At 42.5% G+C, this 72089-nt stretch overlaps 1 protein-coding gene across 5 annotated transcripts; it reads right to left on the bottom strand.

Moving 5' to 3' along the window:
- Window positions 1-39882: 39882 nt before the first annotated feature.
- pfkpa (phosphofructokinase, platelet a) lies at window positions 39883-68843 on the bottom strand. Of its 5 annotated transcripts, XM_074622659.1 has the most exons (23): window positions 68566-68843; window positions 64439-64512; window positions 63001-63078; window positions 62386-62575; window positions 60851-61016; window positions 60663-60707; window positions 60436-60544; window positions 59583-59678; window positions 58766-58858; window positions 56645-56770; window positions 55195-55259; window positions 54812-54881; window positions 53492-53638; window positions 51532-51602; window positions 50873-50960; window positions 49898-50050; window positions 47958-48110; window positions 45878-46042; window positions 44982-45043; window positions 44325-44436; window positions 42736-42835; window positions 41786-41891; window positions 39883-40731 (listed from the first exon to the last, which is right to left on the bottom strand). In XM_074622659.1, exons 1-23 carry the CDS (start codon window positions 68657-68659, stop codon window positions 40575-40577), a joined length of 2520 nt encoding a protein of 839 aa, XP_074478760.1. In that variant the 5' UTR covers window positions 68660-68843; the 3' UTR covers window positions 39883-40574. The 5 variants fall into 5 exon arrangements, with proteins under 5 accessions (XP_074478760.1, XP_074478761.1, XP_074478758.1 ...); XM_074622660.1 differs by lacking the exons at window positions 47958-48110; window positions 59583-59678 and adding an exon at window positions 60106-60201; XM_074622657.1 differs by lacking the exons at window positions 49898-50050; window positions 59583-59678 and adding an exon at window positions 60106-60201.
- Between the last annotated feature and the right edge of the window lie 3246 nt (window positions 68844-72089).

Genomic DNA, 72089 nt, shown 5'->3' with positions numbered 1-72089 from the left:
TTTTTACTGTCGTTTTTCTTTGCTGTGGAGGAGCAGTATTAAAGTCTTCAATCTTTAGCTGATATTACAGGACTCACGGCAGATTGTGATAAACAGCGCAGCGCCTTCCTGGGCCCTTTCTCTCTGAACATCTGTTGGAACATCACACGCTGACAAAAGCAATGTAATTATAATGTACCACCTAAACCTACATACCACACAGCACCTCATGGGCCTTTTGAAAGTGGGTGTCAATTTGGCAGACAGGCAGGCAGAGGGAGTGTGTGTATGTGTGTGTGGGTGGTTGGATGCACATAGCAGTGTGTCCGTGTTTTTTACAAAATCCCTTGTGACTGCCGTTGAGGTTTCTACATGTTCCACCATAGAATTACAGCAATGTCCTCCACATTCAAGTAGGCTGAATCATGTTCTCAACACATGTTACACAATGGGACGTACTAGTATTTTAACACCTGCGCTGCACGGTTGCTTTGCATTCCACAGCATCGGGTTCATAAACATGTAATTTTACCTCGGGAGGTTTTCTGACACCTCCGTGACAACCATCATATTCTGCACTCACCTGCAGTAATAAGCAGTTTCTGTGGGTTCAGTGGGTTTCATTATCCCTCTGCTCGACGACACAAAGCATAATCACCACTTTACCACACTGTCCTGTTGGAAATTGAGGCTGATGACCTCCATATTGGAGCTAATTTAAAACTTCAAGCAGGTGAAAACTGTATCGAAATTCACTCTTGTGATCAGCCTAAATCTGAAAGTCGGTCTGCAATGGAGAAGAGCATCCCATTCCAGCTTAAAGAGGATCTATTTTGCTTATTTTCAGGTGCATACTTGTATTTTGGGTTTCTACTAGAACATGTTTACATGCTTTAATGTTCAAAAACGCTTTATTTTATTTTCATAGCGGCTGTGCTACAGCACCTCCTTTCACCCGCTGCCTGAAACGCTCTGTTTGAGCTCCGCCCCCTCCCGAAAAGCCCAGCCTGCTCTGATTGGTCAGCTGGCCCACTCTGTTGTGATTGGTCAACCATACCAGGCTCTTTGGACTCCGTACCAGCTCCGCTCTAACTAGCTTTGTTTGAGGGTGTGCCAAACTAGCTGCTAGACAGGTATTATGCAAATGTGTTAATCGGTGACGTCACCACGTTACGGAAGAAAAGGCGGGACTTCAAGTGAGGCGTTTCAGGCACTGTAACTCCCTTTGGCGTGGACTTTGGGCTTTGTAACTTTGCAGACTTTTTACATTCACAAAAAACTATATAACACACTAAAGGAACGTGAAAAAGCACAAAAGCATAATGAAAAGCCAAATGAAATTCTGACACGAAAGTATTGTGAGTGAGTGAAATACAAACTGCAAATACAACAACAGATCTGTTGCCTCTCATTTCTTTGGAATCCTGTAATGAAAAGTGCTCACAGCCAGGCTCTTAAACATGAGTTTAAACCTCCCTCCAGCCTCCACTCACAAAAGTGTTCTGCTTATTACTATGTCACTTGGATGTTTGAGGTGTAGAATGATGCATGTGCAGAGTTTGACACTCAGACTGTTCGCTCATTCGTCTGCTGAAAGAGAAAAATTACTCTGTGCTCACCATAAATCTGGGTTTAACACAAGCAGGTACAAGCAGGACTTCGCATTGTTGGAAAGTAACAAATTACATTTACTCAAGTACTTAAGTACAAATTTAAGGTACTTGTACTTTACCTGAGTATATATATTTTATGCTAGTTTATACTTCAGGTTCTTAATAAAAAATATAATTGACAAATTACTTATGATATATTTTTATAGATTAAGCTACCAGAAGTATACACATTTGTTGAAATCAGCTCCACCTTTACCAGCTGCAACATTAAAGTACACATTAATGCATCAATAATTATAATCCAGTGATATAAATAAATTATTCTGAAATGGACCACTCTGCATAATGAGTACTTTTACTTTTGGTAGTATATTTTGATGCTGATACTTTTGTACTTTTACTTCAGATTTGATTGCAGGACTTTTACTTGTAACAGTATTTTTACACTGTGGTATTACTACTATTACTTAAGTAATAGTAAATCATTGTAAAGTTGCCTCTCAGAGCTTTAATCACATAGGATGTGTCTATAATGCCTCCACAGTAACAGTAAATCCCATACCTGTTACATATTAAGGAGTAAACCCTACATATAGGAGAGATTGTTTCCTGGGAAACAGGCGATAAATGCATAATGTTTAGATTTTATTCCCGACAACCGCACCTCTTTCTGCTGAACAATCCCATATGAAGCAACTTCCATGGAAACCACACACACCTACATGTACGCACAGTATCTGTCTGTCTCATGCTGATGACACCATACATAGCACTCTGTGTACAGTTGTATTTCACATCAAGCGTCCACGCTATACAGAAACCTGCGGGGCTAACCACAGTAGCTCTTCTTGGTTAATGTTACACAACCCAGTGTCCTAATAGCCTGAGTCAGCCCATATGGTGTAATAGTGGAGAGCATGGCATGCATCACACCTCCAATAGGAAGAGGGTGTGGGGCCTGCATTTACAGATAGATGATAAGTCCCCTCCCTCCCGGAGAGCTGCCTGGGTTCAAAGGTCAACATGTAAATGCACAATGTAATCTGCAGACAAACAGCCCAGCCCTCTCTGTACAGTCATCAAGGTAAATATTACAGAGCGTCTGATGGCTGGCGCTGTTTGAATGCACACATTTCATAAATGCTGATGACCTGCCAGTCGATGACTAACTACACCAGCAGTTATTGCTGCGTCTCATGTCTGGGCCTATTGTTTGCGATGGGAACACCCGTGATTAATTCAGCCACACATCGGGCTACTTGGAAACACCACGCGGGGGGGGGATTACAGTCAAGGTTGTCGGCCCGGTGGCTGGAGGCCAGGAGTGGGAGACAGATAGAGAAATGCAGGGGGAAAAGGGTAAAAAAGCGAGAGAGAGAGAGAGAGATGTATAAGACCCCCGTAGTGAATGAGACTGCCTACTTATCAGCCGTGAGCGTGATGTGCAAACAGAGGCCTTTCAGGGCTGCCAGGCACACAATAGCTTTGTTTGCTATGCAATAGAAACCAGTTGTTCGCTGCTGAGTCAATATTTACTGCCTAATGGAATGTGTGCTCTGCTACTAGCCCTGCTCGACAACACCAGATTGGAAGAGGGACTTATTACCTCCCCTCTTCTATCTTTCACCCTCTGTCCCTCTTCGTCCTTCCCTCCCTCTTCTTTATCTTCCTATCGTCTCGTCCTTTACTTCCTTTACTTCCTTTACCCCCCCCTTCCCTCCCCTGCGCTCTCACAGTTTTGCTACTCCCTATTCCCCCTCATCATTCCCTCCCCTATCCTGTCGATCCCGTATCATATCTCTTGCATCTGCACCTCCCCGTATGGCAAACAGAGTAGTGGAAACTCCATATAAGGCAATGGGAGAAATCAGTGTTAAAACAAAACAGATAAAAGTCTGCAAGTTGGACGAATTAAACTGGCAGTAGGCAGAATGTTATTGGCATCATTGGGCAAAAAATGCCATAATACCCTTTCAGCATATTGTAATTCATGTGTTCTGAGAGAAAACTAGATTACTGCACTTCCTCATGGCTCTGTTTTCAGGCTTTCAAAAATCTAAACATCAATCACAGGTCATGTCAGGGAGAGAGCGTTCCTATTGGCTGTGCTCCAGCTGGTGGGCGGTGCTTGGTATTTCCTCAACTGATCTCAACATGGCTGTATACAGTACACTACAAGATGTTTCTGACAACATTTTATGCAAGAAATAGGCATTAACGTAACAGAACATTGATTCATATTTGATCAGCGCTGCCTAGTTTGACTGTTTGATCGGAGTTTATAAGTGATTGACAGCTGCTCAGAGACGGCAAGGCTCCAGCTCGGCTCTGATTGGTTGTTTACCTTCGGTCAGTGTAATCTTGTAGATGCCATTATAGGAGCACCGGAGGACACAGGACACACATGATTTTTATTCAGATGACCTGTCTCATGCACTACTGTCAGGATATAGTGACCGTTTTATAAAAATAACTTCTTTTATTTACTGCTGCTTTAACTCCAAAATCCTGAGCATTCTTATTGAAGTAGTAAAAAAAAGAGTTGGAAAAAAAAATAGTAGGAGTGGACAATCTTCTGTTTATAGAGGCCAATATCCTACCAAGGCCGTGGCTCTAACAGAGAGAGAGAGAGAGAGAGAGAGAGAGAGAGAGAGAGAGAGAGAGAGATAGCTCAGCGATGAGATCACTGTGCTGACAGAATGATCCCTTTGTGCTCCGGCCCGATGGTAGGCACTGAATGCATTACATGTGGTATTTACACCGTGGCTGCTGATAAACTGCAGCTGATCACAATTTTCTTAAAGGTGCACGCAGGCAGGCAATCATGCGCAAAAAAACACCAGCGTGCTTCCACCCACCCCACCCCCCCCCCCCCCCACCACCCCCCTGGTTGACAGTATTTCTGCTCACATTGAGTATTGATCCTAAGACACACACACACACCTTTTGCCCAGGTGTGGAGGGATAACTGGAGGCATGACACACTTGTCCGAGTCCTTCTAAAGGTTTTTGTTTTTTTTCCACCAGCCGCCCCGACAATCCATTCCTTTCAGTCATGCTTCAGTATCGTTTCCTTACAGCCCAGAGGATTACTGAGGAGAGGACAGTTGTGGGAGTGATGGTGCCGGTGTGTGTGTGTGTGTGTGTGTGTGTGTGTGTGTGTGTGTGTGTAGGAGGGAAGGGTTGGGGAGGGGGGGTTTCCATAGTGACACCAAGGCAATGAAAAGATTGGACCAGTGGAGTGTGCAGTGGGTGCCAGTGTGTGTGTGTGTGTGTGTGTGTGTGTGTGTGTGTGTGAGTCCAGCTCTAGGTTGAGACACAGTGGAACCATTCATGATCTACTATCTGGCCCCCAATGGCCTTCACTCTTAAATCAGAGCCAGCTTGCAGAGCTCAGATCCCTGCAGGTTTTTCTTTGCACCCAAATCCATGTGGTATAAAAAGAAAAAAAAATATTATTCTAATGATGCTTTCTGTCATCTTTTCCCTCCCTCTCATTATAGGCTTTTCATTTGTGTCCAACAACTTTCCCAAAGCGACGGGGTCGCATTTAATATCCCTGTCATGCTGAAGAGGAATTGATGGCTCTGAGTTGTGTTTGTTAATGGTTTCATGCTGGCCGATGGGATAAACAATTAGTCGGAGACGTATTCATTGTCTCTAATTATCCTTTCTGAGCGCAGATTAAATGTTTTAATAAGTTTGGCTCCTAACAAGCCAAATCCTCTCCATATACAGGCATTACATCTGTCCACATCCCCCAAACTAAACTGTTACCAACTCGCAATGCACTGCTATGAGCGGGATTCATCAATATTATTTAACCGGGGCAGTTAGTCCCTCGCCTAATCGCCTTTTACAGCTATTTTCCAGTGAACCTGACCTTCCGCTCTGTCCATTGACGGGGCGCTGATTGTGGTTCGGTGCGGTCAAAGTGCATTTAACGGTAATTTGTCAGTGAAATGGCTCAAAACGTGTGCAGTTTGTGTAAAGATCCCCTCCCGTCTGCCCTGAGCATACATTACAAGGGGAATAATTTTCAAAGGGGCCTTGATTGTGCGGAGCCTATGTTAATGAAATCGGCGGTCTTTCATAGAATTGACAGTTAATGAAGACTATAATGTGGGCGCAGACGGCTTGAAAGAACCGCCTTCAAATTAGAGCTGGAATTCCAAATCTGGTATAATACCTTGAAGAGTAATTTAAAGATAAGACAATTTCTCATTTGGCATATGAAATAATTAATTATCTCTTTGGTGGAAATATCTTAACAAGGCTACTTAGTATGCATATAAAATTTAAAATCAAATTAGCATTATTAACTTATAGTGCGTTAGATTGCATCTATTCTCTTTCAAAAAGGTCCCGCAGAGTTGGATTGATAATTAAGTAATGAAATGAAAATGTATGATCCAATCAATGGCAGTCCATATTAGCGCAGCAGCAGTCGTTCTAAGGTTTCAGGCAGCGGTGAGGGGAGGGGCTCGAACCGCTGGAAATGACACAAGCCCTGAAGAATTGAGTTACAATGGCGATTTATTCGCATGGAGTGCCGTCGTAATGAGCTCAAAGCAGCTCAAACAAAGTTGGTCTGAACCTCACGGCTTCTTTTGATGGTCAGTTTTCATTATAGTGGACGTCAATACATAGGGAACTTACTCAGGCACTGCGGTGCTCTGAGCTAAATGCAAACACCTGCATGCTCACAATGACGATTCTAACATGCTGATGCTAAGCTGGTATAATGTTTACCATCTTACTTTAGCGTCTTAGCATGCTATCATTTGTAAATTACAGGGTTCCTACGCAGTATGGAATATGATTTTAGTCAGGTCTGGATAAGTAAGGAAAAAAGAAAAGAGAGCATGGAAAAAAGATTTGTGTTTCCAGACTATTGCCCCAGCAAACATTTGAACCATTGTGTGTGAGAGAGTGCACACCAGACATGATAAAGAGAACTGGAGCCAAAGTGAGCTTGATGACGTCGAAAGCAAGGCAAGAAGTTTGGCATGCGACTGAACACACACTCCTACACAGAGCTGTGTCTTCAGCTGTAATGTCTGTTACAGCCTGCAAAACAGCTCTGCACCGAGTGCAAGATGTTTGACCGTGGAACGGCCACAGTTGGTAAATGCAAGTTTTCCGAGGGGCTGGCTTGACAATCCTACGAGGCCTAGTTGGCTAAGGATTACGATAAGAAAGCTAAACATCTCGACATCTCCAACATGGGGGAGGCAGCAATTGTAAGCCATATGCAAGAGCAAAAGCAGTCGTCACAGCATCCTCTGCCCCCCCGAGTCGCAAAGTCACTAAGTCAAATATGGTCTGAAAACTCTACTGAGAAGAAATTTGAGTCAGGAAAAGTATGGAATTTTGGAATGGAAAATATTTAGGAACTAGGGTTGTCAAAGTTAACATGTTAATGCAAATTATTTTGAACGCAACTAATTTCTTTAAGGTATTAAGGCAATCAGTTTTTCAGAGGTTGTAGTGGGCTCAGATTTAAATCTAGAGTGAAGATACTGGTATCGTATGAAACTAAAAAAGGTAATCAATAAGGAATCAATTGGTACCAACCATGTCATACTACTTGTCAAAAAATAAACGAAATAACGCTCCAAAGTTCTGCTAAATTTTGCAGAGAAAAAGGGGTCCCTTGACCTCTGACCTCAAGATATGTGAATGAAAATGGGTTCTATGGGTACCCACGAGTCTCCCCTTTACAGACATGCCCACTTTATGATAAACTCATGCAGTTTTGGGCAAGTACACTGACACACTGACAGCTGTTGTTGCCTGTTGGGCTGCAGTTTGCCATGTTATGATTTGAGCATATTTTTTTATACTAAATGCAGTAACTGTGAGGGTTTCTGGACAATAATTGTCATTGTTTTGTGTTGTTAATTGATTTCTAATAATAAATATATTCATACATTTGCACAAAGCAAGCATATTTGAGTATTAAATACTGGACAAAATGTCCCTTTAAGATACATTTTGAACAGATAAAAAATGTGTGATTCATTTGTGATTAATTGCGATTCAATATTTGAATCGATTGACAGCCCTAGTAGGAACACTTTCATTAGCATTAAACCCAAAGTACAGCTGAGGCTGATGGCAATGTCATAATCCAAAGTAGAGGCCAGAACGAATTTTTGACCTGATGGTGGCACCAGATGAAAAGTCAGGGGCTCACCAAAGTCAGTAGGATTCATCCTCTGGGAACCATGAATGTCTGTGCAAAATGAGGGGCCTATACATCTAGTAGATCTTGAGATATTTCACTGGACAAGGGAGAACTTTGACTGCTGGTGGCGCTAGAGGAAAAAGTCAGGGTATCACCAAAGTCAACAGGATTCATCCTCTAGGCACCACAGATATGTGTACCACATTTCATGGCAATCCATCCAATAGTTGTTGGGATATTTCAGTCTGGTGCACTGACAGATGCCATCCATTCAGCTGTTGGTATGGCTAAAAACAACTTGACCATCATAAACAAAAGATTTGTAATGAAAAGATTATTTATAAGCGTTTGTTTTATTGTAAAACAAAGATGAATTGCTTCCCGCAGGTAGTTTCGGTCTTAATGGTTTTGTCCATATATTTTAATATTTGGCCTGATGCAAGCGGACACAATGACATAAAAAAAAAGCGGCGCTTCGGCTCCGCTGCCTCATAGCGGGTTAAATGGAGCGGAGGGCAATGAGCAATTCTCCAGCAATCCCTCTCCTCGGTGCTGCAGGTTGTTCTCCCACCCCCCCCCCACCCCTCTAAACCCATCGCTTCCTGGTGTTCCGGCTTAAAGCTTTACCCTGTGGGGTCCCAACAGGCTGGAATAAAACACAAGTGGATGCGGCAAGTTGCCATGGAAACTTAATAAGCCGGCAGTCGTAGTGAGAGAGGGAGTCAACTACAGTACCCAGTGAAGCGTGCGTCTGAAGGCAATAAATTGAATGCTTTGGAGGGGAAGAAGACAGAGAGGAAAAAGAGGCAAGGGGGACCGTGTGTTATTGTGAAATAACCTTTTAAGGCGGAATTAAATATTTTGTCAGGAGGCTCTGAGCCGCCAACCCCTCTCCGGCGTGCCTGCCGGGGGGGCTAGAGGTTAAACGGCTGTCTGCATTGTCACAAGGATGCTCTCGGGCCGCCCGGGCCGCCTTCTGCTGCGTGTCACAACTGGTGACCGAGAGACGCCTGGCTGATTTTTTTTCTTTTTTTACATTTTTTCCTTCAACCTCACCTACAACTGTCATTGCTTTGACTGCCGGGCCGTTGCGCGCCCTCGTCTCCAGGGCGCAATTGATGTGCGGTTGGCTGTCAGAGCCCCAAAAGCCTCCAACACGCCGCCTGATTGCCGAGCATCCTTTACGCCGCGTAAATCTTTCATTAACCGCCAATCTATCATTAATTATCGGCTCCTGGCGCTTATGGATAGGTGGGGAGATTGATAGCGGGGGGGTGGCGTGGGGGGGGAGGATGGGTTCGGAGGCGGTGTTGACTGTTTAGGGAGCCAATCTATAATGACTCACAACAAGGAGGAGCCCTCTTAACTTTTATTTATAAGGGGGGGACCCTGCTCGCCACTCGCCAGAGGTGTTGTTCATCTGTCTAGCTAACCCGATAACATTAGTCCTCACGGCGGCTGGAAAACAGCTTTATCTTCATTCTGCGTGTCTCTCAGGGTCCGTCTCCATATGGTTTTGGACAGCTCGATGATCATCTCTCTTTAACTCCATGGGCTCTTCGTTTTTTTTCCCCCCAGCAGCCCCCTTAAAAGAAACAAATTAATTCCCCTCTGAGGCTTAAGCCCTGTACCAACCAATATGTGCCTGGATGTGTGTGTGTGTGTGTGTGTGTGTCGGTGTGTGTGTGTGTGTGTGTGTGTGTGTGTGTGTCGGTGTGTGTGTGTGTGTTCGCCGTCGACTTAAAGGTGAGGCATCTGCTTTTGACTCAGGGGCAGTTGACAGCTCTGTGGCCCAGAAAGCCTTCTGTTATCTGGCTTTGCATAGGATTAGCTGTCAGCTACCTGCTGCAGTAGACAAACAAATAGAATGAGCCCAATTATAAGGGCAGCGTCCGCGACATCCCTACGTCGCCGCAGCGCTCAATAAAACTAGGCCCCGCGCGAGTCTATAAATCATCAGGAAGCCTTGGCCTAAATGTGCCAGCAAAAGCACTGAAACATCTTCTTTCTCCCTTTACACCCTAATTCTCTTTCCCCCTCCCCGGACCTAACACTATTTACAGCTTCTCAGATGCTTAAGCCACCAAAATATAGCGTTGTTTTATCTTTAGACGAGTCGATAAGGCAGCATATTGGTTTTCTGCTAAAAGCTACGGATTGTGCTGCATGTATTGACTCATCAGTTGGGCAGTTCAGACTACAGCCCAGGGAGGCATATCCACACACACAGACACACACACACACACACACACACACAGACAGAGTCCTTGGTTTGCACACAGTGTTTCATTTTCTGACATTCACCTGCTGGAGAGAAAGATATTAAAACTAAGAACAGGGATCAGACCTTGGATAACACAATGTAACAGGGAAGGGAGAGGGAACTGAGACATGGAAAGAGAGAGAGAGAGAGGGTAAGACAGGGGAACAGGAATAGACATGGAATGAACACCCCTCCAGAGTGCTTTATCCTGCATTGTCACGCTCTGTTATCCCGGCAGTCTACTTGATATTTAGTGACAAAGACTAGATTAGGGCCGCCTCCCTATCGCTGCTGCAACCCTGCAATGCACAAGCAGTCACACAGAAATCCTCCGTCTTCCGCTACGGGCTGATGAAAGTGAGCCGCGTCAGGTGAAATTTGCATCGCTTGGGGTTTCAAAGTCGAGCCGAGGTCAAAGTCAAGGCCAGACGAGGAGGAAGGGAACCGATTGGTTCAAGGGCCCGCAGACAGAGCGACTCGTTACACTGGTCATTATTCCAGCTCATGTCACAGTGGAATGGGAGAACTCAGCAGGTTCCATTAAAACCCCCACAGTCGGCCGCGCGGTTAGTTGTTCAGTCTGCTGGTTGCTCTGTGGATTGTGGGAAGAGCTGAATGGAGGGTTATTGGAGGTGGTTGACAGAAAATGCCCTCTGTGTGTTTTGGCCCATAGAGGTTATTATGTGTTGTTGTTGTTGCATAGAGGGCTCATGAAGGGCCAGTCTGGACTGCTGCTCAGTCTATCCGTTTATTATGAACTGGGCTGATGTAAACAGAGCCACTGGTCGGGGGGGCGGGGGGCGACCACCCCCCCTTGGCCACCCCATGGTCAAAAGAAACGCAGCAAAAGTGCCCTGTTGGATGCCCCTGTGATAGATAATACATGATAAAGTGCCCTCTAGAGTGCCTTTCCAGTGGAGAATACAAGATAAAGTGCCCTGCCCTTCCAATAGGGAAAATAGTATAAAGTGTCCTCTTTGATGCCCCTATGGCACATACAAAACAAATGCTGGGTTAATAAATAACCCCTTAACCCAACTGCTGATAATCTATGGGACAGAACACGTGCTGGGTTGGTTTGACCTGGGTGCTGGGTTCTTTCCATATAACCCAAATGCTGGGTTATTTCATTTGACACAATCTGGTGATTGAAATTAACTCTATTGCTGGGCTAAATATTACCCATACACTGGGTTATTTCATTTGACCCAACCTTGTGAGTGAAATTAACTTTATCCCAAAGAGGATCAAAAAAATATATATTTATTTTTAATCTATAGATAAAACATGATAAAGTGCCCTCTTGGGTACCCTTCCAGTGGAGAAAGTGGTATAAAGTGCCCTCTTCGATGCCTCTATATATAAAATATGATAAAGTGCCCTCTAGGGTGTCCTTCCAGTAGAGAAAACAGGATAAAGTGCCCTCTTTGATGCCCATATGGTGGATAAAACATGATAAAGTGCCCTCTAGGGTGTCGTTCCAGTGGAGAAAACAAGATAAAGTCCCCTCTTTGATGCCCCATTGGTGGATAAAACATGATAAAGTGCCCTCTAGGGTGTCGTTCCAGTGGAGAAAACAAGATAAAGTCCCCTCTTTGATACCCCTATGGTAGATAAAACAAGATAAAGTTCCCTCTAGGGTGTCCTTCCAGTAGAGAAATGGTAGAAGGTGTCGTCTTCGATGCCCCTATGGTAGATAAAACATGATAAAGTGCCCTCTTGGTTGCCTTTCCAGTGGAGAAAATAAGATCTAATGCACTAATTGGTTCCCTTAAATAGGGAAAACATGATAAATTGACCTCTAAGGTGGGCTTAAAATGGTCCTGGTGCACCACCACTTGCAGCTGGTGCCCTTTTTTATTTATTTTTTTTACCCTGCCCCTCAGACAGTCTGAGTCCACCACTAAACAGAGTCATCCAGACACTCATGAAACCAGTGGACAACTGCCAGTCTAAATAATAATGCTTGTCAGTGACTGTCATTGGAAACAATACTATGGAACAAGTGGATGCTTTGCTTCTGGGTCTTGATTTTAGTTAATAATTCATTCCGAATGTCTTACAAAAGATGATCAGCCTCCAAAGACTTTTCTCCATGTCACTCTGCAGGCAGCACACCCCCGTGGAGAGCTCCTGTGTTAACCGAGGGGAGACAAGTATTGAGCTTTCAGCAGAAAGACACAATAGCAGAATTAGGATTCATGTAGCGTGGCTTTACAGGTACTCTTCCAAATGACTCCATGGAGCCCTTCAGGCTGAAACCCTCACTGGAGACATACAGCTAATATGCCCTTGGTGTTTCACAGCACTGGAGCAGATGGTTATGATATGGATTACACTGACAGTAAGTCAATAAGACCCAGATCCTGGGTTTGCACCGGATTAGTCAATTGTCTCTGGGCTCCCTTTTATGATTTTGTTTTGTGATTGCTCACGCTTCTCTGCTCTTCAGCTCAGTTTGATGCTGCATTGCATTCTCCTCTTTGGTGTGGAGGTAGTGAAACAGAACTTTGGAAATAATAAAAAGAGACAGTGAAATGGTGCTCTGAGGCTTTTGCCTCATGGTGGCTGCAGTTGTCAAGTCCGGGTAAACAGAGGATGCTCATTCTGATGCTGGAACCCAGCGGCCGTGCACGCTGCAGCGCCCCTGCACAAATCTTGTTTATTGCTCCCATGCCATATGCTGCACGTCCACATGCTTTTACTCTGATATATGATATATGCGCCCAGCCCGCAGACCAGCTTTGGTTACAATTAACCAATGCACCATCCAACCAGAGTGCAGCAATTAAACACCATCCAATCAAATTTGTGTGACAAGCAGACGCCTTTCATCCCAGCAGGGATCCAGACGGCTCCTTACAGCCCACCTGCCCCGAGCGCTGTCTCAGAGATGGTCTTGAATAGCTAATTAGGCAGCGCCCGCTGCAGCGCATCCAGCATGGGACACTCACGCCAAACCAAATACAGTAAAAATTCCACTTGATCTCGTCATCAAGCCCTCGCTGTTTTTTTATGTGTCAGCATTCTCGCTTTTGATCCCTCGTCAGCGCAGACAGAGGAGCATTTTTGGTTTGTTTAACAGAGTTTCAGTGGAGTTTGGAGGCACCTGCTGTGCACATCGCACGGCATGCTTTTCAACTGCAGTCCCACTCAGGGAGCAGGGGGGGGGGGGGGTACATCAAAATGTTTTTTTTTTGTAAACGGTGGACTCGTCTGCACTCATCTGTTGTCATGTCGTTGAGAGAATATTCAGGAGGTGATCGGCTGAGCAGCTACACGGCTTTGAGCTGCAGGAAGTACACTTCAAAGAATGTGTCTCAGCTGCAAGGCTCTTTGGTTACACTTTTGTTAAAAGTAATCCATTTTTAGCTATTATTCCAGCTTTTGTCCATGCAAAAACAGCGCGGGGGGGTCGTTATTTTACAACAGCAATGATGGAAATATATAAATAAATAAAACAAAAGCAGTGTGTTAAGTCGCCCCTCGCCAAGCTGCAAAACAGCCAAAACTCCTCTCCGTCCTGATGTGAGAGGAGAGGAGAAGTGTTGAGTACTCTCACAGCTGGAAAACAATACCACAACAAATAATGTATGAGGGGCCAGCAGAGGGGGAGCACACCGCAGCCAACACAAATAGGAATTATTCATTATACATGCTCTGCTCAACGAGTATGTGTGAGCAAGCGAGCGAGCTCAAGCCGGTTAATATGCAGTGTTTTCCATAAGTCAGGCAGGGCACCTCACCTTTGGTGCCTAAGAAACCCGTCCACCTCTCTTTAGGTTTCCTTTTCTGTCTTTCTTTTACCCCCCTACGTTCCATTCTCACAATAATAGATAGAAACAATATTTTATTATGAGAACCATGATATATTGAGGAATGTGCTCTCAGTCGGCAAGGTGAAACTCTCTTTAATTAAAAACAAAAATCTGGTCCTCTCTCTAGGTTCCATGTTGGAGAGGAGGTTTGTTTTGCTCTGGCTCTATCTATTTGGCGTGGAGAGGAGGTTGTGTTGCTCTGGCTCTATCTATTTGGCGTGGAGAGGAGGTTGTGTTGCCCTGGCTCTATCTAATTGGCAAGGAGAGGAGGTTGTGTTGCTCTGGCTCCATCTATTTGGCATGGAGAGGAGGTCATGTTGCTCTGGCTCTATATATTTGCCGTGGAGAAGAGGTTGTGTTGCTCTTGCTCTATCTATTTGGCGTGGAGAAGAGGTTGTGCTGCTCTGACTATCTGTTTGGCATGGAGAGGATGTCGTGTTGCTCTGTCTATATCTATTTGGCGTGGAGAGGATATTGTGTTGCTCTGACTCTATCTATTTGGCGTGGAGAGGAGGTTGTGTTGCTCTGGCTCTATCTATTTCACGACGTCGGGAAGCTGCTTGACATGACATCCTCCTGGATCCACCTTCTCACATATGTTCACATTTTATATAGTAATTTTTTTCATATGGATCATCTATGTTGTATTTTCATTATGTTGTTTCTCTGAACACACGACATCTATTGCACATCTGTCCATCCTTGAAGGGGGATCCCTCCTCTGTTGCTCTTCCTGAGATTTCTTCCATGTTTTCTTTTTTCCCTGTTAAAAGAGGTGTTTTTGGGGAGAGTTTTTCATCATTCAATGAGGCAAATTTGTGATTTGTGATTTTGAGCTATACAAATAAAATTGACTTGCCTTTGACTCTTTCCCTGTCTTCTTTCTTTAATGTCTTGCCTTGATGGGCAAAAAGCATACGTTGGGCCTCAAACTGAAGAGCTCATCAGTCATGACATACCATTAGTGTTCAAAAGGCCAATTACAAAAACCTACAAGGCACTCAGAGTCACTAAACGGCAGACTTCGATTAGAGCTTGACCTCACTGCGATTTGCGTGCACAGCTAAGCACCAAATAATAGATAGAAGATCTTTAACATAATTACGCCTTAATGGACGGCGTAGCCACATTGTCAAAAATTGATATGCAGGCCTCGGCAGCGTTTAAGGGGAGATGGCAGAGCACATTTATCTCCCCGTCAAAGAGAGACAGAGAGAGACTGATGGAGGAGTGACATGCTGGGATGGCACCACCCTCTCTGTAAGATCATCTCCCATCAAGCAATTCTGTGCTATCTAGTCTAATTGCAGTGACTACCTCCACCCTTCCACCCCTCCACCCCCAGACCCTTTTATATTCAATCATACCCCTGCTACTCTGTTGACAAAGCCAGATGAAGTTCTACCAGCCATATTAGCAGCAATATTGACCAACTCCTCCAAGGTGACCGCCAATAACCGTGGTCAGCTCCAGTCCGCTGCATTTAGCAAAGACTTTTTCTTTTTTTGTGAAGTCAGCCCCATTAAGTCAGGGATAATTGTGTGTGTGTTCTCCATGGTGAATATTTGATCCGCTGTTTGCCCTTTGCCGGCCACACACTGCAGAATAATGGCTCTCTTTGAGCAGCGCGAGGCAAAACCTTGGGCTCCTTCGGCCCAGTAAGAGGCCAACCCAATTACTCTATCAATTATTAATTCATCATAAAGGTCGTCCCTTTGCTCCATTATCCACACCAGTCTGAGCATGCCAATGTCATGAGTATTAACGGGGCCTTCAGGTCAAGAACCGCCCAGACACAGACGAACATTATAGTACACACTGCAGAGGACTCAGTAGACTCCTCTTATTCTGTCAGAATAGTAAGGAATCACATATGTGCATAATTAATGAGGGCTGTGAAATTTTAATATTTCAGAATGGGGTAGTATTGTATTATAAGTGGTAAAAAATTAGCATTTCATTGACCTTATTCTTCCGGCTATTTTGAAACCTCATCGCACTCTTTAGAGAGAGCAATTACCGAATTCGCTAGCAATCGTAGAGCTATAGAGCAGTGAGCTAGCTTGGATCTATTACTTAGCGAGTCACTAGCAATAGTGGACAAAATATTCAACATTGGCAGAATGGTAAAAAAACAGAAAACCTCTTGTTATTCCAACAATAAGTTATTCTTGTTCACTCATTATTCCAAGATGGTTAGCCCCACTGCTAGCCTTGTAGTAGTGGCTAGACTACTGCTAGCCCTGTCATAGTGGCTAGCGTACTGCTAGCCTTGGACTTGGTTAAGCGCCTTGTAGTGACTACTTTGTTATGTTACGTATTTGCGCTGGTTTGTTAAGTCAAACCAAAACAAACTGTGTATAGCTCACGATTTTATTTAGATGAAACTCCCAGTGATGGTTAAATTGCAGCCATTTAGTCACAGGTTTGTTGACACGTCTGTAGTTTTTTTCACTAATTAGCAGATGTCGAAGCAGTTAGAAATTCCTATGGATGTATTAAGAGAACTGGACACAGCGTTGGAGGCGGGGCCCCGTTCATTCCTATGAGAGTTGCTCATTGGCGCATGAAGCCTAAATGGCTCGATTTCCGACTGGAAAAGTACCCGGATCTTCCGTCAATCTTCCGCATCCATTAGGCCCACGGAGAAGGCGCAGTAGCGTCCGCTCAGTCACATGGCTCGGTCACGGGGTCACAGCCGTCACACTGTCGTCACGGCTCGCTAACTCCGCCTCCCAGCCCTCGCTCCAGCTTCGGTCTGGGTCCATTCACATGAACAGAGGAAGGGAAATAACTCTGGATTTGGCTATTAGTGCTTTTTCCAACTTTTAGGACCTAATGATTTAAATAAGGGCTATTCAAGTGTTCATACTGAGAAGTTGATTCACCTTAAAAATAATTATCTGCTGATTTACAGACATTTTTCCCAATGTAAGTCTATGGGAAAAAGTCTTTTTGGGCCCAATGGCATCATGTGACGGATACGGAAGTTTTAGTACAACCGTTTGGCAACTACGAAAATTGGCATCAACGACCGGCACTCTTCCTAGGGGCTTGGAAATTCCCAGTATCTCCAAAATAGAATGACAACTAAGCTAACATGAAGTTTCTCCTACTTGGGGGTTGCTGGTGATAACCGTCTGAATGACGAACGCTGCACAAGGTCAAACCAAGAGAGTACAGTCATGAGTTCAACAGCCACAACAGGCTTTCATAATAGATTCCTATTCACTATAGTTCTATGACTATATGCCTCTCATGTAATACATGCACAGAGGAAACAGTCCATCATTGTCAGCGTCCCGTATCGAAGTGAACTACATGGGCTCCAAAAGCAGATCAATCCACTTGAACCATGACCGGCGGTGGGTTTGCGGTCCTGTGTGGTTACATGTCACTGCCGGCGGAGAGGTGGCTAATGTTGAATCTGTCGTCTGGTTTGACCTTTTAGCTAATGGTGCTGGCACTCCTTAGCAAAGGTCACACTCTACATTCCAACCAATCACTGCTCGCCGCATTCACTGTCAGCGTACTGGTGACTGAACGAAACAAACCACAGAGGATGAAAATACACTCTGTAGTATTTGGGCCATTCCACAAAATAATAATGTGGTCAGTGATGGTGATAATCAGTTTCATGCTGGATTTGATAGCATGGCGTGACATGACCTTTATAGGCCCTGAAAATGTACGAGCGCTAGGTCTAGGTTATATTACAACATCAATATTTATGATAATAACATCCAAGTGTGTTATTACCCTCTCCATTTGAAACACCACCTGTATTTTTAATGGGCTGTCAACAACTACACTGATGCATTTTGGGGATTTTGGATGGCGTGAAAGATTAAACCGACATTTTTTCACACATTTAGTGCAAAAGCCGATTTTCAATTACGATGCAAAGCAGTCTACTTTGCTGAATTATAAATCGTCGAGGCTGTCTTCATTAAATTGCATTATTTGTCATATTAGCATTAAGTGCATAATTGAATATGATTATCTGTAATTATTCCCATAAATTACATTTAGGCCACTGATCACCGAGGACATAAACACAAGGAAGTGTCTGTAGTGTATTTTTTTCTGCTTTCCAAATTGACTGTCCCGTTTAGAAATACATCCCCCGAACACAGCGAGCATTAATATTCTATTCCCACAAAGCCCATCTGTTGAAGAGTTCACAAAAACTCTTCTCAAACTTTATATTTTTTTTCATCTATTGACAATGCATTATTATGTTGCTGCAGAAAATGTGGAGCTTGGGCAATTATGAGGAAGTGTGAGCACAAAGCTGTTTGGATTTGACAGCTTAAGAACCAAATGTTATTTTTATTATTATTCCTTCTCATGCGATGTAAAAACGAGGGTGTAAGTAGCATTAATGGTATCATAATTCAACAACGAGCGCACTTGTGCGTCGTATTGATGGTGAAGATAGTGCCGGTAACAAGGGGTGGCAGGATATGTAGAATAATAACGGCTTTTACAACAGAAACGGAGACCTAAACATCTCTTTCAAGTCGTGTCTGCTCATTTGGAAACAGGCGATGGGGCATTTTCACGCAGTGTGTCAAATCGTCATGGCAACATGGGAAAAGAAAAAGGCAACATGTTTCGAATAAAAAAAATGTGCCAGATCTTTTTGTGGACTTGGTGAGGTAGTGGAAGAGCCTGCCAGCCACCGATGGAGGAAACAAAGTGTGAGCGTGAGCGTGAGTGCGAGCGTGAGCGTGAGTGCGAGCGTGAGCGCAAGCATGAACGTGCACGTGCATTTGCATGCACTAGTGTGTGAGTGTGTGCTTGAAACTGCTGACTGGAAAAATGTGGGTTCCTTCAAGAGCTCACAAAGCCATGAAAGCATGTGATGACAGAGTCTGGTGAACACACTCAATCACTCATGTGGGCACACATGCCCGCACACACACACACACACACACACACACACACACACACACACACACACACACACACACACACACGGCGACACATTCACATTCACAAATGCATACTCACTGAAGGCTGTCACAGCAGATGGAGCCACTTAAATTTTGTTACAAGTACCTGCCTGGAATATGAGAACATTTTGAAATCTGTGATACGATCTTGTAGCCAATGTAGGTGTCCTGTAGTGTAACTGATTCTCTGATTATATTGCAGTTAATATAAAAAAGGATGTATTGCTTTTTACAGGAATACAAAAGCTACAAAAACTATACAGACATGTTTCTGTACAACGTATCCTCATACCATGGTTCATACGAATTCTTAGGAAAAGTTATTACTCATTTTTCGTGTGACGCATGTGTCAATTTCCGCCCCAGTCTTTTCAAAATAAACTAGAAAACCTAAGAAATCTAGTCATGCCATACTAGCTTGTCGCGAAGGAGGCTAAATAACGCTCCAAACTCCAAATGCAAAATTTTGTTGACGAAAAACTGGCACGGCCATTTTCAAAAGGGTCCCTTGACCTCTGACCTCCAGATAGGTGATTGAAAATGGGTTCTATGGGTACCCACAAGTCTCCCCTTTACAGACATGCCCACTTTATGATAATCACATGCAGTTTGTCAGCACACTGACACACTGACAGCGGTTGTTGCTTGTTGGGCTTGAGTTTGCCATGTTATGATTTGAGCATATATCGTTATGCTAAATGCAGTACCTGTGAGGGTTTCTGGACAATATTTGTCATTGTGTTGTGTTGTTTATTGATTTCCAGTAATAAATATATACATACATTTGCATAAAGCAGCATATTTGCCCACTTCCATGTTGATAAGAGTATTAAATACTTGACAAATCTCCCTTTAAGGTACATTTTGAACAGATAAAAAGTGTGCGATTAATTTTCGATTAATCACGATTAACTATTTTAATGTATTGACAGCTCTAGTAAGTATATGAACAGTGTATGAGAACAGCCTGTTCTGTACATGTCATTAATAACTCGGTTTCTCTCGTCTATATATACAGTATATTCATCAGCACCTTTTGTAGCTATTACTTTAATTTAGACCCCTCCAAAAAAATAAAAGTACCATTTTGTGTTTATATTTAGACACCCTGGGCTGTCGACTGCATATTCCTCTGTGATGGGTGGGCTGAGAGAACCACTTTACATAAAAGCCCTGAGAATCCAGTGACTGGCATGTTGCTGCACAAGAACCATTTTTAATAATCAAATTCCCCCGTGGCTTGAGGAAGAAATATGTGTGCCTCTATGTGTGTGTCTGTTGGTTCCCGTTCTCATTAGGATCTACACTACAGGGCCCTACTTCAATGTTGTTTCCTGTATAGCCCATTACTGCTACCTGCCCCGGGGTTGGAAGTCGGAGCCCGAGACAAACAGCGAGCCGTGTGCAGTAAAATGCACCCGGGAGATTAGCGTGGCGAGGAAATCGGGGCGTGTAAGAGGGGTGAACTTAAGGTTGAGTCAACCTGAGGCCACAATGGGCTGTTGTGGAAAGACAATTTCCAGCCGGGCTTTTAGTGTGGAGGGCAGGGGACAAAAAGGAGGAGGAGGAGGAGGAGGAGGAGGAGGAGGAGGGACACAGAACATTTCATGTAATTTAATTCAGAAAGTATAGAAATACATTATTTTTAACAAATCATATAACTTACCCCAGAGGACAGCACAGCATGGCGTCTTATTTGCACTCTTGTCACACATGAAGGATCCCAAAGTGCAAACACAGCACCGTTTCTTTAATAGTGCCAGATCAATATTGTACCTTTTTAACAAGAAAGGGACAATAATTGAAGGTGCGTGTAAAGGTGTAATCAGGCTGAATACAAAGTCACTTTTCACCTTGTGTTTTATTCATTCAAATGTGACCTTGTGTTCGGCACCAAATGTACAGATGTTAGCTGCAGCTGGCTGGTAACTTACTGCACACATTGATCATGTGTAGGCGGTAGGGGTGTTGCAATATACCAGGATTGATGCTAACCGTGATATTTAAAAAATGAAATCTTTATATCTTGTTAATAATACACATTATGATAATATTATGTTAATAAATAATCCAGCACCCCTTTAATCCGGCTTTTGTACAGTCATGGTTACAGACTCTCTCTCCTTCTCCCTACATTTAATTAATTTGCCAATTAGGAGACAAAATACACAATAAACTAATTTAAAGATGAATTTGACTGATCAGCATTATTATATATTTTTTTTATTTTTTATAGATAATATAGCAATAATATCATTAACATGAATTCTTTTGGCCACAATAATGGTGTGAAAATCTGATATTGTGACAATCCTGTGCAGAGTGAGTCTGTGTGTTTATGTTTATATCTTACAATTACCAATAAGTCTACTTCTTCCTGTTGTTTTTATCCAATTTCTCTCATTCTCAGGTTACGTGTCTTTGCGTCTACTAGTGTCTTTGCATTGACTTTATATGCGATAACACCTCCTGTAAAATTCAGCTCACACAGGTTTCTGTAGGGGGGACTTTCATTCTCTGACCTTCCTGACCCTTTAAGAAGGAGTTCACTTCCCCTTTAAATTGTCTTTGTGGGTCATTTTTCCTGCTGTAATGTTTTTCTGCCTCACTAACACTATTTCTGTTTTGCTGATGCTTCTTGAGGGTACATTTGATTAATAGATTTTGTCAAAGTGCATTTGACTCCCATTTGGCTTCAAACGAGAGGAAATTGTTCCCACCTGGGTTACTAATTCCAGAGCTCAGGTGACAGGGTAGAAAAGGTCACAGAAGACAGCAAACTGGTTGGTCTGTGTTTCACTCTCCAGGAAAATGGAGGAAGGCCATTTTTTTTTGTGTACCGGAAGTTTTTTTCCCTTATTAGTTGTGTGCAGAGGAGCCAGTGATAAACCTAATGAACTGGTTTATGTTTCTCCTTTTTTTTGTGGCCAGTCTGAAAACATTTAGTTTTTCTGGAGAATCAACGCCTGCATGTTGGTCCATTCTTTCCTCTCACACTACCAACTATCCTCAAGTAAATCACAGTTTTAAGTAAAAAAAACAAAACAATATCTCCTGGTATCTTTCATTCACTTAAGAAATTCAGAATGTAGTGGTGATTGCTGATACCACACGCCAACATGTGATTAAGGAGAGTACTGGCTCTTATTTTTTTTTCACTTCAAGCACTCGTCCCATGAAGACGAAAATGCAGAAACATAAAAAAATACGAGTTTTGTAAAAAGTAGTTGTTGCAATGTGTTATACTAGTTTGAATGGCTTTGTTCCGAACATGATTGTGCACTTGTTACAGCCAACTTGGTGAGACAGCAGAGGTTCACAAGGTGTTGCAAAATGACTTTATACCACTGTGTGAAACCTCAGAGTGGGCAAAACTTTAAGGAGGTTTATTAAAGGAATGAACGCAGGTTTAGCTCCCAGTTAAAACTCTGCTTTGCCTCGTATCTGCTCTGTCCTATTCTTCTATGGTCACCCCACTTTATGAGTTCCTCGTGGTTGCTCACAATTCCCTGTTTGTGCCGGTGCACTCGCGGAATCTGCACCTATGTCAGTCCAACACAGTCTCACGGCAGTTCGTGAAATAGTCACCAAATTGAATCTATTTGATTTGTGTACATAGAAATTTCCCTTTTTTCATGACGCTCAGGATGACTTTCATTAACGTATTTTTCATGCTTTTTCGTACGAATGTCCAGCAACACGTGACGCACATATCAATTTCCGCTCCTGTCTTTTGAAAATAAAATTACTTTGTTGGGTTTAGATATAGATCGACTTGGTTAGGCTTAGGCAACAAACTACTTAGTTAGGTTTAGGAAAAGATTGCGGTTTGGGTTAAAATAACACCAGAAGTGCCGTAACTTCAGTACGGAAGTTACGTGACAAATAAATCAACATTGACTTCTGGTTTCACACGGAACATGAACACCAGTCCCCTTACCAAAAAGAAGTTTATTCAAGTGTACTATTAGTATACTTCTTTTAAACTTACAGTAAGAGAGTATACTTTCAGTGTACTTTTTATGTACTTATCAGAGATATACTTAACAAAAGTATACTTGGCTCATATTGACAAATATACAGAAAAATCTAGGTATACTTGGCTCATACTGACAAGTATACAGAAAAGTCTAATTAAACTTGGTTCATACTGACAAGTATACAGAAAAGTCTAAGTAAACTTGGTTCATACTGACAAGTATACAGAAAAGTCTAAGTAAACTTGGTTCATACTGACAAGTATACAGAAAAGTCTAAGTATACTTGGCTCATACTGACAAGTGTAGAGAAAAGTCTAAGTATGCTTGGCTCATACTGACAAGTGTAGAGAAAAGTCTAAGTATACTTGGCTCATACTGACAAGTATACAGGAACGTCTAAGTATACTCGGCTTATACTGACAAGTATACAGACAAGTCTAAGTATACTTGGCTTATACTGACAAGTATACCGAAAAATCGAAGTAAACTTGGCTCATACTGACAAGTATACAGAAATGTCTAAGTATTCTTGCCTTATAGGCCTACAGAACTGTATACTTGGCTTGTAGTTGTGCTTATCTTTTGATAGAGTAGCCTATAAAAGTGTGTGAGGGCGCAAGTCCTGTGTTTTTTGACCCACCCATCCACCCCGACCTCCTCCCTATGGGGCATTTGGCGCTTTTTACACTTCGTAGTTCTCAATTACGTGTATTACATATGAATTCATTTCATGCTGACCATCACGGAAAAAAATTTTTAAATCGTGTTTATGTACATGAAACAATACATTAAATTTTGTGACTATTTCACAAACTGCTGTGTGACTGGGCTGGTCTGTCAGATAACTTTAGATTCGCAGGGAAGAGAAAGAAGGTTAATTTAGAAATCCAGAAAATCAGCATGTGTCTGAACTGACCAATCTGCCCCATGTTTTTTTTTTCCCTGTCCACACTCAGTACTTTCCATCCATGTGATTATGAAAAGGCCGGTCCGTCTGCCTCGCGTGACTCGACTCGCACCACGTCTGTGTTGTGCCAATTGCAATGTAGCAGGTGTTGGTGGGGACGGCTCACACTGATACTGTCAGTCACCATGTTTTCCAATTACCATAGCCTGCACACCAACATGATTGCCTGATTGGCAGCGTTATTTCCGTGGCAATTATTATGATTCTGATTATGTCAATCATTTCACTCTCTGCTCCATGTGGCATCACATAGCAGCAGCTCGAGCCGCTCGCTTTTTTATTTCCCCTCATGTGTCTGATGGCTGTTTGAGGTATATTCTCTCTTCTTACAGTAGAAAAACTTTTTAAAAATTCATGTTCTGCTCGCCTCTAGCGCTATTACCTTTGAGCTTGGTAGCTCATTCTAAATTACTAACGGCCTGTATATGGTCCCCATAATGATCATTTTCGCTCTCTGTCAGTAATAATTGCGAGGTTAGTTCTATTTTAGTGCAAGCTCAGGGCTTCTGGTTTTATCTTGCTACTTCTTGTATTATTCATGTCATCCTCGTGTCTTTGACTTTTCCTACAGCACCCTCCATTTAAACCACAATTACTACTATTACCACCTCTACACTCCTCCGGTGAAAAAAAAAAGGCCATTTTCTTCATTATCATCGTCATCGCCACCGTCGCCATCATCATCTATTTACTACATGATTCAATTAGTGAGCCATCAGATAAAAGGTCACGGCTGTAATCAGTCCTTTGAGAACCTGTTTTCCCTCCGTCTCTCTCTCTCTCTTTCTTTGCACCTTTCCACTGTGCCCGACGTTACATCTAAGGCTGGCTAATGACCTTGCACTTTTGAACTAGCGCAGTATCCACAGCAACAAATGTGTTTGGCTGCGAGGCCTTGGAGCGACGAGCTGTTCGTACAGAATCAGTGGGAATGCAGGGATTGGCCAGGCTTCATTTACTTCTGATTTATCAGAACCGTGTCTTACAATAAAATGGATTGGACTGACTCATGCCTGCTGCAAATGATGCGCAATATTCCAGCTCACGTCAGGACTCCAGACTGCAGTCGATCCAGGTGTACATGCTAATGTGCTCACTGATGGCTGTTTTATCTGCTGGATTGCATTGTGGTTTAATATTTGCTGTGCACAGGTACTGTATGTTCAGATTGCTTTTAAACCATTAGTAATCCGATCCTGGGCACATCATTCACCTCCAAATACAGTAGCATGCTGCATTGTAGCTTAAGCCTATAGGACAGACGACACTACACAAACTATTTGCGTGATTCGCCTGCCCCCCCCGCATACATTTCGGTAGACAATTGGAATCTGCGTTCATGTTGTTGACTTTGAGCAGAACAGTTTTCCAACAAATTTGAATTTCATAGAGCTCAACAATGAGGTTCTGGAAGTGAAAATCCCATTTATATTCTGAATCAGGATTTTGATTATTAGCCATAATATGGTAACCATCCAAGGCAGACTTACCACGAGCTATGAGATCGTGAAACGATGGAATATGCTCCAAACAAAATGAAAAATAAAACAAACAAACAAAGACATAAACGAAGAATATGTTCCTGTAGAATTTGCTCCACAAGTTTGTATATCAACCTTGTTTTAATAAAACACGTTTTACACTACCCACAATTCTAAATGTAACCGCGACTTCTCCATAAAGTTGCTGAATCTGTCTTCATTTTAGATCATCAACGCTTAGTTTAACTGTTTTTCGTGAGTTTCCAGAGGCGGCGAGTCACCGTTTGCAATGGTTTATGGGATGAGTAGTTCCTTTTCTCTTAAAATAATAATGTACACAGTCTTGCTTTAACTCTTTTTTCTGTTTTCCAATGTTTTTTTTGCTCCAAATCAAATGTTTTATGGCCATAATTCATCTCATAGCTGGTTGGCTTGGTTCCATGCTTAAAACTCTTTATAGAAGGATTTTCTGAAACATCACTCCACTTTTTGAATGGGAATTTCACTCCCGGAACTGGAGACGCTCAAAAACTTGGCGGTCACTGTTGGAGCTCTATTGTAGACTAATTACATTTTAGCCATTACCAGCAACGTGGCTGCATGGATGGCTACCACTTTGGTCCAGACTGAAATATCTCAACAACTATTGAATGGATTTCCTTGGAACATTTTGTTTAGAAGTTTGTGTTCCCCAGAAGATGAAGCCAAAAGACTTTGGAGAGACCTCTGACTGTTTCCTTTAAAGCGTCACAATGAGTTTGATATGTTTGATTTTTTAGTGAAATGTCTCGACATCTCCTGGATGAATATGGTGTCTGGTGGATGAATCCTAACATCTGTGATCCTCTAGCTTTCATCTATAGTGTCGTCGGCGGGTCAAACGTTTTTATTTATCCAGTAAAATGTCTCAACATCTACAAGATGGATTGGCCCAACATTTTGTACAGACATTCGCTGTTTCCCTGATGGTGTATCCTAATGACTCTGGTGATCCCCTGTGGTTCTGAGTGAAATGTCATGTCACAACTATTGGATGAATGTCCATAACATTTGGCACAGACGGCCACGTCTGGCAATAGATACGAGCTTCAGTACACAGACGATAAATATACTTCTAATTAGCTATTTATACGATGCATTTGACTCCGAGACTTTCTCACACATTAAAAGATACAACCTGAGGTAAAGTTTTGAGGCTAACACACTGATTTGAAGTGTAATGCATCTGACACACTCGCCAACAATGACCTATATGTGAATGAAAGCAGACAGACTGCCCCCCTCACACACACACACGCCCACATGGGCACACACACACACACTCGTAATCACCTTAAACATCAACGTCTTATCTTTCCTGAACTCGCATCCCGTACGCCTGGCTGATCAAAGAGGAAAACAGCAGACATCAGTGTGTGTGTGTGTGTGTGTGTGAGTCCATCTCAGCAGCTGCTCTGTCAGCATACTCTCAGTCCGAGGGGTGGTGGTGGTGGTGGTGGTGGGTGGGGGGGTCCACACAGCATGGCTAAAGAACTCATCAACAACCCCAGGCGCTGTGCTTGGTGTGTGGGATGATGTGTTGCAGACTCAGCCTCTCAGCCCAGCATACCCCCCCCCCACCTCCAACACACACACACACATCATCCTCATCATGGACCCGACTGTACACACATTAACATGCTTACTGTCTGCATTCATCCAGCAAATACGCCTGTTACCCACGAGGACGGGGGTGTTTTCTAACGGAGGGTTAAGATTCGGGAGCTCGTTATGAGAAACTAGAATTTGATTTGTTATGAATGCAAAGCACACAGCTCTGAAAAGCTCTCGGGGTATTTAGTCTCTGGCTATAGGCTTAATGAGTTACATGCCGCATTAGTGTGTGCGCCAGAAATCCACGCGAGTGCGTGTTTATTTTGCACTTGTCAAAGAGGAGAGCCCTCTCGAAAGTGCGATACGCTCGTGTGATGGCTAGTGGCTGGAGGCGGTCGGGGCTAATTCACTGTGCGGAGGCTAATTCCATGCTAACAAGTCGGCGGTGCCACATGCTCGTCCTTGCTCACAGCACCGTTGGGCCGATCTCAAAGCAAACCAATTAGCCGGGCTCGCTCTGGGTCTGTCAACCCCCCCAATCCAAAAGTCATTCTAAACTTTTTTTTCTCTCCCCTTGGAGGCTTTTGAATGAAGGAGGTCCGTGAGGAGTGTAAAGGGGGCTCCGCGCATTAATAAGCCCGTATCGTTGACATGAAAGACGTCCAGCCAGAAACATGAAATACACAAGGCTAAGCTGCCGTGCCAATTAGCTAAAATAGCTATTTAGTGACAAATCTGCTCAAATGAAACCATGTCGAATGGGCAAAGTGAGGGGATGTAAAACATGCCTTGGCACGCGAAAGAGATTCTTTGTGAAAACTCTCTTGGAGTTTTGAAGGAAGCGGCGAAACACGAAGGTGTCAGGACTCGCTAAGTGAGCCGACTTGACACTGTGCAAGTATTGCAGCAGTTCCACTGCGGGAGTAGCTAATTGGATGGTAATTAATGGAATGGAGGCCGATAAATACCTTTGTGAGCAGGCTTGTCAAGGACATGGAGGTGATGGGAGGGAGTTTGAGAGCAGAGCAGAGCGCGCTAGAGAGAGAGAGAGAGAGAGAGAGACAGAGAGAAAGAGAGAGCTACAGGACAGACACCTTTTCTTCATGGTGACAGCTAATCCTCATCCCTTCATCCCTCTCCTCAATTCCTAAATGAAACTTCCCCTCCCTCGCCGCTTCTCCCCTTCCACTCCTCTCCTCTTCCTCCCCTTATCAGCCCCCCTGCCTATTCTCCCCCCCCCCCCCCCCCCTGCCCTAACTTCACTTGTTTCCATGGAAACACAGGATAAAAAAGAGTTACTTCCAGATTAAATCAAAGATTTTTGAAGTGTCGAAAATATTACGAGCTCTTTTGAATCCTCGAGTTCAGGATGATACTTTCCAGATAGCGCGCGTGTGTGTGTGTGTGTGTGTGTGTGTGTGTGTGTGTGTGTGTGTGTGTGTCCCTTTTCTTCACTCAGAGCAGCAGCACAGCTTATTCACTCACTGAAGCAAACTAGAAGACCTGTCTGTCTCTACGGGACCAATGAAAGGCGCCTGAGTTGACAGTTTTTCTTTCTTCCTGTTTCTCTTTTCTCTGTATTTCAGGGCTTTTTGTAGGTGTCCCACAAATCTGCTTAACTAATCTGTCAGCCGCCGTCGTGGAGGTCCAGAGGAGAGGTTTTGTGCATAAATGAATATCCAGGCTAGAAAACAAAACAAAACCTGAAAAGGATTCTTGTGATGTTGCTGTAGGATACTGCAGCCAACAGTCTGATAAGGTTGTCTTTGAATATATTGTAGGTTCCTGTAAACTGTGTTGTCTCTAGCCGCCGTCTCTTTGATCCTGATTACCACTTCAGTGCACTACAATGCGTAGTTGGAAGCGTCACTTATCTTAAACAAACAGTGGCTTTCTGCTTTGGTGCCGAGCTTACTAGCCAGCAGGCGAATGGGAAAAGCAAAATGACTTGGTACTAACACCAATGCAAATCTGATACAAAGACTATGACAGGACATAATCATACTAGGGCTGTCAAAGTTAGGGCATTAATGCAAATTCCTTTTAACGCCACTAATTTCTTCTACGAATTAACACAACTTGCAATTTTTAGGTTGCAGTTTTAAAGCTATAGTGAAGATACTGGTATCAACTAGAAAACTGGTATCAACTACAAAAACCCAAGGAATCTATCGGTACCAACCATGTCATAGTAGCTTGTCAGAAAGGAGGCGAAATAACGCTCCAAACTTACGCTTAATTTTGGCGAGGAAAAACTGGCATGGCCATTTTCAAAGGAGTCCTTTGACCTCTGACCTCAAGATATGTGAATGTAAATGGGTTCTATGGGTACCCACGAGTCTCCCCTTTACAGACATGCCCACTTTATGATAATCACATGCAGTTTGGGGCAAGTCATAGTCAAGTCAGCACACTGACACACTGACAGCTGTTGTTGCCTGTTGGGCTGCAGTTTGCCAAGTTATGATTTGAGCACATTTTTTATGCTAAATGCAGTACCTGTGAGGGTTTATGGACAATATCTGTCATTGTTTTGTGTTGTTAATTAATTTCCAATAATAAATATGTACATACTTTTACATAAGGCAGCATATTTTCCCACTCCCATGTCGATAAGAGTGTTAAATACTTGACAAATCTCCCTTTAAGGTACATTTTGAACTGATAAATGTGCCATTAATCACGATTAAATATTTTTATTTATTTATTTTTTAAAAAGTCTTTTTAAAAGACAATTTTGACCAAATCAGTACACAAGTCAAAACAAACACCAACAATAAACATACTTATTTATATAAAAAATGAATTTTTATTTCAGTTTGACCTCAACAGTCAGAAACAGCATTGAAATGAATCGTGTATTCCATGTTGTACATTTAGACCCCCAATCAGCTGATCACAGCTGTTGTTACCAGGAGCTGACCTCCAACATGGCTGCATGGAGCGCTCTAACACGTCACCTTCAACCCTCTCCGTGGAGACGACTGTCGGTTGTCCCCTCTGCTCGGTGCAGATGAGTGACAAGAGATCCATAGTGACACCGGTAGCACGTAAAGCTTTTACCGGCAGCAGACTGAGTGTGTCCCTCCTTCACACATGGCCGAGTCCTGAAGGAGATGAAAGTGCCAGTTATACCTGACTGGGGGGCAGGCATGTACAAGGGCACATGCGTGTATGTATGCACGCAAACACACAAACACACACACACACACACACACAAGAAAGTGGTGGCTTAATCCCGGGAGAGAAGTTGTAGTCTGGATATCGGTCTTTACAACAGAAAGCACGCTCCATCAGTCCACAAGGGGACCGTTTGAGTAGGAGCAGTCCACCTTACTCTCCGTCAAACTTGTCAGACTGCTCTGGTGGAATCCACCCCCCCCCAAACGATAAGTTTAATGGCGGACCGTATCCCCCTTCCAAGTGCAGAAATCATAGCTGGGTGCGATTAAATGCTGCAGGACTTTATAAATTTTTTAATGCATACATTTCTTATGCATGTTAACAGGGTTGTATAACTTACGTCCTCTCTCTTTGTGGCTCTATTGTACTCCGGGTGCTGAGAGCAATAGCATGCTTCAGGGAGAAAGGATTTTGCAGATTGGGTTACATTATTCTGCCTATGCCCCCCCCAACACAACCACCCTCATACAGTACAGTGGTGCAGTGCTACCACCCAGCAGAGTATGATTTATGAGGTACACACCAACCAAATTGCACCTAATGAATTGTATTGCTACCGACTGAATTTAACACCCCCCTTCATTTTACTGCCTTTGTTAAACATGGGTTAACTGTCACTGCAATACAATCAATGCTGAAATGGTTAATGAGTAAACGGTGTGAAATGGAGAATGTGAAAGATTGGTCCTGCCCCTAAGTGGGATTTATAGTGTGTGTAGGCCTAAAGATTAACCCCCGTGCTCTGTACTACTGTGTTGGTGACGGTCCAGATCTGTGTTACTGTATCCATATGTTCAGTCTGCGTATAAACACATCCCACACATCTGTCCGCATGTCTCAGATGTGCCTCGACCTCCTCCCCGGGACTGATGGAGGGGAATAAATTTTAACTTTAGCACACACCTGGCATCAAACCGCCGAGTCTGGCCGCTCCAGAGGTCAGCGCAGCGTAAATACCCTATCGCTCTTGTTAACGTGTCACGGCTTTTAAATAGATCGACAAACAGCCCACCTGGGACTCATGGGAAAGAAGAAAAAAAGGGGGGGAGTGGGTGGGTGGGGGGTGGGGGGGTGTTAAAAAACAGAACATCCGCGCCCGTCGTTATTTTTACAAGTCTTTACGACTCAATTTAGCGGATGGGAAATAAAACAAGCGGGGTGTCGGAGCTTCGGGGGCTGGGATGAGTTAGTGGGGCTCCCTGAGCTGTCAGAGAGCTCGGCGTGGCGGCATGGGGGCTAGGGATCACAGGGAGGGATGAGGGGGGGGGGCAGAGCCGCCCTAATCAAGCAAGTTTATTCAGACGTCAGTCTCTAACTTCACTTCACATGTCAGCAACTTGAAGTGTGAGTGGTTAGCTGAGGAAACCAGGGAAATGGGTTCGGATTTTCCATCTAATACTTTTAAATTTTCTTGTACAATAAAGCAGGCATTGGTCCTTTAATGAAATGATTGACACATTTTTTTCCTTATTGCATTCAGGCGGCTGAATTGCTCCGCGTGCTGTTAATATTGCGCGCCGATATTGGCTTTTTCCAGCACGCTCTGATAGCGCCGTGTTAATGGCACCGTCTACCCTCCTCTTCTTCCATTCGCCTCTCTCTCTCCTTCTTTTTTTTTTTCTTTTCTTTCACTGTTATTTCAGACCAATTGGGAGCGCACACGCGCGGAAGGGAGGAGAGGGTCGGTAATTAAAATTCTGTTCAGCATGACAACGCTGTTTCATGCCTCATTTTTTTTGTCACACGTGGGATGAATACGGGATAAGTGCATCAGAGACTTTAATGGGTTAGTAGACACCGGCGGGCGTGTGCGGTTGCACAGGTGGAAAACAGACCCCGCCAAGCTTATCAGCAACACCGGTGCATATGTTGTGGTCGGTAATAGCGGGGGCTTTAATGTTAAGTGTAAAAAAAAAGAAAAAAAAAAGGGGGCTGCATGGAGCTTTGTATTCACTGACAACTTGTGTTTGTGCGTTGTACACACTTGCACAGCGTGCTTGCATGTGCTGATTCTGTGATGTGTTTACTCGTTGGAAAGGGGGGGGGCAACGCAGGGCCTCATGGGATGCCGTCCACAGGGCTTGTCAACTACTGTCACTCAGTCATCATCCGCCCCCGTATCCCATACTCCCCTGCTCCGACTCCCCCCTGCAAAACAAAGACAGCGGCAGCCACAGCAGCTGCATCCAGCGGGACCATCACTCCACCAGTATTTAACCTCTGCTACAGCTTCTTTCTGTCTCCTTCGCCGCGCTACGTCTCTCTCTCTCCCCTCCCTCCCGCTCCTCTCCTGCTCTCCTTCATCAAAGCTTTTCTGGCTATTTTGTTTCGCAGCTCTACAGAGAGTTATTGCTCATGACAACGATCACGGTCGTTTATTTTCTCTCCGAGAGCCCGGCCTCTGTATGCACGCCGGGGCTAGTATTACCCTATGATATTCAAGCGCTCTCTATTAAATATGCATGAACCCTGGAGATGAAAATTAATTTTGGGAATGTTCTCTCCCCTTCTTTCTCCCCTCGCTCTTCTCTTTGAATGTTCAAATGTGCCTTCATCTGCCTTCGTGTCAAGCCGTGAATTCATTATTTCATTTACCGGTGATGGTGTAACACACAACACAATAATGTGGGGGTACGTACGGCGATGAAGGGGGCGATGAAAACAACTCCGGCCAAAACACACGGCGCAGGGAGCAAGTTTCACGGATTCGCCAAGTTTCGAGCAAGTTTGCCCTGAGCCCTTATCATTCATGAATATTTAGAGCCGTAAAATGGGAAAATAATAAATTGAATTATGCATGTATGAAGCGATGGAAATCTGCAGTAGGACACTGCAGTTTTTCTGTTTCTGCAACATGATCCTCGTTTCTGTTCATGATGCGTGGCCCGGCGACCCTCTCAGACTGCATGTGGGTGCTGCCGTTCCACTGCCTTACATCTCCCTTTGCACAGTAAATTACAGCATTCCTCGGTAAAAGACTGCTCCGAAAGAGTGAAAACATCAAACGCGTGGCAGACACAAACGGGCTGGTTGAGCAGGTTGGGTAGGAGGTGAAGCCAACACAAGTTGGAGGATAAAACAAGAAATAAAACACAGCAGTGAAAAGATGTTCTCTGAATTGCCTTTCCGAGATGTTGTTGACTTACACATGTACTGCCACAGTGGCAGCATCTTGTACTATTAGTTTGGTCAGCCATTTTTAGATTCAGTCTCAGTCCTGAGATCAAAAGTCTGTGGGAGTGTTAGTCATATTTCACCATCTTTAGTTGACTTTAGTCTCATTTTAATCAAAGAAAACAATGAACATTTTAGTCTAGTTGTAGTCAACACCAAGAACAAGCATTGATTTTAGGCTAAAACAGCTGACATTGAAAATTGGCCACAAAATAACTGGTTGACTGGTTGTTTGATTAAAGATTGCAGCTTTGCAAAGAGGGTGTCTATTCTGATGTTATCAGGCTATTAAATAGGCGTTATCAGTTGCTATAAGCACCATAGATGTGGGTCAGTAGGTGCCTACTATGCCTACTACGCTGTGAAAGTGAAACTAAAAAGCAACATGTTCTAACATGTTGTAAAACTGCATGAAATGTCATGTTTTGAACACAAACAAAAAGGCTTCTTTAGGTTTAGGTAACATAACTACTACTTCTTTAGGTTTAGCCAAAAAAAACAAAAAACGTTAGGTTTAGGCAAAAAAACAAAACTTTAAGTTAAGGGAAAAAACCCTGTGTTTTGTGACCCATCAATCGTCCCCATCCGCTACCCCCATATACCTTCTTTCGGTGATCTACCATGTGAATAGATGATAAAACCTACTAGTGGGTGTAGTAGGCCCCTACTGATCCACATCTATGGGGCTTATAACGAATGATAATGCCAATTTAATAGCCTGAAAAAAGTGTAATCAGCTACTTCTTCTTCTTGCTGAGATTTAGATGAGAAGATTGCTACCACATACTTCATGTTTGTATGGTGAATGTGTAGCTGGAGCCAGTAGCCAGCTTTGTTAGCTTAGCATAAAGACTGGACACAAGGGGAAAGCTCGGTTCCGCCCAAAGGTAACAAAATCCGCCTAGCAGCACCTCTAAAGCTCACTAATTAGCACGTTTAATCTAGTTGGTTTAATCCGTACAAAAACATAAGGCATGAAAACAACAATTGGCCGTTTTCGGGGAGTTATGTGCCGGGCTATTTTGGGGCCTGGTTCTAGCAAAGAATTATGACATTTCGTCTCTTCTTTTGTCAACAAAAATATAGAGAGATTTCGTTTAACTGATTTTTATTTTGCCCTGTTGGGGCAACGGCAGTTATAGCAAACACCAACCTATTTACACATAAAGTAGATACAGAGCAACATAAGCATTCCTTCAGTCGTGTTTCTAGCCACCAGGCAAATGTAAATCCAATTTTCACTCTCCTTTTAGCTCTGTTTTGGTCTCCACCAACTCCTGAGGGAAATATTAGGCTATTAAAAGCCAAAAGCTCCACCAGCTAGTTGCTAAACTGGTCTGTCTGCTGTTTGGTGATGGTTATGTAGTGTACATACCCAGTAGTGTCAGTTTTAAGAGTTTCTTTTTTTTTTTTTAATGAAAAACAGCAGCCGTCTGCGGTCAAAAACAATGCTTCAAGACCGGTGAGAGTCAACCACAATAGTAAAGTCAAAGGCTGTAAGACGAAAACAATCAGCTGAAAGTTGCTATACTTTCACACACATTTTCTACTTCAACTCCTCTTTTTTTGGTCAATGAAATCATATGGAGATTTAATCAGCTCTTCTCCTCGTTATTGAGAAAAAAAACTGCTGGTTAAGAATATTCCAAAATTGTCGCTTACGAAACAAACACTCTGCACTATTGTATTTTAGTGATTCAGTGTGACACCAGAAGGTTTCTGTCGCCTGGAAGAGCTGACCGTTCAGCAGAGGGTGGGAGGGGGAAGCTTTCGGCCGCTCCACACCAGCCCCCCTATGGCCTGCATTCACTCACGCTGACTCCATCTGCATAACTGCATCTTTCATGAGGTTTGATCAATGCCCAATCCATACTGTATAGGCCTCTGTGTGTGTGTGTGTGTGTGTGTGTGTGTGTGCGTAACCCTGCATGTTATTTTCTGTTCTGGCACTACTGTGTCTTGCATTCATGTTTTTTGTGTCTATCCATGTGAGGCCATGTTTTATATATGTTGTATAATTGCCTGTTCGGGACACAATCTGTCTTAGACTAATCATCCAGGTCAACGATTGAGAGGTCGCTCCTTCGCTTTGCTACGAATTAGCACGCTCACCCGGATCTCTTCATCACCTTCATGGTCCCTACCGGTGGCACCTTGTTTAAGCCCGGTCAATATTAGCGAAGAGGGATGTGGGTGAGTGTAGTTGGTAAGATGGCCACTGCAGTTCTTATCAGGTAAAGTGGTTTTTGATTAGTGTTAATGGCTGCAACTAAATAGCCTTCAGCTTTTCCACTGGCTACACCTGTTATGTGTGTGTGTGTGTGTGTGCTGCTCTGCTCAAGGGCATGCAAGCAATTCATCAAGTTGAAAAAGCTGCTGTGCAGTGACGAACAGGTTTTATGTCTAATCCCGCTCCCTAAACTACAACCTGTGCACCACCCGGTTGCCTTTAGCTATTTGGAGAATGCAGCTGCGTCTCCCCGCTGCCACGGCGGAGGAGTTTCGGCCAGCACATCGCCAAGATGCACAGACGGTTAAGAATGAGGCTTTTCTTGTTGTGCATACTCTCTAGCCACCTCCATCCACACTCGTGGCCCAGAAAGACAGCAGCACCCGCTCTGAGAAAAACGCTCGGCATCTGGCGCACCAGACAGCCTTGCATGTTAATGCCGAGTTAATATTGTTATTATGAACCGCGAGTGACTTCGCATGTTAGTGAGCGCTCTGTCAAATTAATGTCAGTCCCATTAATGCCGCCGTCTATTTCGTGTCACAAGTATGCGCTCGGCTTCAGACTCCCGCTTTGCTCGGGCACACTGGGGCTCAAACACACACACACACACACACACACACACACACACACACACACATGCACACGACCTGAAAAGATTCACACCCCTGCATCTCAACAGTAGATACATATTTACACACACATCTTGTCTCTGCAGAGGTGAGGGGAGGAAAATGAATGTCCTGACTCATTTATCACACAGCCCCCAAAAGTACAGATGAATCCAGTGATGAAAATCTGTCCTGAGAAATGTCAGGAAGATATTAACTCCAATACATCAAAGTGGGAGCTGCAGTCTCTAAGCTGACTGCCAGCCGACGCTTCGTTGAAATAGAGGGGGGAGTTTGGAGGGGGGAGCAGCAGCCGCGGTGTCATTTTAGCCAACTCTGACTGACCATTCCGGCACGCGGAAACGAGTAAATAAAGACACCAGTGGCCTTCCGTACATCCGAAATGATGCAGAGCGAATTGCATTAGTGCGCAAATACCATTCTTTAGATGTGTCTGATGTCAGTGAAGTGTGAGAGTGAAGGGAGAGGGGGGAATTGCCTTTTCATGTAGATTCCACTAATCGCTTCCCTAACAAAATACAGCACTCGTACTAATAAGTAAGTTAAGGCTCAGTGGACAGATGGGAGTGAAACGGCGCAGAGGCTAATGGAATCCGGAGCTTTCCATGCCTCCATGGGTGTCTTAATTGTCAAAGGAGGGATTCTCAGATGAGCATTTCGCCGTTCGCCCAGTACTGGATTGTGGGGAAATTGGAGTGCGACTCGCTGGGTGCTTGTTTTAAGCCCGAGCTTCTCTCTCGTGTGTGCGAGGTGGATCAAATCCCCTTGTCCGACGTCTGGAAACCGGTCACGTGATTGGCTCTTTCTATTTGGGAACTCAGCTCCAGCTCCAGTATACGTTTCCAATGCAGCCAGCAGGGACTGCAGAAGCAGCAGCAGTTACACTTGATTCTAAAATCTATAACTTCTGTGCTTTTTCATCTCTCCTGGAATGTATTATGTGCTCATTTATTTTTTGCATGGATTTATTTATTCATAAATATTCATTCAGAATGTCATATATGTGATTCATTTGAAAAGAAAAAAAATAAATATTGCTTTTTCAATCTCAGCCAGCCTGGGGATTTATTGGCTCTCGTTGCTATTGTGATCACAATACCTTTATAGTAATCTTATTTTTAGCGCTGCTGCTCTTCACTAGTTATTACAGCACTGGAAACTCCAACCACTGTGGTTCATTAGAAGGGAAATTGGACTGTATGAGAGAGAGAGAGAGAGAGAGAGAATGTGCTTTTAATCTAAAAAGGTCAATGTGCGCCAGCTATTTTGGAGATTCACTGCAAGCTTATAATTGGGGCCTTGTCTGAAGACAACGTGGAATTAAATGAAGACAAAGTTACTGAGCATGTGGTTGGCCTTTGATGAGAATCGGGGAGTGAGGACCCTTCATTTGCAACCTTTAATCAGACCAATGAGATCAGATTCGCATGTGATTCTAGAGGAGAAATAAGTGAGGGGAGAAATGAAATGGTAATTAGTATTGATTACCTATGGGCATATGGCCCCGCGCTCTCCTCCTGCATTCTTAAATCAACCCAAATTATTGGATTTACTAATTTCATGCTCAGAGAAGAAGTAGCCGGCGACATGAAAATGCCTCACACAATGAACCGCGTTGCCCGCTGGGGTCCGAGGAAATTACAGTGATGGGGAGGCATCTTTCTGTGCAGATGTGTGCGTGGGAGTGAAGCTGAGTTAACCACACTGGCTTAAAGTTGAGGATGATAATTATTCCAGGAGGGTCTGTGGGGAGTAAAGGTGATTCACGCAGCTTTTTCTTCAAATTACATTTCACGTCACCGTGCTGTCGCTGAGCGATGGCCTCGCCCCGGACATATGCATGTAATTACTGGCAGTTAAGACAGGAAAAAAGAGATCCATTTAGGCGGGAAAAAAGGAAGCCCAATTACATGTATACACAATTAATACACCCATGGGAAATTGAAATTTTTCTTTCAAATGATAAGATTAATTCCTAATTATGGCCGCAGACACACGTGCACATTCACACAAGGCCTCACGCACGTAATCTGCTTTAGTAATAAGCCACCATATAGTGGGATTGTGGCGAGCAGAAAGTGGACAGCAACTGATGGAGGGAATCCGTGTCATAATGCACCCGGTGAACCCGGGGTATCGGTGGATGTTACGGTGCTTTGCCGCCACCTGCTGGCTGGTAGGTAGAACACCGACACCGGTGCAGCCTGGGAGACTTTAAAGAAGCTTGTTTTAAATTATTGGTCAACTCTGTGTCATGGTAGAGGTGCTGCTAGGCTGTTTATTAATCAAATCAAAAGGCCACATTCATCACAAGATGCTTCTGTATATTCCATAGAAGGTATTGGAAATGATTTTTCCTTCAGTATTTCAGTCCCTCCAGGATCTGGTTGTCTACAGGTTTTGTTAGAACAGCATCCTGTTTTGCATGACAAATTCAGCAATTTCTCTTCTTTAAAGCTCTTTATACTAATTGGAATTGTATTATATAATATTTATGGATTTATTTTCATTTGCTTTGCCTTTATGTATTTCTCTACTGGGTTTAGTTACCAAATTGAATACCAACAGCCCACCATCAAGGAGCATTTTTTTAAAAAACACATTAACGTGCACAGATTATGAGACAGACTGGCATGCAAAGGACATCCCAGCCTTCCTAAATAATAGGGGTTTAAGAAAATATCGATACACATGAGTATCGCAATATTATGTTTTGTGGAACTGTATCTAATCTCCAAAACGCTGTATCGATTTTTAATTAACCTCTTAAAAATGCAACGGCCGCCAGCGGACCGGCTGCTTTTTGGAGGTTGTAGTGGGCTCAGTCTTAAAGCTAAAGTGAAGGTACTGGCATTATATTAAATGAGAAAAATTAAGGAATTGAGGTACAATGTCGTACTTGCATGTCATAAACGAGGTTAAATAACGCTCCAAAGTTGCGCTACATTTTGGAGAGGAAAAACTGGCCTGGCCGATTCAAAGGGGTCCCTTGACCTCTGACCTCAAGATATGTGAATGAAAATGGGTTTTATGGGTACCAACGAGTCTCCCCTTTACAGACATCCCCACTTTATGATAATCACATGCAGTTTTGGGCAAAAAAAAACATGCACACGTTTTATGCATACAGTTCAAATGTGTTATCTTCACCTATAAAATGGTGTATTTGAATATTTCTACATGGGGTCCCTAAAGAGTCTTAATTGCATAAATATATTGAATCGTTGTATCGTGATACGTATCGTATCGCCAGATTCTTGCCAATACACAGCCCTAGTATATAACAGTAAGAAACCCAGAGACTGAAAGAGACACAAAATCACCACAAACAATGGCGTCCTTTTGGGTCTCTTTGTGGTCATTTTGTCTCTGTAGTTGTCTGATCGTCTTTCCAACTACAAATGTTAAACAGAGGCTCTGGTCCAGTGGCCCCATGACCCTGTGGGGCCCCTGGGCCTGTGGTGGGGCCTCTGACCCTGTGGAGCAACTGGGCCTGTGGGGCCCCTGGGCCTGTGCTTGGTAGGCCTGTTATGTAATCCTTCCATGGCCACTATAACCTGCTGCTGGTTAGTCATTACAAACCTATTTTTGTTCTCAAAGCTGAGGTGAAACCTCAATAATTTAGGAATTTATTCAAATTCTAGTGAAGATCAAAAAAATATTTCACTCAGTGTTAACATAGCTTAAGTGAAGAGCTAGATAAAGAATATATATGATACTGTTAGAGTGGAATACAATGATTTTTCCAACATTTAAGGGAAATAAAAGGCGGAAACTAGACATTCAGGGGCTACATAAATAAATCCAGCGACACTAATCAATAGGGTATACGTCTCAAGTCAGATTTTTATTCCGTGGGAAACATTAGTCTCTTACACATCTACAGTAACTTGGTGCAATATGACAGACAGCTACTCAGTACAGCAGCGCCTACAGTTAATGACGTATCCATGTTTACGAGCAAAATAATAAACAATGTTAAAAAGATAAATATTAGTTTCAGTGTAAAGCACAGCATGCAGTTCAGCAGTAGAACTGTATTGCATCAGTCTCACATAAATATGCTGAACCTCACACTGGAGTCTAGGCAGATATATACACACACACACACAGCGGGTACAGTGTCTATTCTGTCGTCGTGCGGCTCTGGGATCAGAGCCCGCCTACGCAACTGGAGACAGAGAAAAGTGCAATTTTAAAACGGCGGTGACACTAAAAACATCCAGGGCAACAAGGACACACGGATGCATGGCAGGACAGCTTTGTGGATGTGTGCGAGAGCGTGTGTGTGTGTTTTGATATTAGGAACACTGAAGAGGCTAGGTTACAGTTCATGAGGTTGTCAAGACAAAACAGAGGTGGAGTGACATTGAAGGGAAATGAACATTAACAGAGACGCTGGGTTGACGTTGTTACTGGAGCTCTTTTTACGACACACGCACTGACGCCTCACAGACCTTCAGTCTTACACACAGACTTGGACTTCGCAGGGCCACCGTTAATGCGCCGACCTTCACATGGCTACTGAAGCGTCCGACTCTTTGGGCCGGTTGCGTATGACGTGCTCCAGCTGCCCGGAGTCCGACACGTCGTAGCTCGTCTTGTACTTGGCCAGGATCTTCATCAGAGGACGCAACTTCAGCCACCACTGCTCCTTAGGGATCCTGTGACTGCAGACAGACGAGCACATCTCAGCACTGTGGTTACGGGGTTATTTTTACACTACAAAATGACACTACAAAAATGTTCTAATGTTCACTTCTGATGGTCACATGTGGCACAAATCTTTTAATTAGGGCTGTCAATCCATTAAAATATTTAATCACGATTAATTGCACATTTTTTTATCTGTTCAAAATGTACCTTAAAGAGAGATTTGGCATGTATTTAATACTCTTATCAACATGGGAGTGGGCAGATATGCTTGCTTTATGCAAATGTATGTATATATTTATTATTGGAAGTCAATTAACAACACAAATCAATGACAAATATTGTCCATAAACCCTCACAGGTACTGCATTTAGCATAAAAAATATGATCAAATCATAACATGGCAAACTGCAGCCCAACAGGCAACAACAGCTGTCAGTGTGTCAGTGTGCTGACTTGACTATGACTTGCCCCAAACTGCATGTGATTATCATAAAGTGGGCATGTCTGTAAAGGGGAGACTCGTGGGTACCCATAGAACTCATTTTCATTCACATATCTGGAGGTCAGAGGTCAAGGGACCCCTTTGAAAATGGCCATGACAGTTTTTCCTCTCAAAAATTTAGCGTAAGTTTGGAGCGTTATTTAACCTCCCTCTCGATAAGCTAGTATAAAGATACTGGTATCATATGAAACTAGAAAACATAAAGAATCAATTTGGATCCAACCATGTCACTTTTGCTTTAAAACTGAGCCCGCTACAACCTAAGAATTGCAAGTAGCGTTAAAACTCATCTGCGTTAACGCGTTATTATTGACAGCCCTACTTCTAATGAACGGGAAGCAGCGAAAAGATCAATTCCCATCTGGACAACATGTGATACAAGAGTGGCTTTAAATGTTAAAACTGGCATTTAGCATCATTCATTTTGGCACAGTCATCTTAGCACCACAGCAGGTTGGTGTGCCAACATTAACATGCACCACAACTAGAAAGAAGAATGTGAAAATGCCAGTGAAAAGAAAATGGTTTAGTTTTCCCCTTCAAGTTCATGTAGTGTGATTACGTACACAAAGTCAGTCTCTCCCTTGAGTTGTACGACGGGCTGGAAGACCAGAGCCCTGCGACGCATCCCCAGCAGACAGCAGGTGTCCTCGGTGTTAGCGAACACTCGCCCTGCAGGGAAAACACCGCAGCAGTCAGAGGTGGAAACACGGGAACGGACTTTAAATAAGACATTTGGCAGTGGGTGTGAGAGGATGTATAGAGTGATGATGACTTTTCATCTAGCTAGTAGCTAATCCTTAACTAAAACAGTTCTGTGTGGGTCTACAAGTGGATCTACAATGGGGTACAACTGAAAGTCTAAACACAAAAAGCAACTGAGGCAACATAAAGCATCATAGATAGACAAGAAAATGTGGGGCAAAGCAGGAAAATGTGTCTATTAGTTTCCAGTCTTTCAATTGCAGACTGGAAATAGTGTAGCATGGTGGCTACTGCTAAATTTGTGAGACACACACTGGTCCCAGCTGTGCCCCACACGTGCCTAAGCCTGCCTGTGTGGATCTATAAGAATAATGGAAAAGACAGACAGGGATGTGGAGCTAAATATAAAGATGGAGATGGTCATGGAGCCAGCAGAAAAAAAAGATTTACCTTCATCTTATGTCATCCATGTGTATGGGAAATAGACATAAAAAACAAAGAGGAGTTTTAACTTTAGCCCTTTATACACATGCAGTGTGCTTTTAAGACAAACTGTTGTTAAGAATGATCACACATCGCTCACAGCTGTTAGTGTTATCCGTCTGTAAAGTACATTCAAGTCAATTTCTCATTAAATAGTTACACTGATGGATGTAAATGATCAATAAATAATTTCCTCTGGGAGGACTAAAATATATCAGGACAGTGACTCCATGACAGATCTGCTTCACAACGGTCACGCCTCTGTAGGGAGGGAGGATCAGCTACCACAGGTCCTTTCACTAACACCGGAGCGGAACATTAACCTTACCCTGTCTGAACGTCTCAGTCAGCTTTTTGGTGACCCACTGCATCGCCTTGGCCGAGATCTTGGTCCCAAAGTTGCGGTCGAATGGAGACGGTGCTCCTCCCTTTCAGAAGAAACACAAAACAACAGGACGATGTTTGTTTTCCATACATGTTGTGTATTGAATTTGGCAGTTTCTCTCAGTTTTGCTGTGGCCTGACTCAATCTCATTAGTTTCAGACTGTACAGTTTTTCTTAATATTTTAGTGCTGTCCATATTGCTTGCATTAACAATTTGTTCATGTGTGTTCGTAACAATCATAATAACTAAGGGTGGGGGGAAAAAACGATACAGCACAGTATCTATTGCCATATTTTGCATGGCTATTAACTTCTTAACAATCCGATGGCTCTTCGGCGGGCTCAGCTCGGCCGTTTCAGAGGTTGTAGCGGGCTCAGTCTTAAAAGCTAGTGATACTAGTATCACATGAAACTAGAAAGTCGAGGAATCGATTGGCACCAACCATGTCATGGTATCCTGTCGGGAAGGAGGCTAAATAACGCTCCAAAGTTATGCAAAATTTTGGTGAGGAAAAACTGGCATGGCCGGTTTCAAAGAGGTCGCTTGAAGATATATTTGTCCACTCCCATGTTAAAGGGAGATTTGTCAAGTATTTAATACTCTTATTAAGGTACATTTTGAATAGATAATAAATGTGCAATTAATTTGCAATTAATCGCAATTAAATATTTTAATCGACTGACAGCTCTAAATAAGAGACAATTTTCACTCTGTTCATCTCAGAGTTTTTATTCTTGCTTTATGCAAATGTATGTATATATTTATTATTTGGAAATCAATTAACAACATAAAACAATAATCTTAATAATAACCCTAATCTTATTAGATAAAACAGATGTTGACAAACTGCATAATTTGCAGTTGATAGAGGTAATAAATCTCAATATATCACAATATCACAAATAACAATGTTTAAAATCGCTATAAGATCTTATAATGACTTAAGTATCGTGATAATATCGTATCGTGGGGCCTCTGGTGATTTCCAGCCATATAAATTACATTTATTTTTCTGTTGTTTTGTACACCATAGCCTGTAGTCTCAATCTGCTGTAAGTATGTACATTTCTTTGAACTTGTCATGTTAAACATGTCACATCTACAGTCAAGAAATGATGATAGAAAGATGAATCAAGAGAATGAGACCAGATTCAAACCCAGAGCCACCAAACGTCTTCTATTTTTTAATATTTAAAGGTTGTTAGTTGTGCTATGTTTAAAACCAAATCTTTAATTTCTTCTGTATCCCATTAGTTGCTGCAGGCACAACCCACTCCCTCCCTTGGGGATCATCAAAGTTTTGTTTGCTCCAGTTTTATCTGCGCTAATCTCAAGACACACAGAGCCAAAATACAACAAAGCCCAGCCATGTAAAACGGGGATATGCATATTCATGATACAAATATAGAAAATTGTTTATTAAATCTTGCTTAGCCTGGATCAATTGTTACCCCTGACGCTGCAACGGGAGGGAATACTCCCAGTCCCATTTAGTCCGTATGAAGTCGGAACCAGTGTGGCTGTGCTTTACCTGCTGCATGTGTCCCAGCACATTCTTCCTGGAGTCAAACACTCCCCTCCCTTCTTCAGAGTACAGCTGGTAAATAAAGTCTGTGGTGTAGTTTTCGTTGCAGTTCTCATTTCTGCACACACACACACACACACACACACAGTGAAAGAATTAGACGTCTGAGTCTACATAGTACAACTAGAGACATCTGCTGCATTCTCAGTTTCTTTCCTCGCTGATTTCAACTTCTAGTGACATCAGCATTCATTTCAATTTATTGTTATATAGCGTCAAATCACAACAGAAGTTATCTCAAGACACTTTTCATAAAGAGCAGGTCTACACTGTACTCTTTAATTTAGAGATCCAACAAGAAAAGTGTAAAGTGGCGAGTGAAAACGTCCCTTTAGCGGGTGGAAACCTCGGGCAGAACCAGGCTCTGGGTGGGCGGCCATCTGCTTCCAGTGAGAGCAACACTGCTAAATGTCAGCTGTTAAACTGATGACATCAACACTGGATCTGTTTACTATACAAGCAGCTTAAAACCAAGTAGTGAGGGCTGGAAATACTGGATCATAAGCGTCCCTTCAAACATGCAGCAGCAGTGCACCAGAATGTGGACTAATTTTTCCCACTGCTTTAATTACACCAGTCCAGACAGTCAGTTATTCAGGTTACCTGAGGACGAGTCCTCTTTGAATGCTGGTCTTCATTTTCTCTGTCAAATGCTCAACGTTGGCCTGTTGGGAATAAAGAGGAAATGTGAGTGATGTTGACCAGCAGATGGCGTTGTACTGTAGAGGCCGTCTGAATGCCCTCTTGTGGATGAAGTGAGTGGTAGGGGCTCCAATCCCACAATGTCCACTCTCTTTAGACTTTGAGACGCGTTTCTGCAATGTCTGCGAGGGGTTAAAGGCTGTCCCACTGTCAAACCGTCAAGTCCTTGAGGGCTCTCTCGCAGACATTTTGAGCCCTTTATGAACACTTTCTATAAGTCTGCATTTCTGCAGACTTTGCCTGAGGGAATTACCCACAATTCATAGCGTTGTTGAAGGCACATGGGTGTTCAGCGTGGCATATTTAAATTTACCCAGAAACATTAACATTAAGGACTTAAGCTGGTCCATAAAAAACACATGAAATCAGAGGAATGCAGCATTACACTACACACCTGGTTCATTCATCAACCAGTTCTTTTAATTTTGCTTAATGAAGTTAAACAAAAACAAGTAAATCGATTTTTTAACAGTTACTTCTCATCTCATAAGGCAAGAGCCTGGAAAACGTTCAAATAACGCAGTAAAAAAACATAAAACAAAAACCTACAATTGGCATCGTCAGATAACGTGATATGTCGCCAAAGTGCCGTCACATTCATATTTTTACCATTTCAAGCCCTTGCAGCGTCTCACGCTCACTCAACCATTTACCAGGTGACGTCAGTCAAGTCCCTGAGGGTTCAGGGCTTAAGGCCTTATTGGGGACTGAATGCCTTGACAGAGAGTTGAGGAATCAAAGAGGAGACACACACACAGCAGAGGCAGTCAATATGTTCCTAAGAGATGATGAGTTACCTGCAGGTCTCTGATGTCAAACGGCTCCTCGTATATGTAGGCAGCATCAGCTCCGGCAGCCAGGCCTCCTACGCTGGCCAGGTAGCCGCAGTAGCCTCCCATGGTCTCAATGATGAACACGCGTCTCTTGGTCCCGCTGGCCGACTGCTTGATGCGGTCGCAAGTCTGACACACGCACATAAGCTCACAAAGTCAGTATACATTAAGAGATTATTACAAACTAAGCTATTATGAAACGGTATAAATGTGAGATACCTCCAGTTAAATGTCATGTTTAACATATCAAAGTGTCAAAACGATCAAACCAGCAAGGTTAGACGTGTGATGATTAGAGGTCATGTACTGTTACAGTAATACATTCCACATAACAGCAAGACACTAGTTTCAAGGCCAGCATGCTTATTTCTCAAACTGCACAAGAGTGCTACACTTAAAACAATTCAGGCAGGTTCAGGCTAAAATGCTGCTTTCACCAGTTAGACTGGAGTCCTGCATACATAACACAAGGATGAGAGAGCACATCAACTGGTAAACTTCACATGTCAAATGTTAAACACTTGGTCAGGATTATATTTAGAGAGGAAAACTATCTTTTCTACCTGATCTACCTAGTCCAATGCTGATAATCAGTTTGATATCAGGTGACTGTGATGTCATTAATAAGTGCAGAGTTACAACAGTGTTAAAGGGGCATTCCAGTGATCTAGTACTGCACGTCGTCCATCAAGTTGGGGGACTCACAAGAGACAGATTAAAGAAAGAATGGTCAAATTTGAGGCAGCAGAGTCCAAGATATTCGGATTTGTAATCCCTAGTATGGGTCAAGCTCCAAAAACTCTGGATCCTACATTTCCCATAATGCAACTTGATAGCATCTTGCCGTCTAAATTGCCACATCTCTAAAAACCTCACCCCTGTAGGTGGTAGAGCCGTCTTTCCGTTCAAAGAAAATCACAGGCTGAGTAGTAGTCCTCATGACGAGTACAACTGAACCTAATGTGTAAAATCAGTGGAGTGCCCCTTCAAAGGATTTATTCAAGTGTTTGGGTTAAAGTTAATCTTACACCTGAGGTTAATGTTAGAACTACTAAACTTTGAGTTGGGATTAAAATAAGGTTAAGATTAGGGATGTCACAAGAACCGTCACTACGGTACCAAGTCAATGCCGAAATTCTGAAAACGTGATGGTGCTTGTTTTTCTACAGTACCGCAGGTACCGGGGATCAGGGCTCGAGACTAACTGCGTCCCGGCGTCCCGGGGACAATAGAAAATGTCCATGATAATGCTACATTGGGAAAAACAAATCCATGTGAACACTGTGTAGAACAGACTTAGTTAACATTAGCAGCCGGTGAGCAGTACAGTGCAGCTCGGCTAAATAAGGAGCTAACCGCTAATGTTAACAGAGGTTGTATTATGATGTGTTCAAGCTCCATTAAGTAAAAATGAGTAGTGGGTGAAGGTTAAATTATAATATTATCACGATGTGTTCCAGTGTAATCTTGTAAAATTTTGTTTTTGGCAAGAAACGTGAGGCAGATCATCGGGGATTAATAATACATTTGCAAAAACCAGAATGCAAATGGAAATAAAGGTGTCGTATGTTGAAGTAAATGTGTATGAGTATTTAGATTAGATCCTGATGGGCCATCTGGGCCTCTGCTATCAGTGTATGAATGAATGTGTGTGACATAACATGTAGTGTGAAGCGCTTTGAGTGGTTGGAAGACTAGAAAAGCACTGTATAAATGCAAGTCCATTTACCATTTCTTGTTTTGTTTTTTACTGTTGTATCGAGAATCATGGAATTTGGCTGGTATTGGTATCGGCTACTAAATTCCTGGTATTGTGACATCCCTATTTAAGATCATGTTAATGACTAGAGAAATCTATTGAGCTGCAGCAAATACTCATGCAACACTTTACTGCACATCTGCTTTAGGAACCTGACAGTTTGTCGAGTATAAGCACTGGACCATTAACTCCACTGACACTTGATATCATTTTCATCCTCTGACCACTTTGTTCAAGATGCTAAAGATGCACAAAGTTATGCCGGCGGCGGTTCGACTGCCTTACCTCCACGATGGCATTGAGGGCCGTGTCTGCCCCGATACTTAGATCTGTGCCCGGTACATTGTTACTTATGGTGGCGGGCAGCATACACATCGGGATGCAAAACTCCTCATAGGTAGCGCGAGCATCATACAGCTGCAGCAGACTCTCAAAGGCCTGAAGCGGCAGTAATATGAAAACGCGTTAGAGCCACAGAATGACAACCACTGAGAGAGGTGAATATCTCTCAGGTTGCTGGAGTGTATCCTGCCATTCCGGCTATTGCCGTGTGATAGCGGCAGTGGCTTCCCTTTGGCAGAGAGGACGGAAGTGTGAATAAAGAGGTGGAGAGGACAGTGAAGAAGGGAAAATGAAGAGAATGAAGGGAGGAAAGGACATTGAAAAAGTGGCAGAGTAGAGCCACGAAAGGTAGGAGAACACACAAGATGTGAAAGGAAAGGTGGTGGAACAGATAGAAAAGTGGGAAGAAAGACTGCAGGAAAAGATGGGAGAGAGGTCTGTGGGTTTGTGAGCCTCAGCAGCTCACTGCAGAGAGATGCTGCATAGGACAACCATATCTGCTGTGGAAGGTTATATGCAGGCAAGACAAGCACCGGTCGAGTCTGCACACACGGGAGGAGGATGAAGAATGAAGAAGATGGTGGCAAAGATTCAGGCTCGGAGATGTTACTGTTTAAATCTGTGCTTTAGTCGTACATAGGGTTACGTTCACTTGAGTTATCATGATGCTTTAAACAAAACAACAATATTATATGTATTATTTATATTGAGTGCTGCGGGAATGAGTCCTACAACCCAGAAATGAGTTATCATTCGGTTCCCTCGTCTGGAAGTCAATGTGTTTTTAGTTAGATGCCTGAAATAAGGTCTGTGGTTAACACAAGCTGAAGAGAGTTTAACATTTTCTTCTACGACATAAAATACATCAATAAATACCCCACTCGTGAATTTTGAAGCCTTCATGTGACTTAAAGGCAGTTGCTAACAAGTGGCTAAATGACACTACTATAGGTCATCGTGCTGACTCGTCCGCCTTTACAGCCTCGTTGTGTATACTCACACTCATGCGAACGTGCTGTAGTTTAGCCTAGCGTTAGCGTTTTACTTCTGGCGACTGCATTTACGCTACAAAAATCATAAAAGTGGTGTTCATCTGTGAAGATCATCTTGCTGAACAAAACGTGAAAGTATCATAAACGTGTGTTTGCCACAGAGCTTATTTTCTGCAATAACCCAAAACCCCGATGGAAAAATCCAACTGGCTTTTTGTCGAGGGAACCCAGGGCGACGCTAACTTCCTGGTTGGCCAACAAAAATACGCCATCCCCGGAGCACTCTATTCTTCACAGTTACTGAATAAAGTTAAAGTAAAGGCTTCATTATCAATTCAAGCAGAGACACGCAATGCGTGCATGTTGACTGCACTACGAGGTGTTAGTTTGTGATCTGTAGCCGTTATGTGTGAGCTAACTAGACAACAACATCATACCTGCGTGCTGTTAGCCACTCATCTCGATTGTTAATGATGTGGGAGGACGCAAACACATAGACGGGGAGAAGGCTGGCAGAGCAAACATGGCGGCCGGTCACGACACTCGGGCACACTCACAGCATGCCTCCATGTTGTCACTCAGTTACTCACCTGATGGGGAAGGGAGAGACACTACTCTGGAACTTAGTTAATTACCTTTACCAGTCATGCCTGGCAGTGCAGACGTGACTCAATGTGTCTGTCTGGCTGAGATGTTTTTGGTTTTATTCCAGATGTGGATAACAAATCACAAAATTTCCTGGTAAAAAAATGACTGAGTGAGCGATTTCTCCCTTCTTCAAACATGATAAGATGGCTGGCATAAAGTTTGTGTGCATGCGTGTGTGTGTGTTTTTATGTCAGTGTGCCTCTGAGATGAACTACTCTAGGTCGCCAGCTCCCCATCACTTACGGTAGTGATGGCGTTCAGAGCCGTGTCAGCGCCAATGCTGAGGTCTGAGCCCGGCACATTGTTGGAGACAGTGGCTGGGACCATGACCATGGGCACGCAGAACTCGTCATATTTCCCGCGCGCCGTTAACAATTCCAGCAGTGACAGGAAGGCCTGCAGGGCAGAGCCAAGGGCTTTTAGTGCGTGTGAAGGGTTGGAAGCTTTAGCAGGTTGGTTGGGTTGAGAGGTTGCTACTTGCCACAAGGGAGGGGAAAGACAAAAGTGGAGGGTGCCAAGGGGAGGAGCCAGGTCTATCACAACGGACAGCAGCGAAACAGACAGGTTCCACTCCACTTACAATAAACAGTATCTCTCTCACACACACATCCATACTGTACATACACATGAAACTCATTTACTTTCATATATCACAGGAAAATAAAGCTGGTGAGCATCTACATGGGAGTGCGTGAAATGGCTGGAGAAAAAGCAGGTGTTCTCTGTTTCCAATTAAAACCAAATCATATCATTTAGATTTCAGTTACAGTGTTGCTTCACTTTTCATTTACTACTCTCTAATCACATATTAACTGAAAATCAACAGTGAACCAACTTTACGCTACAATTCATAATGTTCTGGGTTTTGACAGAGAAATGATTTGAAGCATGATTATGTACATGGATATGGAAGGAGCCATATGGTGGTGTGCTGACATAAAGTGGGATAAGACTGATGGAAAGGATCAACATTGCAGTGTTCACTGTACATATGGACATCTGACAATATCATTAGCAATGCTTCAACAGTTACTTTGTTGTTTGTGAGTGTATGAGCTCTTCTCATAATGTTTCTGAATAATGAAATATAACATTAGCACTACTGTCATGAATTTTCAAAAGTCAAGAGCTAAAAAAGCTTACGGAAAATATACATGAGAATGTAGCGTCATTAGCACAATTAGCTAGCAGGGACAAAAAAAAAAGTTTTAAACGTACCTCAAATCCACCGACAATTAGCAGCGCATTAATGTTGTTCGTTCGCATCTGCTCAGCAATTTTTTCAACATGCTTTGCAGGAAGTGTTCTGAGGAAAGGGAAAGAACAACATTGTTATTTATTGATGAGATATGAAGAGTTTCAGTGCATGTAAAAAACATTAGTAGAGAGCAGTGAATGTGGTCCCTTAAAGCTGAAATCTGTATCTGAGTCCAGATTCTACAGCAGTAATGATATGTGTCCATATAGCGTCTTTTTCAGCACCCCTCAGGTGCAGAAAAGCGCCTGAGGGGTGCTGAAAAAGCTTTGTTAGGTCAGTGTCTGTCTGATATATAAAGCTCACGATAGAGAGACATTGCCAAAACAAGCTTCTCCTCCATTTTCTACAGTGACGTCACTGAAAAGTTCAGAGATTTTCAACTAGAAGCGCTCTGAGCGGCTGAACAAAAAAGGTGAAGCACCCAAAAAAAAAGACGCTGGGTGCAGTGCTTTATCTCTAGGTGGCTGCATGCGGCCAATTACGATCTCTCCTCATTGGGAACAACTGAAAAGAGACAACAACAAAAAAACGCTATATGGACACAGGCCCTAAGGGATGGATCTCATTTTTAATGCTGAACAGTTTCTGTTCAATCAGAGATAACGGATCAAGACTTTACCTTTTGGTTCCCAACAGAGATCCACCTTGTCCCGTCCATCCTCCGACATCAGCCCATTTAATCTCCTTAATCTGAGGAAAAGACAACAGCAACACACGCAATCTTACTCCATCACATTTGAAATACTTTAAATTCCTTTAGCATTCAAATGTATGAATCCTATGCTTCAGATAATATCTTCTATATTGTTGACGGTCCATTTACCACACACCGTGATACACCCAGAACCTCCTGCGTTAGATACAGTTCTATATTATCTGACACGTCTTCCTGGGGGTCTCAATGCAGAGATTGTTAGGAGGAGAGTCCACTTTTTTTCTGGCCAAACTCTCTCTGTTATATAAAACCGAGGAAGTGGACCGGTGAAAACACAGAGGTGTGTAGCAGAGAGTCCCAGAGCACTGAAGTATTGAAATCCATTACTCCCGCTGCTCTAATCTTCTCAGGGTCAGTTGGCGCGGTCTGATTTCAGCTGGCCAGGGCACACACAGGATGTTTAACTAACCGATGATATTGGGGACATTTTGATGAAGATAAATGATCCGATCGTTTGTTAAGTGCAGTCATTTGAATGAGCCAACTATGGACTGAAGGGATTTAAGTTGTTTTTCACTGGGAAAAAGGTCAAAGGAGGATAATGGGAAAGGAGAGTGAAACCAGTTCTACCAGTAGGGTAGCGGGTTAAATGGCAGTGTGTCAAATTACAGCTCAGTTTCACACAGAACAGGTTCCACTTAAAGACTCAGATTATCTACTGTCTGTTTTTACCTTTCATTCAAAAGTTTCTCTATAGTTAGATCAGATGAGAATCATCCCACTGACTGATTATTCCGAAGCTGTGTTTTGCAGTCTGTGTATTATGTTGCCCTCTATCGGTTTAATGCGGTACTGCATCAACTTTGGTTGAGCAGGGCAGAGGAGGGAGAAATTGGTTTACATTAATCTGGACAGATTATATTCCCTGAGTCTCTCTGATTATTCTCCAGTCAGGGACCTAACTGTGATTGTGTGCTTTGCCCATATCTCTTTGAGTTATTGATTAAAATATGAAAGTAGTACACACAATATTCTATCAAACTGTTAGGGAAGATCATTTGATGAATGCATTTTGATTATAACATTAAATTTCCTTAGTGTGATGACTTCCCTCCAAGTGTTTTAATTTAAAAGGAGTGAGATTACAAAGTGATGTATACATGCAACAGTACAATACATGCACCAGTAGGGATGTAATGATACATCAATCTGGATCGATATATATCGACTCAATGATCAATGATCCAATATCATCAATGTAAAGTGAAAACATCGATACATATTGTCATCTTTAAGATACGCCTTTATTTTGAAATTCTTAACTGATAGAAAACATTTGCACTTAAACATGAGAGATTTGGCACTTTAATTTAGAAAAACAGGAGGTCTATTTTTATTAAAAAAGTATAGATTGTTTTTCATTTAAATGTCTGGAAGACCCCAGTAATAAAATTGTCAAATCATAATTGAGTTGCTTTTTGTGATTAATATAAATGTAACTGTTTTAAATATACATGAAATATGATATCGCCTCATATTGATCACAGTCCCTTGAATTGATTGGAATCGATATATCGTACCGTGATGAAACTTGTGATTTACGTCCCTTTATTGCACGGCTTTGTTGAATACTCTGTTCTGATTGGTCAATCACAGCGTTTTACGGTCTGTTATTTCTTTATAGCAGACCGTTGCTATGGGCGCAGTTCTGATCTTTTGACTCTGGCGGACCATTTTTGTGTCAAATTATTGATTTCTTAAGTAAGTAGCCGTGAAATAAGTGGGATAATGTTCAGCTAGCGGGTCATTTTTGGACCCCAAACGCCCTTGTACGCCCTGTCGGGGTTTATTTCACAACAATGACCAGCTCGCTGTTCATTATCCCTTACATGTACCAGTATATCAGTGATATTACTGTACCCACCTGTCCATGGGCGAATCCCTCGAACCCATCACTGACAGCAAACATCTTGTGCCCCTCAGAGATGCCCACTCTGACGGCTGAACGGACGGCAGCATTCATGCCCGCTGCAGGGGCGCCAACGTTCAACACCGCCACGTTGAAGTTGCTCTGAGGGCAAAAAATATCAAATGTGACTTAAAATGTTATATCATCACAGTGAATAAAGAGAGTACTGTATGTTGCAGTTGTTGTTGGAGGACAGTTGATGAAGCTCTGCACAGCGAATCAATAACTGGTTTCTGCTCTGCTCTCAGCCACACGCTGGGCCTACAGTGGTCATTATCACAGAGTACAGGGGGGGAGCCAAACCCTGAGGCGAGCTCCACAGCGTGGAGTCTGCCATGCTGCCTCTACACTTCACTGATCTTCAGTCTGAGCTGCCTCCTTTGGAGCCGCAGCAGCAGGCTGCCACAGCTCCTGGCAGGGTTGAACAAGTCATCCCTTAGCGGGGAGCCAGGTGTCATCTGATATCGCTGCATGGCAGGCCAACACTGAGCCACCTGGGGCCCCATGTGAAGCATCTCTCTACAGCTATAGGCTACACAGCACAACAGTTTATTATTAACTAGGCCATTATTACAGGTCACCTTATTTTCCACTTAACAGCAGGAAACAACTGACATCATATATGAGAGATGCCAGCTAGGGGTGTAAGAAAATATTGAAAATATTGACTATTGCGATATTATGTTTTATGATACTGTATCAATTCTCAACGAACACTGTATTGATTGTATTTATATGGTGATGTGATCTTTATACTGTGAGTTTTCCTAAAATTAGATTTTAAAAAATCACAATATATCGCCTTACTTACAGTATCGCAATATATTGAATCGTTACCCCTGTATCATGATACAGTGAGTATCATGAGTATGCCAGCAAAACTAGCATGCTTTAATGCACCTGTTTTCAGAGAAATACTCACATTACTCTATATGGCCAACAGAAATACTTTGCTAAGTACTTTGCTCTGCCTTGTTTTGCCAAGGATACCTCTGAAAATAGCAGCAGCACAGTGCGTCAGCAGCAGTAGCCGAGTCATTATTTGCAGGCAGATCCTTAGGACAGAGTAATAAAATATTAAACATCTTAGTGGTTTGGGGAGGCCAATTCAATTCTCTAAAAGCAACCTGCACTCCAGGCATGCTGGGAAATGCTACTGTATGTGTGAAAACAACAACACCTGCTTGGTGTGTGTCTGTGTGTGAGTGTGTATATTTCCGGCTTGACAACACTGTCACTGTCAAGGAAATGTCCAGATGTTGTGAGGTGACTTACAATGGGCAGTTCGGACTCTGGTTTACGATGAGCCAGCAGTTTGTACGTCCTCAGGTTGTTTTCAAAACTCCTGCAGTAAAACAAAGCACGTGCATTACTTTTTAAAATAACAGAGTCGGGCATTTTCAGTGCTATTTAAATGAAAAGCCACATACGTAATAGAGTCAAAACTGAGGGGTTGTAATTTAAATTATCTGCATCATTATTATTTCCGACTGACTGTATCCTGTCAACAACACACTGGTGGTGTTCTAAATAGCACTGTGATCCACTTTACGTACTACACCTGTCTACAGTAAGCAACATCAAACTGATGTCTTGATCTGGAGTGAAGTGCTGACTTTGGTATATCGGATTGGTTTCCAGCGGGCCGTCAGTCATACCTTCCCCGAAGCTTAACGGCCTCCTCAAACCGTTTCCCGTCCATGGCCCTCTGGACCTCTTGAGTCTGAGGAAAAGAGAGGAGTATTTTCACTGTTTGAATTCAGCATTATTTCACACACACACACACACACACACGCACACACACACACACTGTACTTCCTGTATGTACAAAAATAGAGGCACTTTGTTTAATATATATCAGCTCTGTCGGCATTCATACTGTGATCTTTGAAGCGTCTATTATGACCGTAACAATGCTGAATGTATAGTTGGACTAGCAAGTTTAAAGAGACAGAACAATGCGTCTGTTCCAGCTCCAAACAGAGCTAACATGTAACCTTGTTTTGACCTGTAATAGAAAAATTGCATTCTATTTCTTCTAGGGCAGTCAAAGTTAACAAAATCGTTAACACAAATTAGTTTTTAACGCTACTTCCGATTTTTAGGTTGCAGCAGGGTCAGTTTTAAAGCTAGCTTGTCGAGAAGGAAGTTAAATAACGCTCCAAATTTGCGCTAAATTTTGGCAAGGAAAAACTGGCATTGCCATTTTTAAAGGGGTCACTTGACCTCTGACCTCAAGATATGTGTAAGAAAATGGGTTCTATGGGAACCCACGAATCTCCTTTACAGACATGCCCACTTTATGATAACCACATGCAGTTTGGGACAAGTCATAGTCAAGTCAGCACACTGACACACTGACAGCTGTTGTTGCCTGTTGGGCTGCAGTTTGCCATGTTATGATTTGAGCATATTTTTTATGCTAAATGCAGTACCTGTGAGGGTTTCTGGACAATATTTGTCATTGTTTTGTGTTGTTAATTGATTTCCAATAATAAATATATATATACATTTGTATAAAAGCATATTTGCCCACTCCCATGTTGATAAGAGTATTAAATACATGACAAATCTCCCTTTAAGGTACATTCTGAACAGATAAAAAATATGGGATTAATCGCTATTAACTATGGACAATCATGCAATTCATTTTAATTGATTGACAGCCCTAAATTCTTCACAAAATTTCTAAATAATAGAAAACTGTGGCCTTGAGTTCTGTCAAAATCCGAACATGGTGTGCTAGTTCAACAATAAAGCCTCTTTGTGCGTTTCTATGGAGATGGGTTGCGATTACATCACCATCCAGCAGGCAGTCGTTGCCAATGCTGCCAAATGCTTCAGATAATCATTAACCAGACGTAACTGGCTCTCAAACAATACAACTCTCATGTGAACATTAGCGCCACTTGAGGCCCAATGGGCTGTCATCATTATTTAATGCTCCTCCAACCCCGTCCCCATTGATTCTGCCTCTCTGAGTCGAGCTGAGTCATTTCCTAGTGTTTGTGTTTGCAGTTTCCCTCTCTCCTCAGCTTCCGTAATTTTGTAAATACATGTTTGTGTGTGTGAATGCGTGGCCTGTTTCCAGCCCAATCCGGTGCCTACCATCTGCACACACTCCATCAGAGGCAGCCGCACCGACTGGTTACCGCACAGAGAGACCACGCAGGCCGGCGTGTTAGCTGTGGTCTCCAGAAGAGCGAGAACGGCTTCCACACCCATACGACTGGCCTGTGTGAGCAAACACAGATAAAAATTCATCATCCTCACTAATACAACCTCCTTTTGTTTCACCTGTACACATGTCATGTTTTCTTTAATAACACATTCTTCCCCAAATCCAGACACAGAATTTGAGAAAAAAAATTATTTTTCTCTGCCTCAATTTTGAGTTGGTTTGTGATAAACATGAAGAGATTTGTCACTTGCTGTTGTGATGCTGTGCTTCATGTGCTGAGCCATAGATCTGTTAATGAGCTTAACTTAAAACCTGGAGCCCTTTCTCCTGAGACACACACAGGATTAAACAGGAAATGCTCTGGACACCTGGACCATTCCTACCAAAATACCCCAAATAGAACGCACAGCTAATGTGTACAATGGGTTAAAAGTGTGCACATTTATATAGAGAAATTCTATTATAAAAATGCTACAACTTGTAAAAGGTCAAGCATGTAAATTGTAGTCAAAGAAAGGCAGATAAATCACATCTGACAATGTTGTGGCTCTAAAATCAGAATATAATCAAGTTTCTATTCGGGTTGGAATTAATGATTATTTTCTCAATTAATTGATTAGTTTATAAAATATCAGAAAATAGTGACAAATGCCCATTAAAACTTCCCAAAGCCCTAGGTGATCTATTTAGATAGCATGTTTTTATCCCACCAACAGTCCAAACCCCAAATTTGCGATCATATATGACAAAGAAAAGCATCAATTCCTGATTTTTCAGAAACTACAACCAGCAAGTGTGTTTGGTGTTTTGCTTGAAAGATGAATAATTTCTAGGGCTGTACCAAATAGTTTGAAGTTTTGGAGCTTCATTCATAACGTTGACATTCGCATTCTAAATCATTTTTTTCATGTCTATTCATTCTGTTTAAACCTGGTATTCCTGCACAGCTGCAGATGAATATCAGGCTACACCAATATTATTAGTACCTTACTATTTGTAGAATTAGATTCCAGTAGGATTGTTTCAATATTCATATTTGTTGGCGTTTAGCCTTTCAAAACAACATGCAGTCAAAAAACTGTTTGCTCTCCTGCATGCACCTGTATTAACGAGGCGATCTAGCAGCTGGTTCTCAGCAGGAAACCGATGGATTGCCTACTCCGGGTAGGGAATGAGTCCTTACCCCAAGTGAAGAAGTTTAAGTATCTCGGGGTCTTGTTCGCGAGTGAGGGGACGATGGAACGTGAGATTGGTCGGAGAATCGGAGCAGCAGGGGCGGTATTGCATTCGCTTTACCGCACCGTTGTGACGAAAAGAGAGCTGAGCCGGAAGGCAAAGCTCTCGATCTACCGTTCAATCTTCGTTCCTACTCTCACCTATGGTCAAGAGGGTTGGGTCATGACCGAAAGAACGAGGTCGCGGGTGCAAGCGGCCGAAATGGGTTTCCTCAGGAGGGTGGCTGGCGTCTCCCTTAGAGATAGGGTAAGAAGCTCAGTCATCCGTGAGGGACTCGGAGTAGAGTCCTTGCTCCTTTGCGTCGAAAGGAGCCAGTTGAGGTGGTTCGGGCATCTAGCACGGATGCCTCCTGGGCGCCTCCCTTGGGAGGTGTTCCAGGCACGACCAGCTGGGAGGAGACCACGGGGAAGACCTAGGACTAGGTGGAGAGATTATATCTCTACTCTGGCCTGGGAACGCCTCGGGATCCCCCAGTCAGAGCTGGTTAATGTGGCCCGGGAAAGGGAAGTTTGGGGTCCCCTGCTGGAGCTGTTGCCCCCGCGACCCGATCCCGGATAAGCGGTTGAAGATGGATGGATGGATCTAGCAGCAAGCTAACTGCACCATAAATTACATTTATATAACCACAACAACAAAAAATCTATTTTTTCCCCATTTTTTTAGGGTGATGACATCATAAAATATAACGACAAACATTCAAAGCTTTATTTGAAAACCTCATTAGAAGCGTCATATGTAAAAAAAAAAATGACATTCGGTACAGCCCTACTAAAATGATTAATTAATCGATTATCAAAAAGTGTTGGACCTACCAGGATGCGGTCAAAAGCAGAAGGGGTCCCTCCTCTCTGCACATGCCCCAGGATAGTCACTCGCGTGTCGAAACCCAAGCATTTCACAACAAGCTAGGAGGATAAAATGTGCAGCTCTTAGCAAATCTTGTTATTCCTCTAATGAGAAATACCACTGTAAATCTAATTAATGGATCCTTTATGTGAAATGATACACATTTATCTCATGCGTATTAGTAGTACAGGTAAATGTGAAATTCTACCTGCAATACAACTATACTGTGAAACAAATGTGAAACATACATACATACATAAACGAACAGGCACATCACACAATGAAACACAGTAGAAAAGCTGTAGAGAAGGGGAAACAGCAAAGCACAAGCAAGCCATTCTAATTTTTCAGTCATTTTTCAGCTCTCATACTGGACATCACAGAGGATCCCACAAGCGGGAAGGGCTAAATGAAATGATGAGACTCTCGAGTACTGTACTAGAAAACAAAATGCTTGAAATGTTTGCCTTCAAATGTGACACAGTTAGTGCAGGGTCGTGGCAAAAACATATTCAATACAACTATGTGTGAGGCTAGTTGGAAATAAATGACATTTTGGGTGTGTGAGGTTTAGTGAGGGTGTCCGCTCAGAGTGTTGCTGCAGCAGCAGTAGTAGTAGTATCGTGACAGCCATCTTACCAAAACTAGAGAGTGTGTCTGATAGAGCAACTCCAGAAACACAGCAACAGAGTCAAAGCCACACCAGGGCAGCAGTACAGTAGTAGAGGTCATACAGGAGGCAGTCCACTTGCCAACACGTTTACACCAAAGCTCTGTACTTACATTCTTGATATAGTCAGTGGTAATGGGCGTGTTGCTACGATCAATCGCGCCTTCGGCTACAATTATGATATTCAGCCTTTTCATCCCTGCTCGGTTCTACAAGGAGGGGTGGTGGAGAGACGACATGACAGAAAAACTGAGACTGTGGCTGCGACGTGGGCTTTCAGAAGCACGGGCGACCAGACGAGGCTCACAGCCGGGGAGGGAGCTGACAATATATTCTTTCAGGTCATTGCAGCTTGTGTTTGCACTTTGTAATCAGCAATATCCTGCCAACCTTATTGCTCGTCATCGCTGCATTATTGTGGACTTAGCATGCGGCGTCATGGTTTTCTTATCAGGAGGCAGGATGGATCTTTTTTTTTTCCCCCACTCACATTAGCATCCTGTTAGATATTCTGGTGCCAATTATCATAGCAAGAAAAACTGTAATACAGAGCATTTTGTGACTCAGAAAGACTGATTTCCATCAGTCGGGTCTCCATGCTTCTGGCTTCCCCTTTCTTTGCACTCAGGTACTCACATCCTTGACTAAACCAGAGGTTATAGGATTCCCGTGCCTGTCAATGGCTCCCTCTGCAACTATGATTATGTTCAGCCTTGTGCCCCTGGAACGGGTCTGAATCACAGAACAATGGCATGTTTCCAAAGCAGAGAAAAAAGATAATAAGACTCCAGATGACTGAGACTAAACACTTTCAGTCTTCTCTGATAAAAAAAAAAAGTCAGGATCCTTGTAGAAAAACAGAAAAGTTGTGCAGATTAATAACAGCATTGTCATTTTAAATGCATTATATAGCATCGACACTGGTACGATATTGTTCACTGTGGGGAACAAATAGGATTGTGTTACCGCAGACAGTTTCTGACACATCTTGTCCTCCCAGCCGTCCTCTGGGGGCATCTCGGGGATCAACACCCAGTCGGCTCCGCAAGCCAGGGCGCTCACCAAGGCCAGGTAGCTGTGATAAAACACACAGACACAACACTGTGTATATAAACAGATGTGATAACAGTCTGTCACTGCCACAGGAATTATGTTTTTGGATCTGCTATTGGGTTTATCAAATGCATTCTTACCCACAATGTCTGCCCATGACCTCTAACACAAATGTTCTCTGGTGACTGAAAGATCAGAACAGAAAAATATGACTTAGCAGCGCTTTTGAGTAATACAGCATCAGACTGAAGAACAGACATTTGAAAGGTGATGCTGAATGGAGCTGAAATCAGCTTAAACATATGTGTTGCTGCTGTTCTATCTCCACCTCTGTGCAGTTGTCATAATTGCGTCCACCACTTCGATGATTCTGTGCAGAGCCGAGTCGGTGCCGATTGTCATGTCGGTTCCGCAGAAGTCGTTGTCGATGGAGCCGACCATCCCTACGATGTGAAGGGCCGAATACTTCTGGACGGCATCAGCTTCGATCAGGCCTGAAAGGGATCAGGAGGTTTGGGTTGAACCGGTGCCCCCCTTCTGTGTTTTACAGTGTATTTCTACACTGATTCAAGCAGGTTACTCTCACAGCTTGTTGTCAAAATATAACAGCATGAGCAGCAATGGAAACTGCTGAGCTCAGGGAACAACCTAAACAGTCATTTACTGTAAGAAACAAACCCCTTCAGATTATAAACTCATGTTTTCACTGACTATTTGACCTCATCCCGATTTTGCATGCTGAAGATTATTTCAAGAATTTAAGGTGGTATAAAAGGGTTGTTTATGGCAACTCCACTTGAAGCAAAAGTGAGCGCCTTTTATTAAAAATGAATGTTAATGAGGAGCATCTGCTAGTGAGAAAGAGTGTGAAAAAAGAATCCCATATTTTGACTTATAGCAGAGCACGACCTAAAGTTTATTAACAGTTTTTTTTTTAGAAGATGACATGACATGCACCTATGTTTGTGTGCAAACAAAATGAAGAGGACGGGTTTCATATAGAAAGCAGACAGTTTTATGCCAGAATAACAATGGAGAGAAAAAACAGCACAGCAGTGATAGGAAAGCTTATAGACGGTGATCTAATAGAGAGAGTATGGGAGGATGTGGGCTGTGTGAAATATCTAACCTACAAACAAAAATGTCTGCTAATATTGGCGGGTGTAGCAGAGAGTCAGTATGAAAACAAAATCTTTATGTGACCAATGTGGTTACTAACAGCCCCGCATGCAGTTACTGCAGGGGTTTTTCAGCAGATGGAGGACACCCTAAATTAAAGAGGACCTATTATGCTTATTTTCAGGTGCATACTTGTATTTTGGGTTTCTACTAGAACATGTTGACATGCTTTAATGTTCAAAAAACACTTTACTATTCTCATACGGGCTGTGCTGCAGCACCTCTTTTCACCCTCTGGCTGAAACGCTCTGTTTGAGCTCCTGCCCCCTCGCTCCCGAAAAGCCAAGTCTGTTCTGATTGGTCAGCTGGTCCACTGTTGTGATTGGTCAACCAAAACCAAACTCTTTGGACTCCGCTCCAGCTCCGCTCTAACTAGCTTTGTTTGAGGGCGTGCCAAACTAGCCATTATGCAAATGTGTTCCAGTACTTGGTGACATCACCATGTTACGAACGAAAAAGGCGGGACTTCAAGCAATGCATTTCAGGCAGTTCAGGAGCAGTGTTTCTGTGGGGGAGAGGAACTCCCTGTGGCGTGGACTTTGGGATTTGTAACTTTGCAGACCTTTTACATGCACAAAAAAACTATATAACACACTAAAAGAAAGGGGAAAGAAACATAATAGGTCCCCTTTAAGAAAATAGCATGAAGGTAAAGCAAAGAGGTGACTCATCTTTCCTACGTACCTTGCTCCTGCAGCTCCGCCAGCAGCCCGCTCCATTCCTCCCTGAAGAGGTTGGCTCCCGTCAGACTGCCGTCTCCACCGATCACGCACAGGTTGGTGATGCCCTGCTGCACCAGGTTGTGAGCTGCCTTCAGGCGTCCCTCGTGGGAGCGAAACTCTTTACAGCGGGCGCTGCCGATAACAGTCCCACCCTGATGGCGACAAGTGTCAACATTTCTTCAGCCTAATACACTCTCTTTTTCCTGTGACTTTAAGTCACTCAACTTCCTTTTTACTACTCAGTTCTGTGTACTTGGTGCAGTATGGTGTTAAGTGTCTTGCTTGAGGACCCTTGACAAGAGTAAACAGCTGATGAACACACGCTGGCTGCTGGGATGACCTCTCTGACCAGAGAGGTCTTTCCTCTTGAATGCCCTGCTCTCTGTGGACTAATACTAACTTTGAAAACAGTTTCATTTGACGTACTGTAATATTAAAAGTTTGAAAGTCATTGTATTTTTATTTTAGAATGTTAAGACCTGGAACAGAAACTCCCAGACGAGGGAGCTGTTTCTAGAGCCCGACTGTACAGTGATTGCATTAGATGCGTGGAATGCTGCCCATGATAATTACTCACCACTTGTAGCATGCTGGAGACACTTTCCCATGTGGCTTCCACTATGTTCTCTCCACCGTCCACCATGCCTTGATATCCCTGATTAAAAAAGAGGAAGCATCTTAGTAAATAAATACAAGAGATTACCAAACAGATAAGACTTAAATACAATATTTGGTGATATCACGAAGTCTGCCACGACACAATTTTGATTTGATTCAATTCAGGGGCCTGCGATCAATGTGAGAGGATATCATATGCCTATTTCACACAATCAGTTACAGGGCTCTGTAGGGAACGAGATGCGCTTGGACAGAAATAGGAATTTCAAAATAAAGGCGTATCTTTAAGATGATGATACGTATCGTTGTTTTCACTTTGCATTTTGATGATCATTGAATTAATATATCAATCCAGATCGATGTATTGCTGCAACCTTATGCAATACCAAAGAAAAGTACAAATGCGTAATAGTGAAACTCAAGAATGTAACATGCATGGTTTAAGATTTGTCCATCCTCATACAGTGTTCTGCAGAAGCGTGCAGGAGAACACAGAGTGCTGTGGTACCTGAGTGGGAGGGGAGTTTCATACGAGGCATCTGCTAAAGCCGCAAGTTAGTTATGTAACAACGCTCTGAGCGAAGGAGGTCCATGACATGCACAGATGTGCAGGGATCACACAGGATGAGCAAGCAGAGCAGAGCAGAGCACGGGCCTTCGCCAAAGCTCCTCTAACATCTGCTACTGTATATGAAAATAAACATCCCTGTATATGTAGACCAGGATACGTGACTGAAGTGCAGCCGTCCCTTCATGAAATGTATTAATCTGAATTCTGAAACACTTGTCTGCTTCCGGTATCTTTGACATTGAGTTGCTAAAAAATATATTTCTCATTTGTTTTATTTATTTATCCTTTATCTAACCAGAGTCCTATTAAGATACAATATCTCTTCTGCTAGGGAGTCTTGGTCAAGGTGGTTGGCAAGTAAAATAGTTTCAGATATGACTACAGTCAGGGACAGATAACTTCATAAATAAAAAAAAAAACAAGTACAAACGAGGACAAATAACATTACAATGAAAAACATAACAAAACACAACAACAGGCAGAAAAAATACAGGAATCAGAAGCTAAAATAATCAAGACAAATGAATGACATTAAAGCAACTACATTGTTCTGTAAAAACAGAGGGTAAAGATTTCAACTTTAGTGTGCCTTGCAGCTCGTTCAGCTCTACCTCTGCTGTGTTTAAAAAAAGTTTCATAATTACACATTTTACCATGTGTGTTATGCATAAAAGGTATGCTAAAATGCATTTTAAAATGTGCAGGTATTGTTATGTAGAGGTGATGTGGCTGCTGCTCACATTTTCCCACTTCTACAGCATAAAATAAACTTTGAGCAGTGGCAAAAAAAGGCCTTAACAATGATCATCACAAAGTATGGGCTCACCTCATGAATGAAATAAACTTTTGCTCCAACATATAACCCCATTCGAACCACGGCACGTACAGCAGCATTCATCCCTGAAAAAAAAAACAATAAAGAATACCAAAAAGTAGTATTGACAATAAAACAACATTGTGTTTTAATCCAGAGATGAGCAGAGTCAATTTTTAAGAGGGAAAACACATGTTTCAACTGTAAAATCATTGTAAAACCCTGATTAGAATGGCTGTTTCACAGTTATTGCATGGATCTTTATTTCATCTCTGTCACAAAGAAGTGCAGCAGTAAAACTTTACTTCCCTCTCTCTAATGTGTCTTAAGTGAAAGACAATGTGTCTTTAAGTGCAGCGGCCTATCTGTGTTTACACTGCTATCTGTGGCTTGGGCCGCATTTTTTTCTCACCACGGTATACTGCCATTTTTGGTCAGACTGTTTCTCAGCTCCTCCTACAGCCTTCCAGTTATTTGTGGTTAGTCCAAGTGAACTCAGTAACCAATAAGGTGCCGCTCTGTGACTTGAATGTCAATGACAAGTTAGCTTAAACACTGACAGTGGGGAATAATGGGTAATGCTTTACCCAGAGCGGGCGGACAGAAACTTGGCTGACTGTCGGAGGTATAAACAAGAGAAGAAAGGGCTGAGTTTCCTTTCTCTGCACAAACACTGCAGATCTAATGACAGCCAAGTAGAGCTGTTACTAAGCAACACAAAGGTTCAGGCCAGTGGGGCAGTGGAGAAGACAGCACTGAAAGTGAAAAGACAGTGAAATGTAAACTATACTGGGAAATAAAAACTCTTCGGAAATGAGTGTTTTTTCCTACAGCCACAGAACAACAAAGCACCCATAATCATTAGGGACCAACTATTCACCATACTGTCCAGTGTAACGGCCCGTGACCTCCCGTCTCATTACATAACTGTGTTCAAATGAACAGCATGGTGTAATCACAGTAGGAGATGACAGAAAGGTTTAGAGACTGAGAGAACGGACAAAGAAAGAATGTGAATTAGAAAGACAGAGGTCAAATTTAAAAAGTATCCCAAAAAATGTATCGTTCATGTTTCTTGTGGAGCTTTGAGGTCTTTATCAAAGCTCAAAGTCACCAAGTTTGTCCTTCTCATTCTGCATAACTGACACTTTCTCATGCAGAGTGAGGGAACAGACCAAGCCAAGGCCACACAATGCCCTCTGACACTGACATTCAGTTCCTGTCATGCATGCTACTGCCTCACTTGGTTGCACAGGGGCCAACTCCATGTTTTTTTTGTTTTTTTCCTGTGTGTATGTGTTCATGTGTGTTTTAAAAGTGAATTCTAATTCCAAAGCCACCCACCAATGATCGATACGTTTGTCCTGAACCAAAGAGAGCCATAATGTCCATATCGTGGCTGGCAAATTACCGTTAAGTGCGGAAAACTGCAGTGCTGTTTCAAGCTACAACGACAACATCTCCAAGTTGACCTCCCCCACATGCCTTTTTCACGAAAGACCTTTAGACACGTCCCAGTAGGCAAAGCACAGGTGTAAACAATAAAATGTATGATGGCTGAATTCCATTCAGCTGCTTCCGTTTGCATGGTGCAAGTTGACTTACTGGGACACTTGAATAGAACAGAGCCATCGTTAAAGTTATTAGCAACACCTGTGCTTTTCCTACAGAAAAGGGAGTGTTATTATGGGGTCGTGTTTACCGTGTTCACGAGAAGAGTCCATATAAATGCCCCCCTCTTGTGGTATTCACGACTGGAAAGTTTCTGAAGGCTCCGTGTTTACGTATTTTGACGCATTTGTTAAAGTTGTCAGAAATGGCGGAGCCCATGGAAGCTCATTTTTTGGTGCACAATAAGTTAATATATTGTAATTTTAGTTGTATATTGTTTTTCTTCATAATTTTATTATATGTCTGAAGAAAATGTTGATATTCCCAACTGCCTCATCTTTTCCCGTCATTATGCCTTTGCATTTACTGCATTATGTTACCCACTTACTCGTTTGTTAAATTGTTAGCCTCTGTGGCTTCTAGACGCCGACAGTAACATTAATATTGCCGTTGCTTAGCAGCGGTGTTCTCACGACTTAACCACTTGAACGCCAAGCATATTGTGTACACGACTTTCCACGTTGTAAACACAAGCTCACGAGTTTCATTTGAAGAATCAATTAGTGACTCAGTACAGGAAAATCTGGTTATTAACATATATATTCTTTCTATCTTAGATTGAATAGAGTTTTACTATGTTAGATATTAAAAAAAACGAGTATTAAGATGGATTTAATCAAGTTTATTCTATTACTTAATAATAGTATAACTGATCAGAATGGCACTGGCTGTCTAGAGGAAACACCGAAGTCTGTGAGTGATCACAGAGAGCCAGCAACATATGAGGTCACCATTTCTGACAGCTGTCGTCAGAAAATTAGACCCCATTCTACCTATCTTTTATTTTTATTTTAGAGTTTTGTTAATACATCTTTAAATTAAAAATATTAAATTACATTTATGTTTTTTAACAATTTAGTTTTGTGTGTTTTCTCTGTCACATAGTTGCCTCATTTATTATCCAGGACAGGTACAGCGGGGTCACACTGGTGCTGACCTCATGTGTTGATGCTGGCTCTCTGCGGTCACCGATTACGGTGGTCACAGATTTCAGTATAACACTCTTAACCAAAAACATAAGCCATAACATCTTCAATGCTTCAACATGTTACAGCTACACAAAGCTATATTGACTTTCAACATTAAAGGTCCCATTTTATGCTCATTTTCAGATTCATACTTGTATTTTGTGTTTCTACTACAACATGTTTACATTCTGTAATGTTAAAAAAAAACTTTATTTTCCTCACGCTGTCAGCCTGAACATGACTGTATCTAAAACATGCCTGTATCTAAAACGCTCAGTTTTAGCGCATTTTGACGGAATTGCAACAGAATTGCATTGCTAGGCAACAGCTTGGGTCCGTGTGTACTTCCTGTCAGCTGATGACATTCACAAACACTGCAACCACGGCCTATGGAAAGGAGGCTAGGTCAGGCGTCATCAACGCGCCATATCTCGGGGGGTATAACACATGCGCAGTAAAATCTGGCCTGCACTCGCCGAAATTGAGCCAATCGCAAAGCACGACCGCAGTTTCAGTTACACTGCGCATGCATTATACCTCATACCCCAAGACCAGTGTCCCAGCCTCCTTCCATAGGCCTTGACTGCAACCAGGAATAAACTGGAACACATTTAGAATGTTTACGTTTAAAATTGTGTCAAGGGTCTAAATAGGGTCTCATTTGTGACATCACAAATGGGCAGAAATCCTGACAGATTGTTTCAAACGCAGAGTTTCTGAATACGGGCTGTGTGTATTTCCCTGTAGATTGAGCGTTTTGATACTTACGCAGTATTTATATAGGACTTAAGCCTGCTTTAAAATAAAAATACATGAAAATCTTACTTTTTTATAATATGGGACCTTTAAGTTGCAGTAGCCATTCTGTGTATATAATAAACTATTTTTTTAATGCTAAACTAATAGCACTTATGACAGTAGTGATTTACATTGTGCTGGTAGGTGTGTATAATAGTGTCTCAATCAAATGAGGAGGCAAGCAGTTGATCACGCGACCAGGGTTTCCTCTGTGACGCACCACTGGGAGAGATGTCTGCAGCTCATCACGTACACAGGATACAGACATCATCCCACCATTCACCCTTATTAGAGGCTGCTGACTAACTACAACATCACATCTCATTCACTCAACATAAAGTCCGTGTTGTGAAAGATACTGTGCAGCTTCTATCCCCTGTTGTCAGCTGCTGCTTGTTGGTACACGTCGAGCAGCTCAACCCGCAGTGCAGTGGCCTCTATGACGGCCACTGCTTAACGACCAACACGCCACCAAATCAATGGAAGTGATGCTGTTAGCGAGTTACCCGGATGTGTCATGTTAGCATGCTTCCTCAATGAATGGTGGTAACCTTGTTATACATTTAACAGCTGTATTATATGAATTAAAGCCTCGCCGCTTCACCAGCACTACAGCATCACACAGTGACACAGTTCAGTGTGTTTCCCTCCTCTGCGGCCCTGTCCACACTGACTCACTGACACATGAAAGAGTCTCTTTACCTTGAGCATCTCCTCCGCTCGTCAGCACCGCGATGGCTTTGCCGGCTCCCGACAGGTTCTCAAAGAAGATCTTCTTACTGTCTGGCTGCGCCATGTTCACAGCGGGTTTAGGTTGTATATATTCCCAGTCCAATTCCAGATAAAACAATAATACACCGGCACCGCAACAGTGTTAAATGGTGCTGTAAAGGATGAAGGGCACCAGTCCGCCCCCTGCCTCTCTACCTCTAGTCCTCTAGTCCTGCCCGCTATGCTGCTCTCCTTCTGCCCGCTCTAGTGATGTGTCGTCAAGAACGAGCCGGTTCAAAGAGCCGACTAATGTTTTTTCAATATTATATTTAACGTTTTTTTGTTCATTTTGAAACAACAGAACAAACGTTCACAAACGTCCCCAATAATAATATTCTCGGTACAAAGAAACTTAATAAACTTAATATTAATAAAAATAAGCCAGTATAGATACAGGAAAAACATATATACAAAAAATAAATATATAAGTAAAAAGAATATAAACAAGTAAAAGAAATAAAACGTAAAACAATAAAATAAAATCTATTTATGTATACATAAATATACTGTATACATATATACATACATTCACATATACGCACACGCAGTATATACACATACAAAAACACATACATATAATCAAGAGCCGGCTCTTTTAAGTGAACGATAAGAGCCGGTTCCCATCCGAGAGCCGTTTTTTTCGTGTTTTTCTCTTTTTTCATTAATTAATTCAAGGCAGAATGATAGGACGATCTTCTCTGCGCCACGGGCACTCCATGCACTGACTGTGACTGAATGTTGTGTTTTTTAATGTTATAAAACATTTGAGGTCGTGACGTGCCGTTTCTCGAATCGCGCCGCCACGCTACCAGAATGCATTGCGCGGCTGCTTACATAGACATTGAATGTGGAGCGTGGAAAGCACGGAGCCTGTGGACACGTACCATAAGAGCCGGCTCCTGTCAGAGAGACTTTTTTTGCATTTTTTTTTGCGGGGGTGGGGGTGCGCGGCGCTGACGGTCTACAGGTACAGAGCAGGAGGGATTGACAAGATGATTGACAGTCGGAAACGAAGCAGCATGTAAAAATTATGATATTCTGGAAATTTTAAGGTTTAGTATAATTAAATTGAAAATATTTAAGTAATATATGTGAACACATACTAATCATAGGTCAAAACAGCGCTAAATTTGGCTGAATTATAAAAGGCAGAAGTGGTAAAACGAAGAGCCGTTTGGGAGCCGAAAGAGCCGGCTCTTCTTGGTGAGCTGAGCCAAATGATCTGGCTCACTGAAAAGAACCGAAATTCCCGTCACTACTCTGTTGCGCATCTATTCGTCGATTTGCATAGAGTGACCTCGGGAAGAGTGATTGACGTGGCCGTGAGCCAATCAGAGCTCGGTTTAAGAAGGCTTCCTTTGATTTTAAACCAATGGGAAGAGACGTAAAGTATAAGTGGGCGGAGCAGACAGTAGGAGGCTGCCTGCGTGGATCCCAGCTCTCAGGGATGTAGTTGAGGGTAAATCTACCTAAACTAAGATTAGTTTACTAAAATTCCTCGTAAGTAGTCCGTGATAGGTCTCCTGGAAGCATCTGGAAGCAGGCCACATTGTTGCCTAATAAATTCAGCACTCCGTGTTTAAAAGTCGAGAGTTTGGCTCGATTTTTGCACTTTGAAACTCTGATTTTTTATAACTTGAGTCAAAGGCAATCCTACAATATTGTAATAACAACCAAAATATGCTTTCACTGATGATACTTTTTTTGCAAGTTAAATTTATATTTCCCAAAACTCTAAAACTGTTTGCACACTGGCAATATGTGCACTATCTGTTTATATATGTTCATTTTTGTTTATATTATATTGGTAGAATTTCATTTTTTTTGTTCTTATTTTATTTTAACGTTTTTATCTATTCTTTTGTTATTATACTGTTTAACTTACACCCACAAAACCAAAGCAAATTCCTAGTTACCTCTTACAGCTGGCAACAAAGACGATTCTGATTCTGATTCTGAATTACTGTCTGTGCATATTTGTGCAATGAAACAACATGTATTGTTGTATTGTAGACTACATACTTGCAAATTTCCCCACTGCGGGACTAATAAAAGAATATGTTATCTAACGGTACGATAACATTTCATAACCTTTCATTATTACTGTTGCGTTAACGAGAAGAGATGAGAGGCTATGGGCAGCGGTGGAGGAAGTATTCTGATTGTTTCCTTAAGTAAAAGTACAAATACAACACTGTAACAATACTCTGACTGTAACAAGTAAAAGTCCTGCTTTGAAAATGTTACTTAAGTAAAAGTATGTAAGTATAATCAGGAAAATTTAATTCAATTATTAAAAGTAAAAGTACTATTATATATTATATCGTGAGATTATTATTGCATGCATTAATGTAAAAGTGGGATTTTACTGTTGTAGGTGGTTGAGGTGGAGCTCATTTTGAACTATTAACTAATGATTATTTTCATTATGGATTAATCTGCTAATTATTTTCTCCATTAATCAATTGATTGTTTGGTTTGTAAACATAGTGAAGGAAAATAGTTAGAAATTATGTCACAATTACGCAGAGACCAAGGTGACCTTCAGAATGTTTGTTTTGTCCAACTAACAGTTCAAACTTCAACATTACTAAAAATATATATATTAAAATTATTATAATAATTGATAGTAAAATCAGCAAATCTTCACATTTGAGAAGTTTGAACCATGAACATTTTTTGTACAAAACAATTATCAAAAAAGATGCTGAGTCAAACTCTTCATACGTTTTCTGTGCAAAAATCTTAATTTGTAGTATAAGTAGCTCTCAAGTAGTCTCCCAAAGGAAATGGAGTTTGATTTTTTGTTTTTTGTTTTTTGTTTTCGCTTATAATAAAGCTCTGATTGAGGACACAGTCAGATAGATTCATTGTTAGATATGGACTTGATCTCAGGCTGATTGGATAAAATCTAAGTTTACAGAGGTAAAAATATGAATGAATGAATGAAAATGATATGTTGGCAAAGTCTCTTACATAATTATCTGCAAATATAATATAATTTAAATAATATATAGTTTTAGCCATATTGTGTTCCCATACATCTCAAATATATAGAATAAGGAGATATTATTTGTAAACACATGTTGTGTTGACTCAGTGATCTGTAGTCGGCCTAATAAGCATTGAATCTTGCAGGCTACTAATAAGAGGTGATTGAGGTGATTAGGAATCAGTGGTGAATGGGAGATTTGAATGTTGTGACCACCACAACACACTGCAGCAGGTTACATGGACCACTTCCACACAGAAACTTTGTTACAGTGTAGCAGTGTTACATCCTTGAACACAGTGTTGTAATGCAAAAAAATAAGTGGCAACAAAATAAAAAACTATGCACATTGTTATCAATTATTTCCCCTGGCCTTTTAAAAAGTGTGTAAAAAGCACTCTACAAAGAACGATTATTATTATTATTATTAGTGCTGTTATAATTATACAATATAATTTACCTT

Source organism: Sebastes fasciatus, chromosome 21 (genome assembly GCF_043250625.1).
Source record: "Sebastes fasciatus isolate fSebFas1 chromosome 21, fSebFas1.pri, whole genome shotgun sequence".
Taxonomy (NCBI): Eukaryota; Metazoa; Chordata; class Actinopteri; order Perciformes; family Sebastidae; genus Sebastes; species Sebastes fasciatus.
Note: the sequence above shows the minus strand (reverse complement) of the source record. Positions and strands in the feature narration are given on the sequence as shown.

What these genes read in the sequence shown, in the direction of transcription:
- pfkpa (XM_074622659.1), bottom strand. Translation starts at nt 68,659, where the DNA reads ATGGCGCAGCCAGACAGTAAGAAGATCTTCTTTGAGAACCTGTCGGGA. An exon ending in GTCATGGGCAGACATTGTGG is followed by an intron (nt 60,545 to 60,662) that starts GTAAGAATGCAT and finishes GTTTTATCACAG; the next exon opens with CTACCTGGCCTTGGTGAGCG. An exon ending in CAGAGTCCGAACTGCCCATT is followed by an intron (nt 53,639 to 54,811) that starts GTAAGTCACCTC and finishes TTTTGCCCTCAG; the next exon opens with AGCAACTTCAACGTGGCGGT.